The sequence below is a fragment of the Mustela nivalis genome, assembly GCF_964662115.1.
Source record: "Mustela nivalis genome assembly, chromosome: 16".
Classification (NCBI taxonomy): domain Eukaryota; kingdom Metazoa; phylum Chordata; class Mammalia; order Carnivora; family Mustelidae; genus Mustela; species Mustela nivalis.
The window spans coordinates 47,077,789-47,149,877 of NC_139035.1; the positions used below are offsets into that span (position 1 = coordinate 47,077,789).

General features: G+C 33.7%; 1 long non-coding RNA gene across 1 annotated transcript; it reads left to right on the plus strand.

The window, feature by feature from the left end:
* Positions 1-1,200: 1,200 nt before the first annotated feature.
* Positions 1,201-44,730, plus strand: LOC309849513. Its single transcript, XR_014303743.1, has 3 exons — positions 1,201-1,252; positions 6,642-6,773; positions 44,600-44,730. It is a non-coding gene; the product is annotated as an uncharacterized lncRNA (long non-coding RNA).
* Positions 44,731-72,089: the final 27,359 nt, after the last annotated feature.

Genomic DNA, 72,089 nt, shown 5'->3' on the forward strand with positions numbered 1-72,089 from the left:
TCCAGGATCATGACGTGAGCCAAAGGCAGAGGCTTAACCCACTGAGTCACCCAGGCCCCCATACTAGAATCTTGTTTTTATGCACTATTACATCAATTATTGAAAAATGTATATTTATTAGTTAAAGGTAGAGTGTGGAGTAACAGCTAACTAACAAAAATAATGTTTACTTCTGTGGGTATATCATGTTCATTCTGCATACATGTATATGCTACAATATATTTTATACATACATAAAATAGAAAATAGAAAATTTTGAGAGTGTGTAACAGCACTCTGCAGGAGATATGCTGGGGGAGACTAGGAAAAGCAAACAAGACAAAAATCAATAGATAACATAAAACAGATATAAATAAAAAATAGTACAGAATTTAGATATATTGAAATAAAAACTAGAATAAACAACTTAAAACGTTGAAAGAAAGTCAAAGTACCATAGCGTGTATAACAGCAACCTCAGTGACCTTTCCTTGCCCCTTCCAACCACACTCAATTTTACTTCTTAGAGGCAACCACTTCAACTGTCTACAGGCCTGGCTTTAGGCCAGTAACATATTGGTACTTTGTAATTTATGATGTTTTATGTCACTATTATCAGAGAAATGCAAATCAAAACCACCATGAGATAATCATCTCATACCTGTTCAGATATTTATTATAAAAAATAAAAAAAAAACGCAAATGCTAAACATTGGTGAGAACGTGGGGGAATTTGAACCCTTGCACACTTATGGTAGAAATGCAAAATGGTACAGCAGTCATGGAGAACAGAATGGAGGTTCTTCAAAAAAAAAAAAAAATTAAAGATGAAAAATAAACTACCAAATGATCCAGTAATTCCACTCTTGGGTATTTCTCCAGATTAAAAGAAATCAGGATCTTGAAGACAAATTAGCACTCTCATGTTAAGTGCACTATTCACAATAGCCAAGATGTCAAAGCAACCTAAATGCCCACCGATAGATAAATGGATAGAGAAAATGTGTTGTAGTATATACATGCAATGAAATATTACTCAGCCTTTAAAAAGAAGAAAATATGCAATATACTACAACATGGAAGAACTTTGAAGACATTCTAAGTAAAATAAGCCAATCACAGGACAAATATTGTATGATTCCAGTTCTATGGCAGTACTTAAAATAGTCAAACTCAGAGAAGCAGAGAGTAGAACAATGGTTATTAGAGTCTGGGGGAAGAGGAAGTGGGAGTTGCTAATCAGAGATTAAGAAGTTTCATTTATGCAAGATAAGTAAGTTCACAAGATCAGCTGTACAGCACTATACTTAAAATTCTCTATACTTAATGGCACATTTAAATTTTGTTAAGAGGATAAATCTCATGTTGTGTTCTTACTACAATAATATAAGAAAAAATTAAGGTGGTGAGTAAATATGTACTGAATTATTAAAGACAAATTATTTGAAAAACAGTATTAACAAAAAAACATTAATATAAGTATATTCTAAGGCATAAATGGATATTTATACCTTGTTTTCTTAGGAAGACGTGTGTGCTTTTTGAAATGTGATAAAAGAGAGAAACAGTAACACATTGCTATTTTCTTTCCCCTGAAAATAGATAACTTGTTCAAAAATAAGAAGTAAATCTGTAATTAATCTTCAAACTGCCTAGCCATTGGTAGAAAATTATTTTCTAACACATTCAGCAAATGATGGAAAATTATTCTAAGCAAGTAGTACGTAGAACATTTGCACATTTAATTTATAAGAAAGGTTAATTGCATTGCTCTGTTAGCATGGCCTGCTTGAGTGCTGAATCCAGTGAGCATAAATGATTTTTAAGTACACAGTGAAAGAGTGAATTTTCCCTAGGGTTATTCCTAAGGCTTTTGTGCTCAGTCAAGCAATAAGAGATGTTATACATCTCTACAGTGATTGTTCTCAGTATCCCTGAAGTTTATTCCTTAAAGATCATGAGACAAAAACTCAATAATAAATGGAATTCTGGTGCTAGCATCTAAACAAAACAAAAAAAGGAACATTATTGGTTTTCTTCTTCTTAAAAAAAATATAAAACACTTGTAACCTAAACATATAGTGATAATGCTTTGGGTCACTGAACTCTTATCCTTTCCCGTCAAATTAGGAAGACTCTATTCAAGATATTTTTAATTCCAATCATATTTTCTGTCTTCATAGAAGCAGAATTCTTTGGCAAAAGTTGTGGAAGAGGGGAGTGTTTATAATTTGGGCTACTTCTTGTAATCGCCTCACAAGAAATACAAAGGGGAGTTCTTCAAACTCGGATGAAAGTGCTCTGACATCTGAAAAAATATGAATGTATAAAACTAACTGGTAAAGGCAAATGCACAACAGAATCAGATGCTGTGATGGTGTTCTGTAAATCAATTTCAACCTTAGTTTAAAGGTTAAAAACAGATGTATTAAAAACAACTATAGCTCCAATATTTGGATGCTTAAAATATCAAAGTCCTTTAGAGAAATAATTTATTTACTTATTATATAGATATTTTTCAAACTTCTCCATTGGAATTAGGGGAAATACTAAGGTAGTTCTTCCATCCTTGATGTGGACAGTCACACACTGCCATTTGTATCTCTTCACCTCTTCCACAATAAAATAAACTTAGCATTTGACACATTTCTTTTGGTTCATCATTAATCTTCCCCATTTTTGTCTTTCCTGGTGACTAGAAATGCTGATGAGGCCAACTTCTGACTGTCAAATAATATAGTTAGCAACAATTAGTACTTAATATAGGCTTTGTCCTTAAAATAATTGGCTTCTTATTCCTCTGGTTCCTGGTATCTTTATTCTTGGCTGGGGAATGACAGGAATGGAAGCAGCCACTCTGGGCATACGGATGGAAACCAGATGTTGAGAGTGACCAAACTTCAAAGTCGTTGTCCTTGTAATCATTATTAGGTATCGTACACATTTCATTTCTCAACATCTTTTCCATTTCTCACAATAAAAATAATGTAGAAAGCTTCCATACAGTTTACTTTATTCATCAGTGTTCCATGGGAATTTGATGTATTAGTCCAAACCAGGCTTTATATTCAAAGATATATTAAGGGGAATCAGGAGCTCAGTTCTGCATTTGAAGGCATCACTGTAAAAAGTAGGCAATTTTTGGAGCTTTTTATCTACCATCAGTTATTATTCCCAACTTGGAGCCTTAATCAGAGATTTATTTTTAGTAAATACAATGAAGTTGTGCTGTTTACAGATTATTTCCATGTATTATTTTAATTTTTTAAAGCGATACATTCATTTAATCCTTTATTCTTCATTAGTTTTTATATTATCGCAGGGACTATGAAATCAAAACCCTTAAGAAACATGCTTTGATTAAAATGAATAAAACACTTGATAGCAGTAATGAATGAACTCAATTTGCCATTTACGCAAATAAATTTCGTTAAGTTAAACCTACCACATTATTTAAAAAAAAAAAAAAGAAAAAACGAATAGCTAATTTCTAATTTCCAAAACATTCAGACATGCATATATTTTATTTCAATCAACTACATCATGGTAGTGCAATATAATCAGACATTTCAAAATCATTGTGCCATGTTCAACCATATGCAATATTGATTAAGGGGTTATGTTCTTGTTTTATTAAGCAGTGATTTGGTTTAGTCTGAAAGAGGTACAAATTATTCAAATTAGGTCTTCTGGATTCAAAGTATACTAGGCACAGATGAAAATGGAGGAAGTGGGGGTTGTAGGCTTTACTCTCTCTACAGATGTGAGGTAAGAATACCATATACAAGGCATTCGGGTATTTGTAGTTAAATAATTTTTCAGATTATTTGATTTATTAATTGTGGGTAGACAAACTTTGTATTAGGGATTACAGGAAAGCCAGTCTTTTTCCAAAACAGCCCATTTTGGTCCAACGTGTGGCTTCTAATGATTGATTTGAAATCATGTCAGGATCAATGTGCTTTTTTAGTCTAAATCAAGAGCAGATGCTGATTAGTTATGAGATGAATATACATTTTAGGACACAGATTGTTTTTACCAGTTTGCTATTTAATAAAAGTTTTACTTAAGATAGTCAAAGGCAATGAATATATTAAAAGGGATTTTTTTTTGCAAATTTTGAGCAAATACTGGATCTAAATTTATGATGGGAAATATAACAAGGTCCCTTGCACAATATAATGTTAGCAAAATTACCTTTTGAGTTTTTCAACATTCATCTATTTTCTAAAATCAAAATATCATATAATTTTACAATGAACATATCTTTGCTCTGAAAGCTTATTGTTGTTACAATACAGCAATGGACAGCTTTCTATTGTTGTTATCCACATAGTAATGGGCAGCTCTCTAAAAAGATTGCTAAAAATAATCACTGGTCTTTGTGGGGGCACCTTTCCCCCAAAACATAATTACTAGGAAATAAAAAAACAACAATGTATTTCTTGACATGTAAAATAAGAATTTACTCATTGTATTCTGATAATAAAAGAATAGTGAATATAATAAATTTCTTGGGAACTCAGTTACCAGCTTAGTTTTTATTTTTATTTTTATTTTTTTAAGATTTTATTTATTTGACAGAGAGAGATCACAAGCAGGCAAAGGCAGGCAGAGAGAGAGGAAGGGAAGCAGGCTCCCCACCGAGCAGAGAGCCCAATGCGGGGCTTGATCCCAGGACCTGAGCTGAAAGCAAAGGCTTTAACCCACTGAGCCACTCAGGCGCCCCCCAGCTTAGTTTTTAGATGAGCACACAAAATCCTAAAGAGGCTGCTTTTGTCTATGACTGCCTCACTGATGAATAGATAACCTAAAGCTAGAACTTATCACTCTTTAGTCCCAGAGCAGAATCATACCTACATCTCATAGAGCCATGGTGCTCAAACCAGAACAAAAGAAAAATTCCATCACATTTTGCTGAGGTTCTTCAAAAAAGGTATAAAGAATTATCATAGAAAAATATTTTATTTAAAAACAATGGGAAAATACATTGTTTTCCAATATGTTGACTCTCCAACTAGCAGATTGCAGTTGGTCAATAGTTCCTTTTCAACATTTTAGCAACTGGAACTTAATGAAAATTCTAGTGATATGTCTCTGCTGTGAAAATAGCCAAAATTTTGTGTTGCCAATAAATAATCAGAATCCATTTTTGAAAACCTCAAAGATGATATATTATTGAAGGAATCTAAACCCTATTAGACCTCAAAATATCAAACATTTATAAAATAGAGAATGTAAATTTTATGTAAAATTTCATATGTAAAAGTTTAACCACTTAAAGATTTAACCTAACTTAAACTTTTCAAATAAGACATAATTGTAATATAAAATTATTTCAAAACAATAAGTATAAAGTCATTTCTTAAATACATATATACAATACATATATACATATATACAAGAAACCTCATGCACTAAACATGCACTAAAATATTTGGGATGTGTTATATACAACGCATTGTGAACCAAACTCACAAAAATGGAAAAGAAAAAAATATAGATTAATACCACATTTCACATATAGATTAATACCACATTTCACATATAGATTAATACCACATTTCACATATTTGAGGGTGTTAACAATTGTTAAGATGCACCATTATTTTTTTATGCTACTTAGAAAAACCCTTCATTTAAAGTATGATACAATGCAAAGAACTCTGCCCAACTAATGAATCGTTACTATCTAACTGGACTTCCTAATCATCTTGCTTCATTTGCATTTTTAACATGTCATAGGCAACTTTTGTGCATGTACTTCAGTCACAAAACATAACCCAGTTCCATCTACCTCTCTCAGTGTTTTCCTTAGTCACTATAAAGCTGTTGCTGGTTGCTTTTCAAAAAGAAAGGGGTGGGAGGAATCTAGTCATCCTTTTAGGAATGAATGTTTGCTTCTTTCTATCAAATTATGCTTCTCTGCTTGGCTTTTCCTAACTTTTTATGCAACAGCTTTCTATGACAACGCTAAAATAGCCCAATCTTATTGAAGACTTGAGTGGGAATTCAGTTGATTGACAATCACACATATAGTTCAACTAAAGTGAGGTCAGTATGAAGAGCTATGACCATACCCACACATGAGCCTTATGTTTTTTTTTTTTTTAATGTAAAATAAAACCAAAGGACACAATATCTGTTTCCTGCTAGGTACATCTCTTTCCCAAATTCTGATATTCTCCAAACACTAAAAATAACACCAACAGCCACACATCTGGAAATATTACCAAAAACAGAAAGTGACCACTGAAACAACTTCCCACAATACATCAAGCATCAATATAATTATAAAATGACAGTAAAAAAAAAATGTGGTCTAAAGATAATAGGTACATTAACAGAGTTGACATCACTATTTATAACTTCTCCCTAGGCATGCTTCAAGGTACCCTTTTTAACATGGGGGCTTAACTTGAGAATTTTTAGACAGTTAAGTGAACCCAGGCTATGACTGAGTAGCATACAAGCATCACAACGAGAACAGCTGTAAAAGCTCGGTGAAATAAAAACATGCTGACATTTGAAAGTCTTAGAAAGCATCCAAGACAGCTGACATTTAAGGGTCAATGTACCACAAAAGAAATGCAGTGAGATGAGCCCGATATTCTCTGCTGCCTTTTCCTTGAGACACTTTCTGTTTCTTAATTGGTATTCAGTTTGGAGGTCAAGAAAAAGAAGATCAGAACTACAGCGGTCTCATGTAGCTGGCCAAGCACTGGAGATCAGGGATATGAAGGTGCCCTGGACTTCAGAGGTCAAGACGCCAAAGGAAATGCAGCCTCTGCAAGGTGAGTTTGATATGGCGTCTTAACTTTCTCCTTAAGCTTTTGTCATTTTCTCATCTTTGTTGGTCAAGAGTATAATAAAGGAAGCAAAGTATGATAGGTAAGAAAATGAAAAGATAAGCAATAGCTGTGCTCTTGGATAGGCTGGGGCAGATTGCAGCGGTCCGACCATCATTACCGTGAAAACAACAGAGATTTTCACAATGGCAGTGTGAGGTGCTCAACAAACCCTCTCTCCAGGGAAATGAACATTTATGGACAAAAATACACATATATAACATTGAAGTCTCTGGAAATTGTCTTAAGAGCATATAGCAAATAGAAAAACATATTTACAGAAACTGACTAAATGTCAGCAACAACAGTGAGAACCACACATGCTCTTTCCTTAGGTCCCATCCCCAGCTTAGAATGATATCCTCCAGGAGGATGCAGCTAAGAACACAGAACTTCCACCAAGCCACTGGCTCCCATTCGAAGGTTACAAGTTTGTTCTAGGGGGGTCTAGGCCCCCGTATCCTTACTCACACCTGCAGTTCTAGGTTGCAGAAACAATTTCAGGCAGCATAGTCAAGAGGACAACTACATACTGTCTCCCAGAGATACACTTTAGATTCAAAGTTACAAATAGATTGAAGTAAAAGTATTAAACCATGCACACAGGAATCATGCAGGCAGAAACCATAAGAACTGAAATGGCTGTACTAATATTAAACAGGATAGACATAAAAGATTATTTGCATAGACATATTTTATAATAATTAAAGTGTCAATCAATCAAGATGAAAAACAAGTATAAACATATACTCACCTAATAATAGTGTCCTAAAGCTCATGAAGCAAAACTGATAGAATTGAAAGGAGAAATAGACAATTTAGTTATAAGATTTGGGGACTTAAATACCTATAGTCCATAATAAATAGTGCTACCAGGCATTTCAACAATGTACAGAAAACTTGAAAACACTCTAAACTAAGTAGATCCAACATATGTCTCTAGAACATTCCATACAACCATCGCAAGTTCACATTCTTCTCTTGCACATATGGAATACACTCTAAGATCACATGCAAGACCACAAGATAAGTCACAATATATTCAGAAGAGACGAAATAAAATAAAGTATATTCTGCAGACAATAGAATGAAATTAGAAATAAATAATGGGGGGATGGTGGAAAAATGGCAACAAGAAACCAGCTTTCATTTCCCCATAAAGAAGCAATGGTTAGGCAAGCTATCCATGAACAAAAACAACTCTGAGACCTCTAGACCACTTAGGAGGTTTTAGCAACACAGTTAAACAAAAAATAGACCGTTTTCCAAAGAAGACCTACAAATGGACAACAGGTACTTATAAGAAGGTGTTTGACATCACTATTTATCAAGGAAATGCAAATCAAAATCATGGAGCGATATCATCTCACGCATGTTAGAATGGCTGTCATCAAGAAGACAAGGGCCAACAAGTATTGGTGAGGGTGTGGACAAAAGGGAACCCTTGTGCACTACTGATGAGCTAGCACTACTGATGAGGTAACCACTATAGAAAACAGTATGCAGTTTTCTCAAAAAACTGAAAATAGATCTATCCGATGTTCAGTAATCCCACTTCCAGGGATATATCCAAAGGAATTGAAAGCATGACCTTGAAGAGGTATATCTGCATCCCCATGTTCCCTGCTGTGCTAGTCATACTAGTCAAGGCATGGAAACAAGGTAAGTGTCCATCAGTGGATGAATAGATAAAAAAATAGATGTATAATTATCACTCTTCGCAGATGATATGATACTATATATAGAAAACCCAAAAGACTCCACTCCAAAACTGCTAGAACTTATACAGGAATTCAGTAAAGTGTCAGGATATAAAATCAATGCACAGAAATCAGTTGCATTTCTCTACACCAACAGCAAGACAGAAGAAAGGGAAATTAAGGAGTCAATCCCATTTACAATTGCATCCAAAACCATAAGATACCTAGGAATAAACCTAACCAAAGAGACACAGAATCTATACTCAGAAAACTATAAAGTGCTCATGAAAGAAATTGAGGAAGACACAAAGAAATGGAAAAATGTTCCATGCTCCTGGATTGGAAGAATAAATATTGTGAAAATGTCTATGCTACCTAAAGCAATCTACACATTTAATGCAATTCCTATCAAAGTACCATCCATCTTTTTCAAAGAAATGGAACAAATAATGCTAAAATTTATATGGAACCAGAAAAGACCTCGAATAGCCAAAGGGATATTGAAAAAGAAAGCCAACGTTGGTGGCATCACAATTCCGGACTTCAAGCTCTATTACAAAGCTGTCATCATCAAGACAGCATGGTACTGGCACAAAAACAGACCCATAGATCAATGGAACAGAATAGAGAGCCCAGAAATAGACCCTCAACTCTATGGTCAACTAATCTTCGACAAAGCAGGAAAGAATGTCCAATGGAAAAAAGACAGCCTCTTCAATAAATGTATAATGGAATATTATTCAGCAATAGAAAGAAGGAAATCCTGGCATTTGTGACAATTTAGATGAACCTTAAGGGCATTATAATAAAAGAAAAAAGTCAGATAGGAGAAAGACAAATACTATATAATAACATTGGGGTATGGATTCAAAAGAGCTAAACTCAGAGAAACAGAGAGTAGAATGATGGTTACCAGGAGCTGGAATTGGGGGAAATGGACAGACACTGGTCAAAGGGTTTAAACTTCAAGTCAAAGAGATTAGCAAGTTCTGGGGATCTAATATTACAACACGGTTATTATAGCTAATAATAAGGTTTTATATCCTTGAATGTTTGCAAGGGAGAAGATTGTAAATGTTCTCACCATAAAAAGAAACAGGAATTTTGTGACAAAATGGAGGTATTAGTTAATACTACGGTGGTAATCATTTTACATTAGATGTATCAAATCATCAGACAGCATATCTTAAATTTACACAATGTTATATGTCAATTATATCTCAATAAAGCTGAAAAATTTTTCAACAAAACAGTTATAGAGGAATTTGGAAAATTCACATATAAGTAGAAACTAAATAATACATCTATATATAACTGATGGGTCAAAAAGTTTAAAAATATGGTAAATGTGCAATAGTCTCCTTTTTCCTCTTGAATGTTTTCAGTTATGTTTGATGGCTAAAGAAAAAAAAATAGAATACTGTCAGATTTTCTCCATGTATATAAAGGCAATATTTTAAACAATTATGAAGTGCAAATATGTCATTCTTAGGGCTATAATCCAATATTAAAATTTTTTATTTTGTTCAAATTATTCTGACTTTCACCACTGGGAGGTTTCCAAATTGACTTCCCTCGTCTTTTTAATGTGCTCCATCCATTTTTCTCTTTTACAAAACTCCCTGTGTTCTATAAGATGCTCCATGTTTATCTTCTATTTCCTAGGTTCGAGTCCTAGAATCTGCTATTTCTTCAAGTAGCCCTGATTCCTTTCCTTGGAGATTGTTAATTAAAACAAAGATTTGAGCATAAGGTGGATTCATTTTTAGTGAGGTTTTGCTGCTTTTAAACCTTGTCAATGAACAGAGCTGGGAAATAGCAATGTTAACTCATGAATAAACACATAGCTATTTATTTTTATATCAAGCAATCAACATAGCCATTAAAGCAATTTAATTATATGTATTGAATATATTTAGAGTAATTATAAACTGTGTGTGAGTTTTCTGAAAATCTTCATTTCATTGGCAAGATCATCTAGTAACATTTATTTACCTTTGTTATAAAGAACTATTGGTATTTCTTATAGCTGAAAATGAATTCTTTCAACATTTGTCTATCTATAGTATTTTTATTTATGTCTTTTTCTTAAGGATATTTTCAAAGAATTCTGGACTGATAGTTCTTACTTTCTCTTCTAGTATTTTAAATATGTTTCCCTTTGCTGCCTTCTTTTTTTTTTTTATTGTGTTATGTTAGTCACCATACATCATTAGTTTTTGATGTAGTGTTCCATGATTCATTGTTTACATATAACAACCACTGCTCCATGCAATATGTGCCCTCCTTAATTTTAATTGATCTCCATTATTTTTGGTGAGAACTCTGACACCATTCTTATTGGTTTTCTGTATGTAATTCATCTATTTTTACTAGTTGCTTTAACATTTTTTTCTGTCATATTGCTTTTCAACAGTTTGATAAGGATGCACTTAGGGGTGTGTGTGTGTGTGTATGTGTGTGTGTGTGTGAGAGAGAGAGAGAGAGAATTTCTATTCTTGTGTTTTTCTAAACTACTGAGATTAATGGGTTTATGCTTTTAACTTGAGGAAATTGTTGGACATTATCTCTTCACTATTTTTTTTCTGTCCCATTTTCTTTCTCTTCTTGTCAGGTACTCCAATTACATATATATTAGAATATTTTACTTCTTTTACTTCACCTCAATACCTTGGATATTTTTTTACATTTATCTTTCTACCATTTTCTGTTTCTGTTTCAGTTGGAATAATTTCTATTGATTGCTTATGCTTCTTCTTCCTTCTATTTTGTTCAGCCCACTGATAAACCCACCAAAGTATTACTCATCTCCAATAATGTTTTCATTATGAGCATTATAATTGGCTTATTCTGTTCTATATTATTTATGGACTTGTTTATCTGTACACATTTGTTGTTCCCCTTTCAAATTTCAAACTCTGTTCCATTTCTGAATTGGGTTCCATTGACTTTTTCCTCTCTTGATACTGTGTCACATTTTCATTAATTTTTTTTAAAGATTTTATTCACTTAATTTATTCATTTAAAGATTTTATCCACTTATTTGACAGAGAGAGAGAGAAAGCACAAGTAGGGGGGGTGGCAGGCAGAGAGGAAAGGAGAAACAGGCTTCCCGCAGAGCAGGGGGAGCCCAATGTGGTACTTGAACCCAGGACCCTGGGATCATGACCTGAGCCAAAGGCAGTTGCTTAAACAACTGAGCCATCCAGTGGCCCCCATTATTTTTTAAGTAAATTCTCTAATATTTGTCTTGAATGTAAGGTTTCATAGTAAAGGAAGAACGAACACTAAAGTAAATAGTACTAATACATTATTTTCTTAAGATTATTTATTTTAGAGAAAGAGAGGGTGCACGTGTGAAAGCAGGGAGGGGCAGAGGGAGAGAATCTTCAACTGACTCCCGGCTGAGCTTGGAGCTCAGCATGGGGCTCGATATCAGGACCTATAAGATCATGACCTGAGCTGAAACCAAGAGTCTGACACTTAATAACTGAGCCACAAGGTGCCCCAATACCAATATATTATTTATAACAATAATATGATCCCCAGAAAAGATCACTGGCTATCTGTCAACATGTGTCATAAAGTCAATTTGGCCTGGAGCTAAGTTGGGTCTGGGCTTTGCAGTTTGGGAACAGAAGCTTCCCTCAAGTGATTTAAACTGCAGATCTTCTTCCCTACGCTCAGACAGCAGCAGGCCCCTGTACCTGCAACTTAAAGGTCCTTTTCAGGCCATCTGCACACACCAGTATATGGTGCCACAGCTTGGTTCTCAATGTAAGGTGGTTGCCTATGAGGTTTCTTTCTTTGCTCTTCTCTACCTGTCGACCTTAGCAGATCCTTTGTGCTTAATCTTTAGTGGGTAAAAAAAAAATTTTTTCAACTTCCTTAACCATCTTTCATCTGCAGATGGCTTAGACTGATCATGGGTTTCTCTCACTTGCCTAATACCAGATTTTTGCAAAATTCTTCAGCACGCACCCATGGAGGACTCTCAGCTTTCCTCCACAGCCCCTCCCAAATGGGAGACAGCTGTTGCCTCCTACTCAGTGTGAAGATGGAAGTGCCTGGAGACTGTCTCTGGGTTCTTCTGTTCCACCCTCAAACTTCAGCACTCATTCCTCAGAGGAGGTCTCTCTCCACCGCCTGCTTTTCTGCCAATCACGGCAGGAGCGCTCTGGGGAATCTGTGTTAAAAAGTGGAAATTGCATGGAGATTCCTGTTGTGCCTGGGCCTCCCAGGGATTCTAAACTATCATGCCAGACCACCCTAAGGTTTTACAAATTTGATCAATTTCATCAGTGTTCTTTCTTGCGTCTGTGGCAGTACGTTTTGCTTCCTGCTGCTTTGCCAAGAATGAAAGCTGCTGTGGGTTCCTCCTTCCCCAAAATAGACTTGTCACTTTTTGGATTGTAGTTAATTTGACTCTTTGCCCACTAAGCTCTCAGATGCTATGTTCATGTTGTTAGGATGCAAGAGAGTTGTCTTGTGACTCTATCCTAAAACAAAAGCAGAAGTTTTGTTTTTGAAGGTCAATAATTACAGTATCTCAAAACTACATACTTTGAAACTATTCTAATTATGAAAAGCTTCAGATGTCAAATTCAAAATGACATACACATTTGGAAATGCATTTTACTTGAAATTTTCCCTACAGTGTACCCAAACAATGATGCTCAGTGACCACAATCCTAAGGCATTTCCTGATAACTGCTATGTCCAATGATAAAAGAAAATGAGTGATTATAAACCCTAATACAGGCATAATATCAAGACAGCTAGACTTCAAGAATAGAAATTCTGGTCTCTTCTATCTCCCCCCCCCCCAAAACGCAAGCCATTTGGAAAACTAACGGAGCACACAAAGTATGGTGGGAAAAAAGGAGTCCATAATATTAACTATAATCAGTTGTGTAAATGAGGACTGTAGCAATAGTTATCTCCACTCCCACCTTCCCTCTCCATCCACAGCACATATAAAGAGGTTGGTGCTAGAGGTTGTTTGATGGACTTTAAATTATAGTAACGTAATCACCCCAAGATGGATAAGGCAACTAAAAGGATACTCAGATGTCTCTTGAGGAAATGTCTAATGCATGGTGTATGTGCATGTGTGCACATGCCAGGAATAAGTGTGACATATTAGGTGAGAATAATTGTTCTTTCTCTTATTATTATGGGAAATTTTATGGTTAGGAGGTACACCGTATAGATCTTCAGTAGCAAACCAGTATGGGGTATGGGCTTATTAATTCTCAGTATCTATTCTCATGCTCTCCTAGGGTGCTCTCCGGAAGAGTAGAGACTGAATGTTCATAATTACTTCTTTTCTACTCCTTGTGGTTGCATCTGGGCAGCAGTTACATTCTAGAGTAAGAAACATTTGTTTGATATCCTAAAAGATGTTTAAGAGGAAATGGAGCCATCTTCTGCTGATTGTTTCTTTTGGCAACAAGCCGGCATTTTAGTGGCCACCTACTAGTCCATTTCCAAATAGCTGCTGAGACTATGATCCTTGGCTCATAACAATGACCTTTTGGGTTTTTTGTTTGTTTGTTTGTTTTGTTTTGTTTTTTCATTAAAAAAATTAATTCCATTTTCTTTTCCATTTAAGAATCTTTTTAAGACTTTGACACTGTTAGTATTGTATACCTGGGTTCGGACAAAAGTATGATATATCTGTCATTAGAGCCATCATTTTAGGATACAGGCTATTTCCACTGTCCTAAAAATCTTCTGTGATTTGCTAATTCATCTCCCCCACTCCCACCCATAGCAGGCACTAATCTTTTTATTGTCTCCATAGTTCTGTGACTATTTCTTCCTGAATTCATTAATTCCAGTGATGAATCTTGATTGTCACTCCATCTGTTGATTTGTAAGACTTCATACTGCCTTCATTGATGATCTTTCTGCTTTTTGTACCTAGAATATTTCCGTTTACCATCACTTGTTTATACTTACACAAAGGAAAAGCTCATATAAATCGAGTAAACAACCTATGAATTTTAAGTATAAAACTCTTGAACCCACAAATTCATCAGGTTTCTTCCAATCTAAACTTTGATGTGCTTTGAAAAAAAAAATACAAGGGTTACAGTGATAGAAACCTGAATGGCTATTCATTTCATGATTACACGTATGGTTCTCCATATAAGCACAAATGGTTTCCCTTGGAAAGAACTGCTTTTGCAAATACGAGACTCAGTCAAAAATTCATGTATGCTACATTCAGATACAAGAAAGTATAGCAATAAAAATATAATTTAAAAGATATAATTTCTCTCATACAGCATTTCCATGTTTCCTATGGCAAAATACTATAATTATAAACCTTATCTGCCTTATTAATATTACATGTGAGGTGCCTTCAGGAAACATTTTACATAATCTGAAAATCATCCTATTTCAATATGCCAATGTTCCCTCTCAGCTCTTGAAATTACAATGCTGGGAATCTAGCCCAAGAAAATAATCCTGAATATAAGAACAGCTTCATGCATTCCAATATTCTTCCATTTCACTTATATTAATAAAAATAGAATTTATCCCTTAATACTAAAAAACAAGTTTTTGATTAGGGAAGACATAGGATGACGACTCTAAATTAGGGAATCATTATCTTCAAATTAGTATTCTAGGTTAATAAAAGATTCTTATTCTTTATTGAATGAATATAAGGAGCATGACAAATTACATAAAACAGAGCTCACATGGAAAAGTGGGGGAAAGCATGATTTAAAAATTATAGTGTATTCAGTTTTTCTGATGTGACACTGACTAAATTGTGTTTTAAGGAAAATAGTTTTTAATTTTATTTTTTGAAACAATCATATTATTAGCCTCTAAATGTCATGAGAAAAGATATAAAAATTGATATTTCAGCAAATGTGGTTCCTGCTGTCATCAAGCTCAGGTGTAGTTGGGAGAATAGACATTACTCAGACCTCCCTACAATTAACATAACTTTGATAAGCACTTTGAGAAGTTGATAGGTGCTGGAATACAAATTGAGTTTTATATACACACAAATACCAGAGAATGTTTCAGGGAAAAAAGGTCTAAAGGCGTATTAAATGGATACCTGAAAAAGTATAGAAGCACACTATATCACTCTCTTTAGCCACTATTCCATTCTGCATCATATTTTTATTTCTTAAATACAGCCATAATCTGCCCAGTGTAAACTTCTTGATAGTAATGGACATTGATTTCATCTTTGTATTGTCCATACAGTGTGGTACAGGTCTTGTATTTGGTCTTCTATAATACAGTTTGATTCAATAAGTTAATTATCCTTTGCCAGCAATATTCTAAATAGGGTACAAATTCTGCAAAGGCAGGTATAATGTGTTTTACCTTCTTGTGTTCTCCCTTGGACAAAAATGGCTTTCTACGTGACACAAAATTTAGCTAAAACTCAGTATTTAGACATTACAATGGAGATAGTAATAGTAGTTAAGGGCATAGATTCCATGATCACATTACCAGGGGACTTGAATACTAATTTTAACACTGAACTTATTCTTTAATGTGTTAAGGAATTCAGAATAAAAGAAATCGTGGGTTCTTACAGAAATTGTATATATAATTGTAATATAATTACTGGGATAAGGAAAATACTAGATGAGCCTGGGACATTCAGTAGTGTGCCACAAAATAAGAAAATGCTTTAAAAATTAAAAAAAAAAAAAAGAGGAGGATCATGAATATAGGAACTAATCTGAAAGAGCCCTCAGTGATCAAAGCTAGAAGAAGGTGAGCAACAAAACACAATACCAAATCATTTGCTTATAAACCAAAGAAAATAATATATAACTATGACGGAATTTGGGCTTTCTTGATCTTGGTTGCCTAGAATAGATTATATTGCATAGCAAAAATAGCTTTGCAAATATAATTAAAGTTATGAAACTTAAAATAAGGAGATTATCCTCAATTCTCCAGATAAGCCCAATCTAGTCACATAAGCCCCTAAAAGCAGAGCTTTCTCTCCAGCTGGGCTTAGTCAGAAAGATGCACGAGAGGAGGTGGCAAAGGAGAGATTCAAAGCATGAGAAGGTCTATAGCACCATTGCTGGCTTAGAAATAGACTGAATCAAGGAATGCAAGGGACCTCCAAAAACTGAGTATGATGCTTGACTGACATCCAGTAAGTAAACTTCAGCTCTACAATCACAGGCAACTGATCCTGCGAACAACGTCGACTTGGAAGTGATCCTAGAAAGGAATCCAGCCCTGAATACACCTTATTTTCTGTCCTGTGAGTCTGAGAGCAAAGGAACTAACTGAACTGCACTATGGCCCAGACTCCTGATGCATAGAAACTATGAGATTATAAATGAATGCTGTTTTAGCTGCCAAGTTTGTGCAATATTTTTTTTTAGGTTTCAGTAGAAAATTAATAAATAACAATTTATCCATCTAATTTAAATAAAGGGATAAAGAACAAATCTTGAACAATTCCAAACAACAAATATACAGGGAATGTCAGGAACAGAAAATTACCGTTAGAGGATGCCTGGGAGGGCTTTGTCGGTCTTCTGCTCAGGTGATTCATGACCCTGGGGTCCTGGGATCCAGCCCACAATGGGCCCCCTGATAAGTGGGAAGTCTGCTTTTCCTTCTTTCTCTCCTCCCACTCCTCTGGCTTGTGCTGGCTCTCTTTCTCTCTCTCTCAAATAAATAAATAAAATCTTTAAAAAAAAAAAAGAATAAAGAAAATCACGATTAGAATAGCACAATAGTAGTTCCTGTAGGTAAGAGCAATGATGAATAATAAAATTTATGAAGAAATATTTTGGGAGGAACATATTTGCTTAGTTGCAAAGTAACTCTCCCAAAAGATATATTAATTTCTGAGGCGATTTTAACATATGTCCATATAATACTTCATAATCCTCTCACTAGGATTATCGCCCCTCCACTTGAGTTATTGGTACTTAAATATTATATTTCCAGTTTTGTATATTTACAAATAATATGTGATAAAATGCAATTAAATGAACAGAACAATAGCTCTTCAGAGGCTGGACCGAACATCAAAGAAAGTCCCAGAAAATAGAAACACATATATAAAACTCAATGAGGTGCAATCTTACTTTCATTTGGCAAAATTTGGGCCAGCAATTACTCCTGGAATTTGGAATAATTGAATCACAAAGTAAATTAATCAAAAATGGTACCAAAGGCATCTGAAATCACACAGACCAGCAGTTGCTGATGTAAACCATTGATAAGTTATCACACAGCTTGATTTATGCTAAATGCATATGGCAGAGATTTGATAAAAAATAAACAAGTAAGTGTGCACAACTGGTTATAATTTTGAAATAAATAATATCAGCAACATACAACAGAACTGAAAATATTCAAATCAATAAATCATAGGTTCAGATGCCTATTTCTTCTTGGCTCTGGCAGTTTTACCTCCATTTAAGGACTCAGATTAGAACTTGCAGTGGGATTAATCTGTCAGGTGATATTCCAAGATTTTCAACCATGGGCCTTGAACATAATGAAGACGTGAAGCAAGAATATTGCATGATAGGGAGTGAAACAAATCTGTTAATCCCAAGAAAACAATAAAGAAGGGGACAGGAAAACAATATAAAGGAATTAGTTTCAGCCATTAAAACTGGCTGATTTAATCATTATATTGAAGGGAATGAAAGGTAGTCATTCTGAATCAGTCTTCTATAAAATGTTGCAAAGGTTAAATGAAATAATATGGAAGACATGGCAAAGGAAACTTCCTTTTTCTTTTTCTTTCTCTCTTTTTTTTAAGTGGAAACTTATTTCTGTGTTGGCTGAAAGAGGTCTCAAATACAAGATAGTCTTATTAATAAGATGTCCTTCTTAATAATTGATTGAACTGAGAGCTTACTGTATTATTCAGAAACTCAAATCCCAGTTCTGTGTAGGAGCAAATTCTCAAGAGCGTATTGGGGATTTGGGTTGGCAACTTGGTAGATTCATCACCACTTAACAACTTCTGTAACTCAACTGGAGGCAGAGGCCACTTCCTAATTGCAAAGCAAGTACCTCAGAGGAGAGCTAAAATAAAAAATACTTATTTAAGGCCCTGATTCATACAGTGTATGATAGTAAACTTGCAGTCATGGTGGAGATAGACTAAGAAATCACTGAAGAAAAGGCTCAAGAAAGTCTTAAATATTCAAATTGCCTCCTCTACTGACTGTGCTATAGTCACTGTTTGTTAAATGAGGACATCAGAGTTGATTTACCTTAATCCATTCATTTATAAAGTTTAACAGCTAAATGCCTGAGACAAGATAATAGTACAAAGGCAAAGGCATATTTACCATATAAATACACACACTGATATTAAATTTTAGAGCAATCAAAATTTCTAGTTTTAAAAATACCATGCTGTACAGAAAATTATGGTAAATAATTTATTTTATTAATAAAGATTTGAAGAGCCGAGAAAAACTATCTTTTTTACCAGCAACCATGCTATTTGTATTAAGTAGTTTCAAAGGTATAGGTGTTTGATAAAGTTTTAAGTTCCATTTAATTTTTTTAATTATTTAAATTCAATTTAATTAACATATACTGTAAAATTAGTTTCAAGGGGGAGAATTTAGTGCTACATCATTTGCATATAACACCCAGTGCTCATTACCTCAAGTGCCCTCCTTAAGACTGGCCAGCTGTTTACCCCTCCCCCAATGCACCACCTCTCCAGCAACCCTCTGTGTGTTGTACTTGAGAATCATAAAGATGAAAAGCACAAAATATTCCATTTATATTTCATTATGTTAGAGAGAACGTCCTCCTTTATTTGAGAAGTTTGAGTTATATATTAGTATAAACATTGTTCTAAGAAAGTCTTATACTTTCTAACTTTTAAAAACTAAAGAATAATTCTAAACCAGAATTCTTACATTTATCTCCCTGGTTACTCAAACTAACTGACTCCCAGGTTAAAAGGCCATAATAAAAATACATTATATTATATAAAAATAAATAATTATTATGTTAGCTAACTGCGAGAACTTTTGGTTGAATACATTTTTAGCATTTAGAATTTGCATCTTTTGGGTTCTATGCATGATTTGTTTGGTTAATTGATTTTTTGTACATTCTTCCAGATTTATGTTTATTTATCTATTCATGTAATGCAAATGATGGACAACTCATGAAAAGAACATTTAGATTTTGCCTAGTTGCCTTGAATAAAAATAAGTTCAGGATAGAAGATTAAACCTTTGAGACATAAACTATATTTCTCATCAGAAAACTTAATCCCTTACCACATTGTAGAGGTTAAAAAGTTAGCTTTAATAATGCACAAGTGAATTGGAAACTTATATTTTCATTGACTCAACATTATAAAAAACCACCAAGTCTCAACATAGAATGCTGGATTCATGATATATTCCTCAAGTTGAATAAAAAGGGAGAGTAGAATATTAAAAATACAGTGATTTATGAATAGCCAAGATAATTTTTCACATAATTTTTTCCAAAAAACAGTGTAGATGTAAAATGTTTATACCAAAAATTAAGATTTTTAAAGTTACTTAAATAGCAATTTGTATTCAAAATTTAAATGGAAGTATGTGGAAAACTTTAAAAAAATTCTGGGTATAAGGACAGGTCAAAACATTAGATACATTCTGCATTTAAAAATTCCATCAAATTTAATAGCAAAATATAACTTTAAGAGCAATATAATTAATCTCTCTCATGTTAACAACAGAAAAGAGTAACTAAAAGAATGCTTAAAATATGTGCTAGATTTCTTGAGTTATAATGTCATTATAAAAATAGTAGGTGTTAAGGAGTTATAAAGATTATATTTCATCTCTGATTAATATTCAATTAATAAGTAATATTAGATAATATACCATGAACTACAATGTGAATATACCATATATCTCCATATTTACATACTTACATATTCATAAGTATATTGCTATTTATGATAGAATATACTATAATTATATACATTAAATATTTTATATTAATTCAGTAATATATGAATGATATAGTATCTTATTGTATGTTAAAATATTATAAAATGAGTATTTGTTGATTCCCTATATTTTGTGAAATATAAAATTTATCATCATTACGTTTTTTAAAAAATTCTAAAATTCAGTGAGATACAGATTATTTTTAGCTCCATCTTACATTTGTGAAAATTAGAACTGAAATTCCTTCGGCCAGAAAGTACATAATCTAAGCAAGTACATTATAGTATGAGAACTTAACAAAATCACACATCTCTGACTCTTATTTACCTTCTTTGTATAAAGAGTATAAACTCTTTGTATAAAGAGATGAGATAAAACAATGTACTTTATTTTGAGCAAAGAACGAGATGTTATATCAAGCCATTTTTATATTATAGACAGATACCAATTATGCAGAACACTTCATACAGTATCTTACATGGGCTAAGCACTCAACAGGATAGACACATTTGCTATTGCTACTTTATCACCATCATTATTATTAGGCTTCTGTTAACCACTTTTCTGGATATTATTCTGTTATCCTAATGCGCTATCATATTAAAAATATATAAACATATTTGTATTTAGTCATACAATATATTTCATATAATATTATTTGTTTTAAAATTTATAAACTATGGTGGGAACAAACCTTTAGATGTTAAAATATTTGAGTAAATGTCCATAGATCACCCTGCAGCTTCTGATACCTCTTGCCTAGGTTAAATTTGCCTGACTGTAGTTATTATTGTTTTTTCAGGGACTTAACCAACTAAAACAGATGAGGCTTATCATTCTAAAACCTACTGTCTTTATGAAAAAGTTTTTTCTCTGCTGGTTTCTGATCTAATATAAATTTTCCATTGTTATGCACAATGATCTATAATATTCTTTTGTATGATTAACTACGTAGGAACATTTAATTAAATTTTTGTAAGTTTAACATACATTCTGATTTCATGATATATCAATTATACACACATCACAAGCATGTTGATATTTTGATCTGTCTCCTTTCCATATATTGTTAATAAGCCTGAAAAATTGAGTTGTCAATGTTTGTTAAGAAAAATCTAGGATTAATAACATTGGCAAGTGAAAGAAAATTTTGGAAAGGAAAGTGCTTTGTTTTGAAAACACGTTTTAATTTTTTAAATCTCTTCAAAATTGATAATACTTAAATCCATCACTATTTCTAACAGGATTATTATCATAGCCTTTTAATTAAGTGATTCCCTTGCTTCCACTGTAGAACACAGTAGTCCAACCTGCATACCAATTTCAGGAGAACATTGTAGGAAGGAAATCTAGCAGAAATAATCATAAAGAATGTACAAAGAATTTACATAAAGAAGTATTAATTGGATATTGAAGTACATTTAAGGAAGTTTAATAAGTGGAGAGGCCAACAGTGTTATGGATGAGAAGGGAACTGTGCGAAGATGTCAGTTTCTGTTGTAGTTAGCTTATAGAGTCTGTGAATCTCATCAAAATCACAGTGTCTTTTGTAGAACACGACAATTTATTTATAAGATATATTTGTTAAAACCCAAAGATACACAAAACACTGAAAAATAAAACATGATTGTGGACAATTCTGTTACGTACCACTTTTTTTTTTTTAACAAGCCTATGGCAATAAAGACATGTTTTTAGTAAGGGAGTAGGGATACAGAGGAATGAAACTGAATATGGCGCTCACAAACATCTTTCATATATGAAAGAGCTAAAACTATAAATAGGAAAAAAGTGATTATTCAACAAATGTTGGAGAAAAAAACTAACAATAATGATAAAAAAATTATGTACACGGTAAAAAATTAACCGTTACCACACACTATACACAAAGCAAACTGAATAATATTTAATGTGAGACTGGCACCTGAAACAGGAGGAGAAAATGTCATGCAATATTAAGTAGAGGTGGATGAGAAGAATTTCTTAAACAGGGGCGCCTGGGTGGCTCAGTGGGTTAAAGCCTCTGCCTTCGGCTCAGGTCATGATCCCAGGGTCCTGGGATCGAGCCCCTCATTGGGCTCTCTGCTCAGTAGGGAGCCCGCTTCCTCCTCTCTCTCTGCCTGCCTCTCTGCCTAGTTGTGATCTCTGTCTGTCTTAAACAAGCAAACAAAAATTAAAGAAAAAACTTAATATGATCATTGCTTCTACTCACCATGGTAGATTTTTTCCAATTGTCTTATTTATTTAAGTATAGAATATATAAATGAATATTAAAATGATACATTTAGAACAGAAAAAAAATCAATAAAAGCAGAGTACATTTTTAAAGGTCATAAAGGAAAATGCTAATACATTTAACTACATGTATAATTTTCCCCTCTTGAGCTTGTGTGGAACCTATGAATATGATGGAATTGTCATTCCCTGCATTTAGTTATAGCATATGGCAAAGGTGATAGAGAAATCTCTTTCAAGATTAGGATACGTTTTATAACATTGACCTGTAGCCAGCTGGAGGGGATCTCCTGTTGTCTTTGGAATAAGCTGAAACCTTGTGAAAAGGGCCACAATGGTGAGACCATGAGTCCTTGGCTAGGACCTGAGCAGAGCCACTAGGAACTGAGAACAACTCCCAAGCAATAACCAGTAAAAAAACAAAACAAAACAAAACAAAACAAAAAACGGGGATCTCAGAACTACAACCACAAAATATTAATTTTGTAAACAACCTGAATAATCTATAATAATCTATTTATATATCTATAATAATATCTATAATAATCTATTTATCTCCAGATGCGAGTACAGTTTTGCCAGCACTTTGATTTCAGCACATGAGGCCACGAGCAGAGAATCCATCTAAGCCATGTCCAGGTTTCTGTCCTGCAGAAACTGATATAATAAATGGGTATTGTTTTATGCCATTAATTAACAAATACCCAAAAGGTAGGGGTAGCTTTTAGTACAGGAAGAGCCATCAAAAAAGACCGTTTTTCTTTTTCAGCATTCATTTTACCCATGCTAAGCATCCAATACAATACTTACAAGCCCCATTGTAATTATTTATCTGCCTGCTATATTACATACAAAAACAGCATTTTATTCAGGAACTTTACATTTTATTCAGTAACAGCATTTTATACAGTATCTTTAATATATTAAGTTAGCACATTTCATGACACATCGTATATGCTTAACATACATATATACAACATTGTATATCTTATGAAAATGCTGAAAATGAGTAAATATAAATAAAGAAGCATGAATTATGAATATGTATTTAAGAAGACTTAGGAGGGAGTAAATGAACAGACTGAAGACTACATGTAAATAAACATGTACATATGTACATAATTTATGGTGATTATATAAATATATTAAAAGTCATTTCTTCACTGTCAGTTTTGAAGTAGAGACTATTTGTAGGTCTTTTATCTTTGGGGGTTATGACCTGGGAAAAGACTTAATTGTCAGCAGGATGATAATTTAAACATATTTATTTAGACCAACAAAATAACCATTCTAGAGTACCCTTATTTGTGAAAAAGTACAACAGATATTCTTTGTTCATTCAACTGGTCAGAGTAAAGTGAAATCTAATTGAATCCAAAGAATCAGATTCCCTGTGACAAAATATTCTGAAAGTTCATTAGCTAATTGAACATTTTTATCTGTGTCATTATTCCAGAAACTATACTCTGTGCACAGATAAATCTGGGCTGGTAGTCCTGAGTTCTAAGGAGTAACACCACGTGTATTTTTTTTTTAAAGATTTTATTTATTTATTTGACAGACAGATATCACAAATAGGCAGGCAGGCAGAGAGAGAGGAGGAAGCAGGTTCCCTGCTGAGCAGAGAGCCCGATGTGGGGCTTGATCCCACGACCTGGGATCATGACCCTAGTCGAAGGCAGAGGCTTTAGCCCACTGAGCCACCCAGGTGCCCCAACACCACGTGTATTAATGAATCATTGGTTATGGATATATTTAAGAAACATAGGCTATGGATGGGGGATGAGTAAATATTAACAACTATACTGAGGAAATTAATTAAACTGGTAAATAATGACTGATTCAATTTATATATCCTCAAAGATACTTTTTTCAAAGAAAGATTAAAATGTATAGAATGAAGGAGAAAAGAATATTTCTTGAACTATCCTAATTAAACAAATATTTATCATAAAAATCCCATTTTCTTATGAGACTGTAAACTCTGCATGTAGCATAGTTACACTGAAACATAAAATCACAAGTTTGATTTCATTGCCTCCATGTGAATTCCTTATTTTTAAGTTCACAAAACTATGAGTTACTTGTTACATAAGAATGACTAAGGTATGCTTATACCATGAAAAAAGTGAATCTGATTGCCTCCAAATCCGAGCATATTTATCAAAATAACGTATTAAGAATAATTTTTCAATATCAGAACTTGGTTAAAAGATTGTTTCTTAAATTTTGCTGATGATGGTATGCATACTGAATACTGATGTCATAATGAAAAGAAAACCTAATTTAAATTTCACTTCTTGTTGTATGTCATATGAACAGCTCAGGTCTTTATGTCAGCTTTTAATATTCCACATCTATAAAATAATTCTTCATTGACTTCTTTCCAAAGCAGTCTTTGCAATTTTTGTAATGTATCTTCTAAAAAATATATATATAATATATATGTATATATACATATACAAACATACATACATATATGCACACATACATGCATACACATATACATACATATACATATATATACACATACATATACACATATACTTGAATATATATATATATTTGAGAGAGAGAGACCCAGCGAGAGGGGACAGGAGCAGGGGAACACAAGCAGGGGGGCCTGGAGAGGGAGAAGCAGATTTCCCGCTGAGCAGGGAGCCTGATGAGGGGCTTGATCCCAGGACCCAGGGATCATGACCTGAGCCAAAGGCAGACGCTTCACGACTGAGTCACCCCTTTGCCCATAAAATATATCTTTAAATCAAAATAAAAACTGTGAGCCTAGTTATTGTTTAAACTACCAATTTACTTAATCACAAAAAAGTTTAAACTTACCACTAAATTTCAAGACACAAGCTGTATACAGGTAGCAGAGTCTTTGTCCCCAAGAGCACTAGCTACCTGGTGCCTGCTACCTCCCAAATGATCATGTCTCCCATTAAATGATCCTCTTCCCCAGCTTCCCATGTGTATCTGCCTACAATGATTCTCATATGAGAGTGCTTTCTGTTTCTTGTTACTGCCCTGAATGATACAATAGTCTTCTAGGGCATACTTTTTATCACTCAGAATTTTATGTGGCTTTCTGTACATAGCTATAGTTTTTTCATTTTTCTGTTTTATAATATGACACTGTGTGAATTTATTATATACCCACTGGTTGAAGAGTAATTGAATGTTTCTCATTTTTGCTCTTATAAACAATACTGCTATGGATTTTCTTATTGAAATTTTCTAGTTTACATATGGGAGTTTTTCTTAGATATGAAAATTGCAATGAATTATTCAGTCATGGATTATATTCAGAGTGTGAAAGTGTAAATTATTATAATCTCTTTTTGGGTGGAAGGGCTCTTTGATAATATAAGCAATTGGAATCTGGAATTGAAAACTACTTTCACATCTCAAGTGATCATAATTGCATATGATTCAGTTGGAAACAACTTAAATATTTGCACTAGTGATATGGTTTAGTAAAGTATGGAGGATAATTCCACTAACTTCATACAGGTATTAGCATGTAGCAGACGTTCTTACAACCACATGATGCAAAATAAGTGTATGTAAATTTTTAATTGAATTATAGATGACACAAAATGTTACATTAGTTTCAGGTGTACAATATAGTGATTCAACAAGTCTATGTTATGCTATGCTCAACACAAGTGTAGTTCTCATACAGCACTATTACAATACAATTTATATATGGTAAAATCTTTAGTGAATGTTACATTCAGGGAAAATGCCTTAAAAATAATTTAATCCCGGGAGCGTGAAAAATATATTTAGCCTTCTGCATTGCTTGTGTATGCTTTTATTTTTATATGAATTCTTGTAATTTCCAAATACTCAACAGTTGGTATGCATAACTTTTTTTTTTTTAAAGATTTTATTTATTTATCAGAGAGAGAGGGGGAGAGAGCGAGCACAGGCAGACAGAATGGCAGGCAGAGGCAGAGGCAGAGGGAGAAGCAGGCTCCCCGCTGAGCAAGGAGCCCGATGTGGGACTCGATCCCAGGACGCTGGGATCATGACCTGAGCCGAAGGCAGCTGCTTAACCAACTGAGCCACCCAGGCGTCCCAGTATGCATAACTTTTTAATCAAAACTTCCTCTCTCTGTAGCTGCAGGATAATAAGATAGCTATAGAATATAAAGTCAAGCTCATTTCAGCCCAAATCCATCAGGAATTTTATGATTTAAGGTTCAATTCTTAAACTCTGTTTCTGACCTTCTGCATATAATCTTATCTCTGCATTGTACTTTTTTATAGTTTCAATGGTTACTTCTAGTCTTTGCCTTTATCTCGTTTTGCTTGTTGCTCCAAATCATCAAAAATAATTTGGAAGATCCTAACACTTGACAAAATTACAGTCCATTTGTAAGAATAGGGTTATATGAGAAGATAATGAACTAGAACATAATATGATCAGAAAGCTTAATTTTATTGTGGATTCCACTCCCATGATTTATAGATGTAAGAAACTGGTGCATGTCAATTTTCCTCTGGTATAAGGTTAACTCAATATCTTCTTCTGATTAATATGTGACATACAAAAATAAACACTAAGAATTAGAAGGACACATACTTGAGGAATCTAAATTATCTCTACCTTCTTCTGGTTTTTGTCATTATCCATAGAGACCAAAAATTTTTCCAGAAAATGCAAATGCTTTTAGTATGTTCAGATACATTTTAAGTCACATATGGATACTCTTTCTTTTTGTGTAACAATATGGTTATAAATAGTTTTATTTCTCCAATTCTAGAGATTTGGGCCACAGTTCACCAAACAATATTTTTCTTTTTTCTTTTTTTTTAAATTTCTCTTTCTTTCTTTCTTTCTTTCTTTCTTTCTTTCTTTCTTTCTTTCTTTCTTTCTTTCTTTTTATGAGAGAGAGAGAATGGGAAGGAAGGGCAGATGGAAAGGGAGAGAGAATACCAAGCAGGCTCCACCTCCGGGGTGGAGACCAATGTGAGGCTCAATCCCACAACCCTGAGGTCATGCCACCCCAAGATAATGATCTGAGCTGAAATTAAGGGTCAGAGGCTTAAATGACTGAGCTACCCAGGCAACTCCACCAAATGGTATTTTTCAAAAATATCATGAGTTATCTTTATTGAGGAGAATTTTTAAGATACCAAACATTATCTATCATGGCTGACAATGAATGAAAGTTGTGCATATAATAAGTATAGATTTATTTAAAAAATAACAACAGGCAAGATTCTAAATTCCAAGTGCAATCAGAATTATAAATGAGAATTTTTGACCTGAATTATTTAAGAAACATGTTTAAGAAAATTCTGTTTTATTTACTTCAAGTCTCACTATTTGCATAAACTACACTAGACAAAGCAGATACTTTGGAAATTGGTATAATTCAGTATGTTTGCTTCATTTTGGCACAATATACGACACAGTTCTATACCAAAAATGATATATAGTAGGGGGCGCCTGGGTGGCTCAGTGGGTTAAGCCGCTGCCTTCGGCTCAGGTCATGATCTCAGGGTCCTGGGATCGAGTCCCGCATCGGGCTCTCTGCTCAGCAGGGAGCCTGCTTCCCTCTCTCTCTCTCTGCCTGCCTCTCCGTCTACTTGTGATTTCTCTCTGTCAAATAAATAAACAAAATATTTAAAAAAAAAATGATATATAGTAAAAAAAGTCATTGCTCTAATAAAGAGTTCAGTTTTCTAATCTATATATTTACACAACTTTTAGCATGGGTCTTTTTATTCCTTTTTCCACCATCACATTGCCAACAACAATAAAAACTAATTGAATTAATCATAAACTGTCCTTTGATATAGTCAGAAAATCATGTGTTATATACATTATTAACAATCATAAACAGAGTGAGATGTAATATTTTCAGGACAGTATTAAACTTTCAGTGGATTTATGACAAAATATCAAGTATTCATATTTATAAGGAGTAAGATGACTATCACTTTAGCAATAATTAATTAAGGCCTGACTTGTTTTTAGCTATAATTCTATTGCACACTTCATAGACTACAGTATAGTATAAACATAACTTTTATATGCACTAAAATACCAAAAATTCATTTGCTTATTTTCTTGCAATATTCACTTTTTTTTTTATTGTAGTCTGGTACCAAATCTGCAATGTCTCTGAGGTATGCCTGTATTATAACAATAAAATTTTAAGTCATGATTAAAATAGGTAATGATACTATGCTAGATGCATGATTATATAATATCAGGGTATGATATTAATATAAAACAGTATAACTTTGGAATTTTTATAGTTAATATTACTATGGATAGGTAGCCAAATAGTAAGTAAAAAGATTAACTAAGTAAAAAAGTAAAGTAAAAAAGATAGTAAAAAAGTAAAGTAAAAAAGTTTTTTACTTTTAAGTAAAAAAGATAACAATATCTCTGACTATGCTGGAACTAGGAATTGAACTTTCCCTCAGATATTGGAAATGATTTCAGATTTGAAAATCTGAAGCAACTCACTGTATAGAATCATAGTGACTTCTTTTCTAGTGTTAAATAGGGCATTTTTAATTTTAACATTTGATATAATACATTGAATAATTATTCATTTTTAAATATGTGTATCATACAAAGTTAGAAGTAAAAATTACAGAGCAAAAATAAGAGAATTAGGAAAATATAGGGAGAAAAATTACAATAACTTTCTGGAATTGTGTGCCAGTGTGTATCAGATATTTTTTTAAAATTCAAAAATAATATTTATACTATTTTATAACTCGCACTATGCTACTAATAATAAAATGTAAATTTATATCACCACGTTAATGGTTACCTTTACAAAATGAAATCATTAAACATTTTTAACAACAGGGGTAACTGTGTGGCTTAATCAGTTAAACATCCAGCCAGTCCTGGGATGGAGCCCTGCATCTGGCTCCTTCCTCAGCAGGGAGTCTGCTTCTCCCTTTGCCTCTGCCACTCCCCCTGTTCATGCTCTGTCTCTTGCCCTCTTTTTCTCTCTCTCTCTCTCAAATAAATAAATTAAATATTTTTAAAAAATTAACAACAAAGTTATAATTGCCAATGACATCTCTTCATGTAGATAAAGTTTTCCTTCAAATCACAAACTATATATTTATCTCCAAAAGATCTATTGTAAGATGGTTTCTGAGCTAATAAAATTATTGGGATAAAAAGGACAGAAAGAGTCTTTTAAAAGAGCTGCAAAAAGTAATACTGAGTTGTGATAATCATGGAAAGTTTATGTTAGAATTAAGTCAAAGCAAATTGACAGAGGTAGGTTTTCAAAATTTACATACACAGACTTGAGCATAAAACGGAAAGCATTCTATCATTTTGAATATGAAAAATTATCTAAATATATTTTATAAAGGATGAATGATTAAATAACTCATAATTTAATATGAAGTATACAAATGTATGAATGCATTCTTAACCACAGTTGCTTGATACTTAAATGTCCATTTGAGTTCCACCTTCATTTCATTTCTTAGAAAACTATTATTATTATACCCTGCTTAGATTGTATCTTCAAGCAGAAATATAGTATCTGAATCAAAGGATAATTTCGGTGTGCTAAACAACTCCATCTTTAACATACAGTGTTATAATCTAGAATGCTGGGTTATAAATCCTGTAGGCTTTGCAGGCTCCTTCATAACATACATGCACAAAGGTAAAGGAAAGCCAGAAATTATGTTAGTAACATAATTTCTTTAAGGAAGAAATGATACTGGTAGATGTTAAAGTGCCTGTTTCACTAAATTCACCTCTCCATAAAAACTAAGGCCCTCCATCAAAAAGGATGAATACTTAACATTTACATGAAGGTGGACGGGACTGGAGGGCATTAAGCTGAGCGAAATAAGTCAATCAGAGAAAGACAATTATCATATGGCTTCCCTCATATGCGGAATATAAAAAACAGCACAGAGAATCATAGGGGGAAGAGAGGGAAAAACTGAAGGGGAAGTCATCAGAGCAGGAGAAAAACTATGAGAGACTTTTTTTTTTTTTTTTTTTAAGATTTTGTTTATTTATATGATAGAGATCACAAGGAGGCAGAGAGGCAGACCGAGGGTGGGGGGGCGGTAAGCAAGCTCCCCGAGGCCCTGATGTGGGGCTTGATCCCAGGACCCTGAGATCATGACCTGAGCCAAAGGCAAAGGCTTAACCCACTGTGCTACCCAGGTGCCCCCATGAGAGACTCTTAACTATAGGAAACAAACGGAGAGTCGCTGGAGGGGAGGAGGGTGAACGGATGGGGAACTAGGTGATGGGCATTAAGGAGGGCATGGGATGTGTTGAGTACTCGGTGCTATACACAACTGATAAATTATTGAGCACGACATCGGAAACTAAGTATGTACTATGTGTTGGTTAATCGACTTTAAATTAAAAAAAAAAACAGACAACTCCTATGAACCCCTTTAAAATGTTAAGCAAAAAGTAACAAATGTCAAGAAAAATTGCAATTATAGGCCAAATTGGGAGTATTTCTCTTTCTTAGTGAATTGTAATTTTTTTACTCCTTAATGAGCCAAGATATTAATGATAATTTTTAGTAAAAATAACCTCATAAATTGCAAATACAAGTAAGATGCAGGCTCAATCTGTTGTCATAAAAAATGTCCAGCTACTTTAAAGTATTATCACATAAAAATTACATTTGTCAATGAGGATATGAACAGTATTTGATAAGAAAAATCACATACCTCCATATTTCATTTTCCTACCTTCTTTGAGTGGCAAAGTTTTATCTTGCTTTAAGGCAGAGCCTAGAGGACAATAGTCTCCTGCTGTATATTTCTGGAAACACAACTCTTCAAGAAGCAAACGCTTTCGAAACTATCAAGGAATTTCAGCTTTCCAAACTTTATTTTTCTCAGAGTTTTAGTCATTGATGATAATCTACAGACAGCACAATGTTTTAAAAGAAAAATTCAGTTTTAAATTGAAGATAAGGAGAATCAAAGAATACTAGAACCCGAGTGACCTTAAGACCCGCGCCTTCCTCTCCTACAGTCTTACTGAATGGAAATTGAATCCTGCATATCTTGCTTGAAGTAAAATATAAAATACACAGTCATTGGCAAGGTCAGGTAATGTCATCAGGACTCTGGTGTCTCCTTGCAATATTTCTAAAACACATCTTCAATTTTCAGAAAGAATGGTATATATGATATATGTGTTCATGATATATAAAATACATATGTCCATATGTATATGCACATAGTTGTGTCTCTGTGTGTATATACATAGGCATATATATATATATACATATGTAATATGCATTTTTATTTTATAAAAATGAATCGATATCATTGCCTTGTAAAGGACTTTCTTCTCTTCTGCTCCTGTGATGACTCATAAAGATGGCATTCTTTACTTCTGAAATAATACACAAAATTGGCTATTATAGTCACACACACCTATGTATTTCTTTAAAAGTGTTTGGAACCTAAAGTAGTGATTGCTTCATTAAACTCATAAACTAGACCACCGAGATAAAAAGAAACCCAGTATTTCATGCTTACAGGGTCAAAATGTCAATTTCCCTTCACCTTTTACTGTGAGTTCTGCCTTGACCTCTGATAGAAATACAGAGAAAAATACACTTTCCAAGAAGGAGCTATCTGTGTCTCCCTTACAAGACTTCTCTTTACCTGAAAAGCCTTAAATATAAAATTTCAGCTCCAGTTCTGCTTACATCAGAGACTCTTCATTTTAAATGATCAGTTTCATAATTATCTTATTCTGAAATACAAAATGGAAGAAGCTGTTTTCCAAATTTAGCATAACTAGAATATATACATCTTCCTATTGCGTTCAATTACGTGGTTGAAATACACTTACTAATACTGAATTTTCACATCCCATAACTGTTTTTCCCTCATGCAGTTCAAGTAAAAAGAAGAACAACAGGTTTCCATTTGTGCTTTGTTCTGAGTGAATCACAAATGGTCAAATATTCAATTACAAAAACCATGTCTCTGTTGTGAATGTAGTGCATTCAAATGTGTACCAGGTCAATCTGATTCCTGGAGTGTCTGCCAAGGTTAAGCAGCCAGTTCATATTTTGGATATGGCTGCTTCATGTGCTTTAGTTGTGTTTTTTTTTGATGGAAATTAAAAGATTTGCTAATATGCTCAGCATAATAAGCGAATGTTCAGTTATGAAATTAATAGTCCGCTAAATACTGATATGGGCTATAAAAATGAGATCTCTTTGTTGAGATTAGTAGTAGAGGTGAATTATTTAAAATAATTTAAAATATTTAGATATTTTCCTTATTCCTGAATGAGCAGACCTTAAGCAACTTGCAAGCCACGTGCATGCAACTTTAGGGATGAAACCCAAGGCTTGATGATGACTTGTTTGTTTCTGTGTCTAACAGTGGATCTAAGTATTAGTGGCTTGATACTGATCCTAAGTATAAGAATATTCTGCCTATAGAATATTTTTCCTTTTCTTAGAATAGACTATTAAGTTTTGATATAAGCACATTAAAGAAAGAATAAGTTGTTTTGTTATTTGTTTTGTTGTTACTGTTATTGTTGTTTTAATCACGCCTCTGGAACAGAATGTATATAAAATTTAATACCAGCGTGCTAAAAAGGTTAATGTGTGATAAACAAATATCAGCATGGTAGATGGATTTGGTCTTCAACTTTCATTTGTTAGTATCCAGAGGAGATTATGGAAAACTATAACTCTAAACACAGGCTACCCCTATTAATACTAAATTGACTCAGGTCAGTTTAACAGAATAACCTTGAAGTCATACAAAGAAAGTTCATTTGTCCCAGGCTTCCTGAGATATGCCCTGAATCATGCAGTTTAGGTATATGCAGAGAAGGCAGAGCTATGTTTCTCTGACCCTGAATATTACATTTAACCTCCATTAAATAAGTCCAGTATGTCCTTGAGATATCTTCTTCTTATGTTCAATAGAAATAACTAAGCATAAGGAACCAGTGGAGTCATGACTGCACAGTAGGAATTACAAGAAATATAGGGAGCCACGAATTTATATTTAACGGTTAACGGGGGCCCTAGCTCTATATTGCTAATCCCGAGACAGAATTCAGACACAACTGAAATCAATACCATTAATTTGCTGCATATAGTTAGGATGTTCTTGTCAACTTAATTTTGCCTAACTCCCTGTTAATCCTGCAGATACAACAAAAGGCTTGAATACAATCACCTTAGCCCCAGTTGGGCAATCACAACAAAGGGGTAAACTGACTTCTTTTTCGTAATGAAAACAATGCTTCAATAAAAGCAGAGGTTCAGAAAGAGCACTTCGGTGCTTTACATCACTCTCATTTTTCTGTAACTTGTAAGTATTTGGATTATATATTTACATAGTTATTTTAAATTTTTCATCAGAGTCTTTGATATGTAACATTTCCTTTTTCATCATAGCCATGTATAATTACTTCTAGTTAGGCATGAATATTGGGAAATTTTTTGCAGAAAATAAAAATAAAATATTTCTTCTGCATTTATTCCAGTTTCATTATAGTGTATGCATATACTAAAATAATATAGAAAAATAATTTTTTATCATTTTAATATAAGTGTATATAATTCTTAAATGGTCTATGACTTCTCTAGAAGCAACACTGGTTGCTTCAAAGCAGTTTTTTATAATTAATGAAATTATTCATTAAGTCTTATATTAACAACAGATTCATAATTTGATTTCTTATGAAAATATTTTCCCAAAAAGTTTCTCAAGTATTTCTTTTGATTAAATACTCAAGCTTCATAAATCTTAGAAGAAAGGTTCAATTACATAAAAAAAGTTCATTAAATAAAAATTGAATGATTTCTAGTATTGTCTTATTTAAAATGTAAGTTCTTAGAACACAAACATATTAGTCTTCTAGATATTAATATACAGTCAGCATTTTTAATATTTATAAAACTAACTTCATAGCTACTTTTCATAATAAATAAGAAAATGTCTTTTAGGACACATACTACATTCTTATCCCTTCATAGTTTCAGAAATTTATTAATTATTCCTGATACAAAACATTTTAGTTAATTTAATTCAGATTGAGTCTGTGTAAGGTTTTGAATTATATAAAGACTGGAGTTTACCTGTAGGAATTAAGAGAAACCTAAACAAAGAGACATTTTATTTAAATGTATTAGGAAAGAGAAAAGTCCCATTATCATTGCTTTGTCACTTCTAAGTTAAGGATTTGATTCTGATTAAAATGAAAACATTGAGATGGGTAGTACTTTTAGCCAGAGTGTGAAACTCAAATTCCTAGCTGATTCAAGAAGATGTGATGTAATATGTAGGTGAGGGTGAGTATAAGAAATAGAAAACATATGAATCATTTTTGGAATAAGAAAAACAAAACCAGGGGCACCTGGGTAACTCAGTGGGTTAAGCCTCTGCCTTTTGCTCAGGTCATGATCTCAGGGTCCTGGGATCAAGCCCCACGTCAGTCTCTCTGTTCAGTGGGGAGCCGGCTTCCCCCCACCTCTCTCTCTCTGCCTGCCTCTCTGCCTACTTGTGATCTCTCTGTCAAATAAATAAATAAAATCTTTTTTTAAAAAGAACAAAAACTGAACACTTAATTTATTTCCAGGGTAGGAAAAAAAATATTTGTTGAATTTGAAAATTCATTCCTAAGACTCTCAAAATCACTGGTACATAGCAAACTGTTGAAAAAAATAGAACAGTGCAATTTTTTTTTTTTTTTGGTAGATTTGTGAGAAGCTTCTGAAAGCTTTGAAAGATGATTTTTTTGTGGGAATGATAAGGACTAGAAGACTAAGGACACCATATGACAAGCATGTTTTGAGCATCAGTTTCACATTAAAAACTTTATATGAGGCAAGTATAAAGTAAATGGGAGAGTACAGACTCCCCAGAATTACACTGACACAAACATTTTAATTAGAGTAATGAAAACAAAGCATGAACGTTGGTTCATGAGATGGTATTCTTTCATCTTATCCAGAAGCAGCAACCCTGATAGAATGATGGAAAGCCTTATTGAAAACTCAGCCAAGATATCACCTTTGAATATCACTATACAGGGCTGGAGTATCTAGAATGTAGAATATGTATCCTGGAAAGAGTATCAATGGAGAGGACCCCATCATCCATTGACTCACATCTCTATTTGCAATTTTATCCTACAAGATTAGGTTGTACTGGATTAGAAGTGAACATTTCTGAAAAGAGACACAGGAAAAGGACACTGCCTGTAAGTTGCAACTACTAAGCTATGATTGATTTAACTTTAATCAAACTTCAATTATCCATAGGTTAAAAAAAAAGTTACATCATTGGCTGGGGTATTCATCCTGAATTACAATATGGGTCTAGGGGTTTATTTTGTGGTTTTTTTTGTTTGTTTTTTAAGATTTTATTTATTTATTTGACAGAGAGAGATTACAAGTAGAGAGGCAGAGAGAGAGAGGAGGAAGCAGGCTCCCTGCTGAGCAGAGAGCCCGATGCGGGACTCGATCCCAGGACCCTGAGATCATGACCTGAGCCGAAGGCAGTGGCTTAACCCACTGAGCCACCCAGGCGCCCCTGGGTCTAGGGTTTTAATCACAAAACAGGGCAAGGGTGATAGGGCTGGAACCCAGTAGATAGCTTGGGACCTGACTTAGTATGTCATGCTCAGTAATAACCGCCAATGACCAATTACATTACACATAATCCAACAAAAGCAGGACCATTCAGGGTTGAAGTTCCGGGTTACACTGTTAAGGTACGGAGTCGACCACCCCTCAATTAGACAGAGAACACTCTCAATAATGCAAGTCACACAGCAAGGTTTATTTGCAGCTAGCTGGGGTCCAAGTATCTGCCCAGCGCAGCGGGTTTCTACAAGGATCCGGAACACTCAAAGCCAAGAGTTTATATAGCATTTTCAAGGCACTTTTTCATAGCTAAATACATATCTTGTACCCCACTTTGACAGTTTAACTTTGGTTTTTTTGCCACCCCAGCGTCACCCTGGAGGTTAAGTGAGATTTAGGTTTAGAAGAAATTTAACTTTATTTACATTTCCTTCTGCCTCAGCCTCCTTCAGTTTTATGGTGGGTAAATCACTAGGACATTTGCAAACCAAGGGAGACTCCTGTCTTGCAGGATTGTGATCTCTGCAAGTTAACTATTTGTTTTTCATTAACATCTGGTCCCTGTGGCACCACCGCCTAACCAACCTGGTGGTATGATTAAGTTGTTTTTTCAGGTTTTAGCTAGTTCCTCTTAAGTCATGTACACAGTGTCAGCCAGTTAGGGGCGCTCAGTAAAATGGCTTCCCGGCCTTCAGAATGGCCATTCTTATGCTAACCCACTCTTACAGTGCAAGGTGCCAGCTTTTGCTTTGCCAAGATGGCTGTACTTTGTCAGGGCTAGACTCGAGATGGGTACAGGCTTGTTTTTCTTGGCCTCCACACCTGGAACTGGTTTCTGGGACTTGTTTTAAGTCCCCTGGGGGAAAGGGAGCAGGGACAGTTTAAGGGTTAAACAACAAAGTTATTGTTTAACCTCAATGGAAGCCTCTGGCTAAAGTAAAAATATAAAATAGGTCCTTACAACACCACCATCAAACAGCCCACACCAGCCAAATTACTGATTAAAGACAAGGGTACTATGATAAGTGGTATAAAAACTAGATGATGGTTATCAATTACAACTTCAGAACCAGCCTGCCTTGCTAATTAACAGCTCGGAAACCAATCATTTTCTTTCTGCTTTACTTCCTTCCCCCCTTTCTTCTGACCTGAGATTATCTTGTACAATAAATAAAGCATGTTTCAAGTTCTATTTTCCAGGGAACCCAAAGATACTCCCTAAGAACAAAGTAATATTAATAGATTGGAGGCAGTTCCATTACTAGGTACATAAAATGAGATCTTATTTAGTATAAATCCAATAGGGGGCAGTCTGGGAAACAAAGACTTACATTTAACTACACCAATCAAATATCTGGTTAAATAGAAAATAGCCATAGTCTTTATTCATTAACATTCATCACATAATGAATTTCTCCTTTTTAAACAGTTTTACTTTAATTCAAATATATCTGAAGCCCAGATATTTTTTAAATGTTCCATATCAAGCATAGAAATTCTACAGAATAAAAAGCACATCCATGTAGGAAGCAAATCAAAGGGTAATTAATATAGAATAGACAATGGAATCCCCTTCACAAAAGAAGTCATTTGGGATCATAAGTGCCCTTTTAACTGTTGTTCATGTTACAATAGACTTCATTATGCAACCACCAAAGATTTTTCTAAGGTCAAAAGAAGTGACTCTGAGTCTGTGTGTGTTCCTGCAAGCATGATGCCCCCCTCCACCCGCAACCCCTGCAGCTTTCTAAAAGCCCATTTAAACTCTTTGTCCCCAAGATCTCTAGAGATTGTATCCTGATTTAAGGGCAGACGAGAACTTTCAAGTCAAATCACTGTATTGTAACACTCTGTGAGCATCCGTCTGTGCCAATGAAATGTACAAAGTTTCAGGCGATTCTTAAATATTTAGTGTTAATACTTTCTCATGAATTGGGAAGAGAAGGAGTCAGGAAGTAGGTGAGGATAAAGGGATAGAAGGTGCATTAAATAATCTTACAAGATAAATTAAAAGAGTAATTCAAATAAAGTCCATAGTCTTCTGTAGATAAATTAGCCTATTCTCTGTAACTTTCCCACATATAATCTTTCACTGATTTAACAACTTTCCTGTAATACTCTCTGTAGCATTTGGCATTTATACCTATCATCTGTAAATGTTACTCTGTTATTCCACTTCCTATCTATTCTTTCAATCAGTCCATATAATTTTAAAGCTTAGTATATTATACACTTTCTACTAAATGCTGGATGCTACAGTAGTTTACAACCCATTAAAAACATAAGTACCCCCATTCACCCTTCCCCAAAAGCAACTACAAGTTAGTGCAAAAACAGTGATGAAGGCATATTAAATTTTTATTGAAACTGATCAGTCATATTTGCTGAGTGAAATGCCTCCACTGAGGAAATATGGATTAATCTGAGAATTGAAAGGTGAGCCATACTTATTAACACAGTATTTGTATTACAAATGAAAAGTAAAATATTATCAATAGTTGACTAGTACACTAGATTATAAATATGTTCAATGTATATTAATTTTATTACAAACTTCATTTATAGACATATTCTGATACACTGAACAATGAGATTTGATTTCTTATATAGGCTGGAAAATAAATTTACTTTTGAGTGTTTGTGTGTGCGTATGTTCAATGTTTTTACCCAAAGAGATGAGTTGAGCAATAAAGACAATCAAAAATTCCCCTTGTATTAAAGGCTCCATAGCTGAGAATATTCCACAAGCATATTACTTACCTGTGAGTTATTGTGAAAAGATATCCAAGACTGAGTATAACTTTTGTTTTTGTCATCTTCCTCCTTCTTGACAAGCTGCTCCTGAACAAAGTAGCACATATCATTCTTCTTGTTACTAAAGTATAATGCTTCCTATTAACCTTTACTTACATTAGTAGATGTTCGTTTCTTAATCTAAACTGTATAATTGACCCTGCAAGTTTTCTTTCTCTGTGTTGGTAAATATAGTTTAGTATTTCAACTAGACTGTGTCATTTTCCTGAGTCATTCTAACCATTTCAGCTTTACTTCTATGGATACAACATCTTACGTCTACATTCTGTTTCATTTTCCTGAGTCATTCTAACCATTTCAGCTTTACTTCTATGGATACAACATCTTACGTCTACATTCTGTTTTAGTTCTAAAATTCAGTGATTCGATTTAATAATTTTTAGATCATTTCAGGATTTTTTTTTTTTTTTACTTCTAAGCTTCATTTTAACAATTCATATATTAAGAACACACAATTAAATTACAACCTTCAAGAAACTACTGTTTAGGATTGTAAAAATAATGATATATTACATTTTTGAAATTAGGGTATATAAACACATAATATTCTAGATATTGCACTAAATAATTTAGAGTAATAATGAATTGCTGGATAGCTATAAATGTTTGAATATTAATTTAAATATCAAAATTTTAAGAACTGCACAAAAAACTGTTGAAAGCAATGTAATTAACAAGTTATATGAATAAATTATTTAAATGTATACAAGGTTTTTAAATTTAAAAATAGTTTTAACTGACTTAAATTTTGTAGTATATATATTTATAGGCTAATTAGTATACTTAAAACCAAGACACTTTAACAGAAAAATTAAATCTATACATACTTACTTTTAACTTGTGTATTTCCAGAGGCACTGTAAGTTTATTAAGTGAAGCTTTACCAGTGTTCTTACCCTCATTTATTATTTTAACCAATGTTTATTGAGCATTAAGCCTATTTAAGGATTAATGGCAGGGACAGATAATTTGCTAAACATTTTTTCAGCACCTGTTATGTGACAGGCAACAACCCCCGCTCCTCCCCCCCTTCCTCTCCCCTTCCCTTCCCCCTCCCCTTCATCTTTCTCCCTCCCCTATTTCCAAATCTTTTTGGAAAGAAAAAAATTATTTTAATGTTTTGTAAAGTTTATATATAATTTTATATATAGTTATATATATTTGTCCTAAAAATCATACCCTGGATTTGCCATTTAATCTATTTAAAATAACACTTTAAAGTTTAAGGAATTAACAATACTTTAAGAATCCACATTTTTATTCCTTTTATAAGAAAATAGATAATATGTTAAATGGTTCTAAAGACTATCCTTAAAAGAATCTGTAATATATTGGGGGAAAACATATTTTTAGCCACTTCTATTTAAAGGTGAATTAACGAGGGCACCTAGATGGCTCAGTCAGTTAAGCAGCGGCCTTTGGCTCAGGTCATGATCCCAAGGTGCGGGGATCAGGCCCCATGTCAGGGGTTCTGCTCAGGGAAGAGTCTATTTCTCCCTCTGTCCCTCCCCACCTACTCATGCTCTCTCTCCATCTCTCTCTCAAAAATAAATAAAATATTTAAAAAATAAAATAAAGAAGAATTAACCAAACAGGTGGGAAATAAGTGGTTCATTTGCTTCAGAGGAACTTATTTAATATTGCTGTTTTACCTGACATGAGGTTAGATATACTGTTCTGGCTACACACATATCATCAGAATGATCTGCAGATGAATTAAAAATTGCAAACTTTGCTATTGCATACAATTAAGTATACATCATGCCACATATAATTTACTTTAACATTTCATTTTCTTATATCAGTATATATATAACTAGCATTATAAGGTAGGTTTAAAGGGCCTGGGGAAATACAATTTAGCAAACCAGTCAAAATACATAATTCCAATTATTGAATTACTCAAAAATCCATTTAGTACCTGGTATGTTCAAGTCAACACAAATCTAGAAAGGTAAGTATAAATTTCTTACCAAGAATTTTACTTTAAATAATAAATTATTCAGATGGGTGTTTTAAAAGTTATCTCCATGAATGTAAATAATGGGGAACTGATTAGAAGCAAGAGGATATATTTGGCCATAGCCAGGGAACTAAATTAGACCACCATTTGCTATGACTCCAATATATGGGGAAAAGGAAAATAATACATACATACATTAGACTACACACACATCCACACACAAACAAATACACACAAATTTACCATGAAAAAGAAAAACACAAGTAAACAAAGAAAAATCACCATTAGAATTATTCCAAGCAATGCACCATTTCCACAACAACTTATTTTAAGAAATGTCAGGTAATGAAATGAATAAGACAAATGCATTCCATTCCAACAAGATATTCATCACCTGGAAGAAAAACCAGTAACATAAGCATGATCAACAAAATAAATGGAAATACAGAGAGCTGTGGAGCGCCAAGTGATAGAACGAGCCCATTATAGAATAGCAGCATTCTAGAGGAGCCAGAAAAGACACATAGAAATTAAGTGGCAAATTGGAGGTGAGGGGAAAGAGAGCAGTGCTAGCATTGTGAAGGCTTTAAGCAGGACAGAACATAATCTTCAAAAAATAAATGTAGTTTCACATGGCTGGAGCAACACAAGCTTGAAGGATTGCAGCTCTTGTTGATACCAGGCATAAACAAATGTACAAAACTATACAGGGTATCACGGGTCATAGCAAAGATTCTGAACACTACCTTAAGGAAAACACGAAGCAAACACATTTAAGTGAATTGAGTAATGCACTTTGAATTTCAAAATGATATCCTGTTTCAATGGGAAATAGTTGGCATTGGTGAATAATTGAGAGACCAGAAAGTAACTTACCTTCAGTAATCCAGGGGTGGGATGGTTCTTACATGGATTGCAGTAGTGACATTGGAGATAGAATGAGAGATGCAAAAGGGATCTATGAGGAGTAGAACTGACCAAATTTGGAACCTGACTACTTCGATTTAGAAAGAGATTTGATTTTGAAAAGGGTGCTGTCTTTTTTTTTTTTTTTCCCCATAAGCATGTTTAGTGGTCAGGAAGACCAAGAAATAAGCAAATTTGCTAATTTAATATTTAATTTAATTTAATATTGTCTTTGAGTCTGTCAACCATGAAATGCCTCATAGCCATTCAAGTTGAGATACCCAGTGGCAAGCCAGACATGTAAGTCTGAGAATGAGATAGGGATCAAAACTGAGACACCTGGGGTCACAAGAGTCGACGTAGTCATGTACAGATGATGTATACATTGTGAAGGGAATATACACAGAAGAGATTACTGAAGAACTCCAGCAAATAATGGCTGGGTAGAGAAGCCGGGGGGTGGGGGGAGTAAAGGGCATTAGCCAAAGATGATGAAGAAATTCAGGAAATGTTGTCATTTTACCCACTGGAATTCACCTCAGAGAGAAGAAAAGATCAATGTGATTCATTTGTAGCTTGTCATAACCTGGTGGGAGAAAGTTAAAGGGGTTCTTTTCTAATGCCTTCTCCCCGACTTTATTTTCTTTAATTTTAACTAGGTAAGGAGACCATCATCTGAGACTGGAGAAAGAATAAGAATGCCAGATTGGTTAAGAGTAGAAAAAGTTCAAAACAGGATAGGAAAAACCAGGTATATTGATCCAGAATTGAGGCTTTTGCCTTGTAGGTATAATAAAAAGGATAAAGGGCAAAGGAAATTTAGTAGATCATCAAAGGATACATTCAGGTAAACCATTAATTCTTAACTGAATGAGATCAAAGGGGCCTAATGGACAGGAAAACATGGATTAACTTGCTAACTCATCATGGGGTGGTTGAATATGGAAGCAATAAGGACAGGAGATTCTCCTCAGACAGTGAGGCATCCGACATAGAGGTGCCAGAAGTTAAACAGTACTTGCCAACGATAGATTCCAGGATGAGGTCAACCATGGGAATGTTAACCAATAAAGAGGGAGAACATTATCTTTCAATCTAATCCCAGGATCTCTGACTGTAGGTCACAGATTAGAGGCTATTATATGATTGGTCAGCCATGGATGTTGAATTTGCCCAGGATGAAGGAAGAACCATATCACAGAGTGAGAGAGGAGAGATTGAATTAACAGACAAAAATCAATGAATGGAAGGTTGTTTTGTCAGTTTTCAGAATTTAGCAATGTGGAGGGATAGAGAATATAAGAGGAAAACAGAGAACCAAAAAGAAGAGTAATTTTTTAAATAGTGAGATAGTTATTGTCTGGAGGTAGAACTGATGAGTTTCCAGAAGAATCAGAGGTTCAGGGATGCCTGGGTGGTTCAGTCAATGAAGCATCTGCTTCGGCTCAGGTCAAGATCCCAGAGTCCTGGGATCCAGTTCCGTATCTGGCTCCAGGGAGCCTGCTTCTCCCTTTACCTGCTGCTCCCCCTGCTTGTGCACTCACTCTGTTTCTCTCTCTCTGATAAACAAATAAATAAACAAGAAAACAACAACAACAAAACCAGAGGTTCAGTAAGAATTAACATTTTACATCTAAGAGAACTGAAGAGGACATTACCACCTTATAGGTGAGACCTGTTTTTAGTAAGTCATAAAATTATGGGGAACATTCAGTGAATTGTTTCAGATACAGAAAATTTTTTGTTATGATGTGGGAATTCTGGTACTCACAATATAAGGAATTAAAAATGATGCCAGAACTTGGAATTTGGCACAAGAGAAATGAAGGGCAGAACTGGAAGAGATTTTCTTTTATAAATGCTTATTCAGGAAAAGCCACTATTTGATGAATTCTGACATTTTATTGGAGGTGAGGGGGCATATACCTATTCTTGAAAAAATGAGAATGACATTTTTAATACACAAAAATGCCTATTGTTTTCTGTTTTTTGACGCATCAATTTTTCATGCAAAATACTCTGCCATCTTGGACATCCTTATATATGGGGAACAAGTATCAAGTAATTAGATCGTAATATGAAAGAATAATTGAGGCCCAAAATATGTCTTCAATAGAAAGGCTTACAGTTGTGCCACATTTGCATTTTGGTGAAAAATAGTTTTTCAAGATATTTTCAAATACCAAATTACAAGATGTTCTGATTATTTTCCCTTTACTAATAAAGAATGCAAATAACATGCATTTTCCTAGGAGATATTTGTAATTACTTGCAGTTTATGTAAATTATGGGATTTGCATTTGATTTTGCTAAGGCAGACTTTTTATGTTAGACCTCCAAACCAAGATGGAGTCACTTATGAAAAGGACCAAATGGAGATGGTCAATGCAGGTGCATAAAGGAAATTTAACCTGATCTTGGAGGAATTTATGTCTCTTACAAAAACAAACAAACAAACGAACAAAACAAGTTACTTCCATATGTATCTCATAGAAGTCCCTCAGTCTGGGAGTGGCTTGGTAGCCTTGAGTTTGCCAAGCTTGTTGATTGAAGGCCTTACAATAAATTCATCTTTCTGCTTTGTTTTATTCAGAATGTAGAGTTTGTTTTCTGACATTTCTTGAAGTGGCATTGAAAGTAGCAACCCCAGTTAATTCCCTCCAGACATCCGACATGGGAAATGGTACCCACCAAGCCCTTTAGGCTCACAGTCTCTGCGGTGAATCAGGATTTGCTGGAGGTAAGCTTTCTTGGATTCTGGATTGTGCTTCTATGTGTTTACAGTTTACTGAGTTTGAATGCAAGTTTGTTTATACCTGGTGCATTCTGCAATCATGAAGTCTAGCCACACTGAAGAGGCTGCTGTTCCCTCCAGAAGTCTGGCTCATGTCTATTTTTGTCTCGATGGCACAATCTAACAAAAGACAGTGTGAAAAACTAATGACCACTTTGGGATCTTTTGAGCTCAGTAAATTTGTTTTTCCTTGTAGTAAACTGGAATCAGAAGGATCCAAAATTATACAGCTACTTTGGGAACTGCTGGTTGTATGCACCTAAGACATTCTTTCAGTCAGTCTGCAGTACCATCTCTTTGGCTACTGCTGGTGTCCGCAGTTCTGTTTCCTTAGCTACTGTTGGTTTCTATTAATGTGTACATGAGGCAAAAAAAATAAATAAATAAAATAATAGGTTTGTTGTTAATGGGAATTTCAGGAGCCAAAACCACAAAATTGGTGGGTATGAATCGATCACTTAAAAGCTGTTAAAGTGCTTGTGATTTATCTCTAACACTCCCACATTAGGATAAATTGGTCATTGTATGGGTTAGATTAACACTCGATCAGCCACCAACATCAAGAAGATTTCCTTGCAAATAGTACCCTGTGAACACCATACAATCTTCACCCCAATGGCAATTTCTTCCTAGGTAGTAATTTGACTCTAAAAGATCCAAAGTTTAGCTAAAGAAATGGGATCCTTGAGTCTTAAAGGATTGAACATGCCACCTTCCAGCACAACTGCTTACTTTATATCTAAGAACAGTGGTCTCAGAAGCTATAAATACCTACAAAAAAAAAAAAAAAAAAAGGACAAACTCTTGCAAAGACAACCTGTAACTACAGTCTGTGAATTGGGGTGCCTGGATGGTTCAGTTGGTTAATCATCCAACTCTTGATTTATTCCCAGGTCCTGATCTCAGGGTTGTGGGACTGAATCCTGTATCAGGCTCTTTGCTCACCACTGAGTCGGCTTGTCCGTTTCCCTCTGCTCCTCCCTTCACTTGCTCTCTCTCTCTCTCTCTTTCTTTCAAATAAATAAAATCTTTTTAAAAGTTGTGAATTTACCAGTTCACAATTGCTTACTTCTTAGTATTTAGTAGGAATTAAGGATCCTAAGGGTTAAGAATTCTAGTCAATATATGTAATTAAAATGGCTAAGAATTAATAAGGGTGAAAGAAGCCAACTGTGTATGAAATGTAGGCAGATGAACTCTTGACATTTATACTTATTTTCTTACTAGAAACTACTTTCACATTGATTGTTAAAGCTGTGTTTGTGTCCTCCATTACCTATAAATAATTAGAAGTGATCCAGACTTTATCACCCTTTGAGGAATGAGCATGCCTTTATTAATCCTCAGGAGAAAATACATTAGCTAGGGGCTGATAAAACCAACATTAAATTAGTTGAACAGCTTCTGGTGGATGTAGCTGTCTTCAGAGGCATGGTATATGATCATGGCAAGAAGGAAAGTTAAAAGAAAAGAGGTAATAAAATAATTACTTCATTTCACAATTAAATGCACATCATGATCCTACCATGTTACAATAAAAGCTCTCAGTAATCCACAAAATAATGGAGAACAATACAATCGGACTGCCTATAGATCTCAGATTCCTCCCAATATGTGATATACTGTTAAGAGCAACATGCTTGCATTAAAAATATATTATTTTTTATAATTCTCTTTATAAAATATTCACATTACTTTATGTATGGAAGAAAAGTGATATGTATTTATATGATTACAAATTTATCTCTTGAAAAAACAAAACATCAATCTATATTTGTAATTAAATGTACTTCAAAACATGTTAAAATATATGGGTTTTGATTCTTAAATGTGTAAATTACAAATTCTCTGCCACAGATGAAATAAAATTTTATATACTTGTCCTCTTAAAAAACAGGTTTCATGACAACCAAGTCCAGTTCATAATTCATCCTGACAGTTTTGGTTTATAATTGTAGTCAGAAGTATAAAAATAAAATGACAAAAATGCCACAAAGTATATTTTATCTACTTCTTAGTAAAAAAATGTTTTTCAAGAATAAAACATTTTATTATAATCATTAAATAGGTGATTTTTCTATAAAAAGGAATTTTAAAGCATAATAATATCTTCTATCTATAGTTCTTAGCAGTGAGCAGGAAGGATTTCCCAAAATATATACTAAAATAGCAGGGCACCCGGGTGGCTCAGTGGGTTAAGCCACTGCCTTCAGCTCGGGTCATGATCTCAGGGTCCTGGGATTGAGTCCCGCATCGGGCTCTCTGCTCTGCAGGGTGCCTGCTTCCCTTCCTCTCTCTCTGCCTGCATCTCTGCCTACTTGTGATCTCTCTCTGTCAAATAAATAAATAAAATCTTTAAAAAAATAAAATAAAATAAAATAGCAAACTGGAAATACAAATAAGTGATTTGTTTGTATAAAAGATGTGTTCATTCTGTGTTTGACGTTTATAATGTTTGGCATTTTATTTCCAGCTTTTTACAAATAAAAATCAAATACAGGATAAGTGTTTGTAATGGAGAACAGACCAAGCCATATTGATAAAAGTAACCATAATTATACACTGCAGTCATGAGACTGATCTCTTATGTAGTAAACTCGATGCAGAGAAGCAGTTTAGGGAGGGTAGGGATTTAGCCCTGTAATATCCTCCACAGCTGCTCTATATTTTTTTTCTAAGTTACAATTCTCTGCATAGTGGATTTTGCACTCTATTGCTATGTGCTAGCCCATGGAAAACACAAATAAAGTAAAAGAAGCAGGCATCTAATAATATTAAGGACATGATTGAGAAAATACATATTTCAAAGCCTCTCCCATCCCACTGGCCATAAATTAGTCATTTGGCCCCATTTAGGGGTTGGTGAAGAATAATCTCAATTTTGGTGTCCATGTAACTTACTAAACTTTGGAGGGGACTGTATTATAAATGAGGAGGGGAAAGGAAGATGAGTTGGAATCTCTGTCAAACTCTTCCATTAATTCTAGACCTAACAACAAGGAACAGTAGGTTAAGGGGCACCTCAGTGGCTTAGTCCATTAAGCATGTGACTCTTGTATTCAGCTGAGGTCATCATATTAGGCTTCTGAGACAGACCCCCATGTTGGGCTCTGAGCTCAGCATGGAGCCTGCTTGGGATACTCTCCCTCTGCCCTCCACTCACTCTCTCTTAAGAAAAGAAAAGAGAAGAAAAGAAAAGAAACAATGGGTTAAGAAGAAGAAAGTACTTCCTTATACAATCTTTATGGAAATTAAAGGAAAAACAAGGACACTCCAGAATGTGATTACCTATGGGAAATAAATGTAATTTAGAGCCTACCTTGTATATTTACACACACACACACACACACACACACACACACAGTCACACACACAAATTTTTGGAATATAGTTGGAACATCATTTCCAGGGAATCTAATTTAGAAGCTATCAATTAAAATTGCTCTTAATCTTTTGGCACATTAAAGATATCACCATAGTCTTTAAAAACATGTTCTATTCCATAGGAAGAAGGGGAGTTTAGGTATCTCCTTCAATAAAGCATTATTATTTGTGCTCTTTTCTTTTGACATTTTATATAATTCCAAGAAATGAAAACAACAGTAAAAACAATAAATACAACCATATCTTCATCCATCACCTCTAACTAGAACAGTCTGTGGAATAGTTGCAGTAAACATATGTTCTATCCATCAGTTAACAACGTATGTGTGTGGGGGAGGGGAAGAGTGTGCTGACAGAGGGTACAACATACACAAATACACTTTTGTTAAACGAAGTTTGGTCAGTATATTTAAATATGAAAATGAAAGGAATCAAGCACATCAGTATGCACTTATTCCATCATATGTAGAGTGCTGTAATATTATTTGAGAGTAGAGTGTGATAAAAAAAAGGGTATGTACTTAACCGTAGTCAAAATTCAGAGTGTTAATAATCAAATAATCAAAATAATGTGAAATAAAAGGAAAAATAATACTATCTAAAATAAATTAGAAAAAGAAGAAAAAGGGGGGAACAGATATGACAAGTAGAACACAAAAAGCAATTGGTAGGTCTAACTGTACTGTATTAAAATTTGATTAAGTGTAAATAATAATAACACTCTAAGGCAGAGAATTACAGTGAACTTAAATAAGTGAAAAACATTTATATCTTATCCATAAGAAAAATATAAATAAATAGACCGATTGAAAGTTAAAAGATAGGAAATGATATACTATGCAAAAATAATCTTAAACAAACCATACTGACTACTTTAATATAAGATGATAGAATTCAGGGAAAGAATGTTGACAGAGATACAGAAAGTGTATTAGTTTCCTGACTGTCTAATGAAGTTGAATGGCTTCAGCAGCAGAAATTTATTGTTTCTTAGCTTTAGAGTCTAAAAGTCTGAAATCAAGGTGTCAGAAGGATCCGTTAGTTTGGAGGGCCGTGAGGAAGAATTTGTTGCATGACTCTCTCCAAATTTCTAGTAGTCCTCGGGCAAATCTGGCATTCTTGGACCTGTGACAGCATAACTCCCATGTTCAAATGGCATTTACCTGGTGCTCCCATATCATCTTCTCGCTGTATATGTCTCTATGTTCAAATTTCTTCTTTCTGCAAGGAACTGTAGTCATACTGGGGCAGGGCTTGTCTTAATTACCTCCTTTTATTGTGGTTATCTCTGTAAAGATGCCATGTCCAAATAAGGTCACATTCTGAGGTATACAAGTTAGGACTTAAATATCTTCTTGGAAGTACTAATTTCAACCCATAACAAGAAGCATTTCATGATTAAGGGTCAAATCTTCAAAAAGCGGTAAAAATTCTCACTTCCTCACCTTATAACAGAGCTTCCAATCACTTGAGGCAAATTCTAGTAGAACTAAAATGATAAGTCAACAAATGAACCATCATAGATGCAAGTTCAGCACTCCTCACAAAATGTGGATATATAAACAAGTAAAAAAATATGAGAGTGTTAATAATCAAATCATCAAAATAATGTGAAATAAAAATAAAAGTAAAAAATAAGGCATGCAGATAACCCAACTAAAAATAGTCCAAAAAAAAAAAAAGTAGACTATGAGATGGGGGAGTTGCATGAGATCTATGGTATGCATCAGATACATGAATGGCAAATAAACACATGAAAAGTAAATAGTAAATATCAGGGGAAGTAAATTAAAACCACATGGGATACTATGGCACAGCATTAGAATGGTTAAAATTTGGAGAATGATAATACCAAGTATTTAAGAGGATGAGGAGTGAACAGAAAACTTCTTTACTTCTATAGGAAATATAATATGATTCACCCTTCATATCAATTTGACTGTGTTCTTTCCAGTCACATGTCCTTAGGAGCTTTTCTAAAAAGATGCAAACCTGGAACAATCCAAATGTTCAGCAACAACTGGACGGAAATACAAACTGGGGTATATCCACATAAAGAAATATTACTCAGTAATAGAAATGGTGCACACTAAAGCCATTGGTGAATCTCAAAGCCATTTTGGTAAGTGAAAAGTTCAAAAAGTCATGCACACTACGTAACTTTATTCCTATGGAATTCTAAAATAAATAAATATAATCTGTTGTACTAAGTTTGTGGTTATGTACTAAGTTTGTTGTACTAAGTTTGCGGCTATGAAATTTTGGGGATGGTAGAAATATTTTAAGTCTAGATTTTTGTGTTGGTTACACAAGGGTATTCATTTTATAAACTGTATTAAGCTGTATTATTATACATTACTCTACCTTTGTTATGTAAACTGTATTTAGATGGAGTTGTTGAGGAAGAAGAAGAGGATGAGACGAGAACTACAAGAAGTATATGGGACATGATAAAAGTAGCTGTAAATAAACCAAATACTAAGTGTATTGATTTTTTATATACTCCTGATACGAATGACACTAGTCAGTACATAGTTGAATGTCAACCAATTATTGCATTAATATTCTCTTTTTCTGAAATAAAAGGTTTTTATTGCACCAAACGATGGAATGTTCCAAACATTCTAAAATTAGAAAATCATTTCATGCTCCATGCATTTTATTGTATATTTTGGGGTCTAAATGCGTTGAAGTACAGAAAAAAAAATCCAATGTCTAAGAATTAGGCATACATGATAAATATATATAAAATAATCCCTTAAAATTCTATACATATTTTATAAAGGCCTTGTAAGAGGGAAAAACAAAAGTTTTAATCCCAAATCTAAAAGAAAATGATTCACTTCCATCTGCCAAAAATGCTGTGCTTTTAAATATGTCTGCAGTATTTTTCAGTCCTCTAGCAAAACAATCCTTCAATTTGATCCTGGACAAGGACACATTGACTGTGATGATCAAGACTATTTACAGCCTGAAGTTTTACCCAAAACATCAATGGTTTGTAGAGTTCTTCATTACTGAAATCTTTCTTAAAAGAATTATCAAAAGCCATTTTCCATTTTTTTTCTTCACTTCTCTTCTTCCACTGAACAAGTCATAGCAATAATATTTTCATTACAGATATTTGTTCATTTTTATTAATTTCTCAGGTTTTTATCTTTAGGGGTTGCAACAAATAATAGGTGAAATTAGTTCCAGTAAAATGGCAAGGAAGGTCTTCAAAGAGCAAAGGCTTTTCTCTGAAAAGGTTAGATTCACAAAACCTCCCCAGAGATGAGGATATCTAAACTGCTTGAAGGTCCCTCAAGTGCTTAATCATGTTCTCATGGAGATTTATGCTAAAATGTAGAAATATTTTTTTTTCTAAATTTTCCTATACTATGAACTATGCCATGCTGCTTTTGGTCTTATTTGAATAAATACAAAATATTTTAACTTGTCAAACCTCATCTGGACTAATTTTCTTATTATTAATTAATAAAACAAATATAGAGTTCTGATCCCAAGATGCATAGTATTCATCTGCTCAAAGCTAATCATGATCAATATAACCGTTTCAACTATGCTATATCATAATTTAACCAAAAAGATACTGAAGATGTGTGTTCTCATTGTTAGTTATAATATTCAAAATTAAGAGATTTAAAGCAATATATAAGGTGCCTAGATGGCTCAGTTATTTAAGCCTCTGCCTTTAGCTCAGGTTCTGGGACTGAGCCCTAAGTCAGGTTCCCTGCTCAGCAGGGAGTCTGCTTCTTCCCACTCTTCTACCCCTCCCCCAGCTTATGCTCCTACATTCTCTCTCTCTTTCTCTCTCTCTCTCAAATAAATACATAAAATCTTTGAAAAAGAAATTAAAAATTAAAAAATGAAGCAATATTTATAAAGTAAGATAAGCTGCTTTCTCATAAGATTTTGCTTATCTTCACACATTAATATTTTTTAATGTTTCAATTATTATTTATAATACTGTTTAAAATAAATTAAATACCACACTGGGATTTTAAGATATAGGCCATAAACTTGAGTTTTAAGGCCAAGCTTCTCCAACACGAGGTATTATTATTAGACAAAACTAGAATGAACCTCTCTCTCTCCTTCTCTCTCCCTCCCTGTATAAAACAAATAAATTGCTTTATTTAAAAAAAAAACTGTTATTAATATTTTATCTTCAGAGTGTCATATCCTAATATTCTAAAGCATATTGTCTAAATTAGGATTTATTTAACCATAAGTTTTTGTGAAAATCAAATAAATTTTATGAAGTTAATCTTTTTTTTGATTTTATTAATTTTTTATTTTTTATAAACATATATTTTATGAAGTTAATCTTAACCTGAAACATACTCTTAAGTATTTCATTAAGATATATTTGTTCTGCTTAAGTAAGTAATATTCTACTTTATAGATGTACACACATACAGGTTAGAATGCATCTATTCTATACAGCATATAAGGAGTGGTAACACCTTGATCATAAAATACTACCTTGTAAATTTCTCTGCTATATCAATGATCAGTTTTATCTGCCATCTTAGCCAAGATTCATGGTTCCCATGTCTACATTGTCTCACCAGTAAAATGTTTCTTAGTATACAGTAGTGATGACTTTTATGTTAAGCAAATATCTATATTTACTCATATAAGTTAATAACCAAATATTAGGACATCTCAATGAATAAACCAAACCCTTAAAAACAATTATTGACTAAGGACCCTAGTACATAATATCCCTCTTACTTTGTGTATGTGTAACCTGTCATATCAAAGTGTTTTGATTCTCAAATTTGGTGACCAATACCAACTTTGCTTTATATGCAGCTATCTATAAAAGAAAGCAAAAACAAATGCTAATAAAGTCTCATTTACTCATTTTTTTAAGTTCTTCAGTAAGTATTTTTGGGTACCCATATCAGCCTTGCTGATAGATCCATTGTTATAGCAAGTAAAACAACACTAAGCTCATTCTTCATTAAGTTCTTGGCTTAGTGAGAGAAATAAAGATGAAGGTAAGTAACTAGAAGACAACAACTGCTAAAAAGGTGATTATAAAATTTGTAATCAAAATGAATATTTTATTTAGAATTCTGAAATCTCTTGATGAAGTCAAGAAAGGCTTTAATAAAGACGTGCTTTTAGATCTTTTGATTTGAAATAACAAATACAAACTTAAAGTCTGGCAAATATGGTGCAATCTTGTCAGAATAAAAAAGTAAGCATGAGAGAAGAGAGGTGGGAAATGAGAGAGCAATTTGGAATCCATAAGAAATCTAGTTTAGTTGAACAGACCACCTTGTGGGATGAGACAGAAAATGTATTTGAATCTGATCCCTAAATCATAATATTGATAAATATAATCTAAAACCAAAAAAAATGAAGAGAATTGATATATACATGTTAACTTTAACCAAACATCTGATGCTCCGTATTCTTCTTTCATTTTATTTTTATTTAAAAAAATTATTTATTTGAGAGAGTAAGGGAGAGTGAGAGAGTACACTGGTAGAGGGAAGAGGCAGAGGGAGGGGGGTTAGCAGGCTCCCTGTTAGGCTGGAAGACCAAAACTGGGCTCAGTCCCAGGACCCTGAGATCATGATCTGAGCAGAAGGTAGACACTTACCCAATCAACCACCCAGCCACCCCTGCCTCATATTCTTTGAGTTGAATTTCCAGAATCAAATACACTAATTTATGTTTGCTAATTGTCCTCTACATCAAGAGCTTCATGCATTCTGAGAAAATAATTAAGGCATGACTTTAGAAGAAATGAGCATTTATTGAAGAACTCTATTAAAATAAATCTATGGAATAGGTAGCATTGTATTTCCATTTTAGAGATAAGATTTTATTGCTAAGCATAAATAATTGGCCCATGGCTAACTTTTTGACTTTATTTGGTCTATGGTGACATAACTTCTATGTTTAAACCCAAGTGTGTGCAGTTCTAAATTTTATCTTTATATAATAAATGAATATACAGTCTGTCTATCATCTCCATTTCAATCTCCATAAACAAGAGAACAAATAATGAGAAGTGAGATTTGAAAACAAACTAGGATTTTTCTGATTATCCCTTTCCACTCTACTTTCACAAGATCCTTTTAGTGCGCATTAGACCAAATAAACACATGTTCTAGTAAGTGGAGAACACAGAGTGGAAGAATCATGTCTTAAGAGGTAGTTTGCTGGAGTGGCTCAGTGGTTTAAGCCTCTGCCTTCAGCTCAGGTCATGATCTCAGGGTCCTGGGATCCAGCCCCACATTGGGCTCTCTGCTCATCAGGGAGCCTGTTTCCACCCCTCTCTCTCTCTGCCTGCCTCTCTGCCTGCTTATGATCTCTGTCTGTCAAATGAATAAACAAAATCTTTAAATGAATAAATAAAAATCTTTAAAAAAAATTGTAAGAGGTAGTTTGATATCAGTTTAGTGCCATCAAGCTTTCTTTTGCAGTAGCAATGTACTACTAACTCATATTCAGCTCATTTATTTAGTCATAACATATTTATTGAGTACTTATATGTCAGGCACTCTGCTAAACACAAAAGTAAACAATTCAATCATTCCCCCTCTCCTCATAGAGTTAACCAGTTGCAAACACAAGCTTATCCATCTTGTATTCTGCAGACACTGACACCCTGAATGAGTTTAGGCAACCGTAATCTAATCTCTTCATTTCACAGCTGAGAATATCTACAACTATCTACGACTCTCTCTCTCTTTTTTTTTAAATATTTATTTATTTGACAGAGAGAGGGATCACAAGTAGGCAGAGAGGCAGGTGGGGGGCGGGGGAGCAGGCTCTCCACTGAGTGGGGAGCCCAATGTGGGGCTCGATCCCAGGACCCTGAGATCATGACTTGAGCCGAAGGCAGAGGCTTAACCCACTGAGCCACCCAGGTGCCCCACTATCTACAACTCTTAAATGCATTACTAAATTACCATAGATTCCTAAGACCCAGAACTTTTGATTCCCAGGCCAATTTTATTTCCTCTTTAAGCCCATATATTGCTTATCTACTAAGGGGTCGGTGTCTTTATCTCTGTAAGAGGATGCCCTGTCACTTGAACATAAATATCTTATAGTTGTTATCTTTTAGGTTTTTTTTTTCAAATGTGTCAGAATAATATTGAAATTAGAGACTAATATGATGAGTTTATTGTGTAATTCTCAAAATTACTAAAGATTTATAAAAGGCTAAGAAATACTTAAAGGCATTGAATTATTTCTTTAGTATGACTTGGGTATGAAGATTAAAATCTAAGTTTGAGGGTGCCTGGGTGGCTTAGTCGTTAAGCATCTGCCTTTGGCTCAGATCATGATCCCAGGGTCCTGGATTGAGCCCCACATGGAGCGCCACAGTGGTGGGAAGCCTGCTTCTCCCTCTTCTACCACCCCTGCTTGTGTCCCCTCTCAAGCTGTGTTTCTCTCTGTCAAATAAATAAAATCTTGAAGAAAAAAAAAAAAGTTCTATACAATTCACCTCCTGAAATGTCAGCATAAATGTGTTCCTTTCAACCACAATCTTTAGGGACACATTTTTTACTTAATAGTTTATAGTCAAAATAGGGCCATAACCTATTAAATTAAAAGACATTCACTGAATATCTACCTTATTTAGGGCACTTACTTTTATTCTATGAGTTAGGGTGAGCCATGTAAAACTGTCTTGTGTTTCATCTTCTGCAGACTACTTACTACTTAGTAGAGTTTGAAATCTCAATGTTTAGTATTTAACTTGTAAAAATAACATAATCATTTTCAGTAACATAAAAATCTAGACAAATAAAAATGTGGCGTGAAAACAAACCATAGCTTGTCTCAATTTATGAATTTGTTTTCAATCAGTTTATTAATTTTATTTTGACTCTAAAATTAAGGAAAACATAATATTTTATTCTTTTCAAAGGGATTCATGTGGTAAAAATATGATGGAGTATACTCTAGAAGTAAAACATCATTTTTTTTACTAATGGGCCCCCAAACTTTGGAGATTAAGAAAAGAGATCCTTTTGATAAATGATTAAAAAAAAAATGAAACATTGCTAATGTAGTAGGCTGCTATTTTGTACTTGCTTCCTTTTGAAATACAGAGCAACTCATTTAGCCAGTATTTCTACTAGAAAATAAATGATAAGCTTTTTAAAATGTGATGCCCAGAGACAAATAGTAAAACTACGATGTCAGCTAAAGATACATATAAAGGAGAAAGCAAGTTCCCAACTAAGAGAAATAAATGAACTAATAACTGATTCTGTTGAAAATTCACCATGCCTAGTAAAAAGATCTGCACATCCATTAATAATATTAATACTAATATTGTCACATTTTGTTGAGTTATAAAAGCAAGTGTTGACTGGACAAACTTAGGACACTGACTACAACTATAATGCAGACGATGATCGTCAATCTAATATTGCATTTTGTATCATGCAAAGGAAAACAACAAATCTGCAGCAATTGAACAGCTCTCTTTCATAAGCATGTGATTAGATCATGTACAACCAAAATAAATGTCTAAATTTTGAAACTGGAACTGCATTATGTAAATAGAGATGGGATTATCTGAAAAATGTAATAAGATATGGACTTGAGGTTTGCAAACCAATGTATAAACAGATATATATGAATTTACTACCTGCTAAGCAAGCACTAAATAACTGATTTATATTCATGAATCCATTGAATTGAATTGTTCAGCAGAGCCAAAATAAATGTTATTATATTTTCAGCAATGTAGTAGTCAAAGCGATCCTCTAAAGAGCTAACAGGAAACTGTTATTTATTTTTACTTCAAAACAGTTTTAAGGTAGAAATCATTAAGACTGAGAAAACAGAAAATAAGTACAATGATGACATTCATTTACAGAAAGGAAATTGATAAGGTGATTGCTGTTATTTTTAATGTTGAAAATAAAAAGAAGCAAGAATATTATGCAAACTATTTTCAGTCTATATCTATCACAAAACATTTATAAAAAATACTGTGTTCTGAATGACATAAAATTTACTCAAATCCAAATATATATTTAAATTTTCCTAGTTGCCTATTAATAAATGAAAACAAAAATACATTTTAAAACTTACAAATAATTTCTGGGCATATAATACTCAACACATTTAATTTGCTAACTTGACATCAAAGATAATGTAGGATGTCATATTATATGGAACCATAACAGCCTCCCTCCCCCAAAATATAAAAACTCTAAATGAAAAATATGTCTCATTATCATGAGAGAATAAAGCTCTCCCATGGCTAATGGAAGGCTTTTTGTTTCTTTGCTCCATATTTTTATGTTTCCGTTTTTCTCACTTTAAAATTTCTAGGTAATTTGGAATTGCAGGGTATAGAAAAATTGCCTGATTTGTTTATTTTGCATAATAATTGCCAACATTTATTGAGAACATACACAGTTCATGAAACTTCTAAAACTCCATTGAGTAAGGTACTATTATTACTCTTACTTTACAGTGGAGAAACTGAGATCAAAGAAGCAAATTGGCCATGATAATTCAGGGCATAGAAAGTGCACGAACTGAAATTTTTAGGTCAGCTTTAAAAGCTCATGCTTGGGGTGCCTGGATGGCTCAGTTGGTTGAGCAACTGCCTTGGGCTCAGGTCATGATCCCGGACTTCCAGGATCAAGTCCCGCATCAGGCTCCCAGCTCCTTGGGGAGTCTGCTTCTCCCTCTGACCTTCTCCTCTCTCATGCTCTCTCTCACTCATTCTCTTTCAAATAAATAAATACAACCCTAAAAAAAATTAAAAAAAAAAAAGCTCATACTTTCACTATTATAAATGTTTAAGTTTTCTTATACTTTCACCATTTCACCTCTACTCTCAAACTTCGTATTATACTATTTCTCTATGAAATTTGGATTGGTTTCATGTTTACAGACAGGGGTGTGATCTGGCTAGTGGACAATAACCAAGAGCCACAGGACTACTGTTGATTATGTTCATATCTCCATTCATAGGTATTCTAATTACATTATTTGGGTAAAGTTTCTTAAAACTTAACAATATAAGGATTCAAAATTGAATGTTAAAAATGCTCAAATTTGTCATATTTTATATTTTTTTCTTTCTATAGCCTATGGAATCACCTCTTGCATAGGAGGGGGATAAGAAGTCTTCTTAGTTCTGAGTAATGTATTGAAACATTACACACCTGAAACTAATATAACATTATATGTTAATTAGACTGGAATAAAAATTAAAAACTTAGTAAAAATGAAATCAAAAACAAACACAAGAGTATATATATATATATATATATATATATATATATATATATATAGGGCATCTGGGTTGCTCAATGGGTTAAGCCACTGTCTTCAGATCAGGTCACAATCTCAGGGTCCTGGGATTGAGCCCCACATCAGGCTCCCTGCTGAGAAGGGAGCCTGCCTCCCTCTGCTTGCCTCTCTGCCTACCTGTGATTTCACTCTCTGTCAAATAAATAAAATCTTTTTTAAAAAAGTATATATACATATATATATTTATTTTTTACAAAATTAGGCTTATGTTTAATCACCATTTTGAATTTTCTTATAGTTGGAGTTAGGTTAGAGAAATTTTTATTTAAATATGTATTAAATACACCCACATAGAATAAAGAAAAATGTTAAAACTGATTATTATGGTAACAGAGACTTTTAATTTACTTCATACATGTGTATTTTTCTAAAATTTCAAGAAGACACTTGTGTTACTTTTAAAATTGGAATTATATATATATATTTTTTTTTACATACAACTGCTTCAATAATAGCAAATTTGAATGGAACATACATGCTTGATCACTGATATGAGAAGCACCTTTTGTAATTGAAGACGGTGCAACTGCTGTGTTCGGCACTGGCTGACTGAGGGATCAGATAGAAAATAGAAAATATTTCCAGAAAACAGATGATAATAATCCAGTTGGCAAGTGTCCAGTTTGATCTTCTGCCAGCAGACAATGGAAGTTAAAGAAGACAAGAACTTCAAGAATGAGCTATCTTGGAAAACATGGCTGCTTATTGGAAAGCTTACTGATGCTGCTATTGATTTTTGTAAACCAAAATAAAAATTACTTAAAAGATTAAAGAGTTTCTTAGGAAGCTCTCATTATCCCTGAAATGCCTGTTGTTTCTTGCCATAATAAGATCCATATGTGGTTTTAGCTTCCATATTAGTGACATAATTGTTAACATAATCATGAATGTAATTATAATATCTATTTTTATGCCTTATTTTAGAAATTGGGATTTTTAAAAGTTATATCATTGAAACTTCAAATAATCTCGTGAGCTGAATACTGTTCTTGCATACAATAAAAAGCAAACAAGCAAAACCCTCTACTTTTAAACTTCGTATTATACTATTTCTCTATGAAATTTCCTCCGTCAACAATCTGTGTTTCCAATAGACTGTTTCCTTTTTCTATGTCTCTCTTTTATGTAAAACTAACATATTAGATTTGTTTCATGCATGGAACAATTTCCAAAGTAGCAAAAAAGCACTAATTTTATTTTATTTTATTTTATTTTATTTTAATTAAATTTATTTATTTTTAGCATAACAGTATTCATTATTTTTGCACCACACCCAGAAAAGCACTAATTTTAAAAAGTGAAGTTAAGGGAAATCTAGGAAGGGTTAGAATAAAAGTTAGAATGTGTGAGCATAGAAATTAACTCAGAGAAGTAGAGATCAAATGGGCTACCACTTTTGGTTTAATTTGGGGACCTATGTGGGGAATTTTTCTCCCTTACCATTTGTCATTAGTAAAAATGTCTCAGCCAACTCATTGATGAGAATCTATATATTCCCATATGCATAAAGCAGTGTGCCCCTAGCTTCTTGGGTAAAGAGTGTATTGCCCAATAGAGCAGAACAATGGAGCACTGTCCTTGGTCCTAAAATATACATAAAGAGAACTGCAGAAAATTACAAGAGTTGCAAATGGTAGCTAGAAGCTCATGACATTTAGTTAGAGTGAAGTTAATCAGCCAAGGTGTTATCTGTTCCAGTACAGAAATGTTCCAGGTCAGTCTACAGTGAGCTGGAGGTCTTATAGCTACAGGTCTTATAGCTCTTAAAGAGACTTTTTCATTCAGCTTCCCACAAGGCTTGGTCAGAGAATTGGATTGGTTTCATGTTTACAGACAAGGGTGTGATTTGGCTAGTGGACAACGACCAAGAGCCACAGGACTACTGTTGATTATGTTTTTATGTCTGCTTTTAATAAACTTATTGTGCCCAAAGGCAAAGGCGTTAGAGTTCTTGCTGCTGCACAAAAAGAGCCAAAAAGATTCTTCCATTTAATCCTCAAATAAGTTTACTCTTAAATTAACTCTATATTGCTCGTAAATAAGAAATATAGGTAAAAATGTGAACAGATAAAATCCCTTTTCATGTTTATCCATTGTTACAAAGGTCATGAATTGCAATGGAATGATCATAGATTTTGAAGCCAGAGAATTACAATATTTTATTTTTAGTTTGCCATTAATAACAGTATGGGTTTTGAAAATTAATTTGTTCAGCTTCAATTTCTTTATCTGAAAGGAAAATTTTTTTTGTAATTGCGAAAATCAAATATACCCTGATATTAGATTAGATTAGTGCTAAAAGAAAAAAAAAAACAAGAACAAAATAAACATGAAATATGCTAGAAACTGATAATTTCATATCTATGCTCCAGAATTATTTTGTTGTGCAAAAATTGTCTCTTCCTTTCATGAGAAGGGTAGGAGATATCAGGAAATTGTTTCCAAAATAAGGTTTGCCTGGCGGGGCGGTGGGGGTGGGGATCAGTCAATGGTTTGTGGTTTATCTGGGGGAAAAAAAAAAAAGTGATATGTAGTGAGGCCTAAATGCAATGAAGTATAACAATTTTGCTTCATTTCACCGGGTCAAATGGGGCAGTGGAACATTTTTTTTCAAGTCATTAACCAGGCAATCTTGCAAATGCAAAGTTACAAAAAAAAAGTTATTTGACTCATTGTTTGGTTGCTTAACTCCTTTTCATAGCAAAAGACTCTATTTGTCACTTTAAATAGCACAGCAGATCAATGGATTTTAAATAGAGAGGGAAGAATATTTTTTATTATAAAGAGACTCAAACAGAAGCTATGATAAATTTTCAAGAATGTCATGATTGTAGGAAATGTTTATCTTTTAGTTTGTTTATGTTTACCTATGTTTACCTATTTACTTTTACAAATGCACTGTTAATTTCCAAAAGCATATACATTTTTTAAAAAAGGTCACAACATAAGACTATTTTCTGAATTTCTCATAAAATGAGTTATTGAATAGATCTGGATTTGAAAGACATTTTACTAGTATGCTTTATTAGTATTTTCCTTGATAAGACAACTTAAGAGTAGCCAATATGTTTCCAAGGATATTTTTTAAGTTTGCCAGCAGTTCCTGTTGTAGTTATATATATTTGATATTTCTTCCAAATTGTAGCAACTTGTCTGGAATCTGGTCTTTCTGTACAAAATTATTCTACCTCTGTGAATCCAGAGAGCAGAATATCAAGTCAAGGAGGATTTTTTTCCATTCCTTGAAACCTAATGAAATTTTTCCTGCTGGTGTTAAAAATAACTTAAGATTGGGGCACCAGGGTGGCTCAGTGGGTTGGGCCTCTGCCTTTGGCTCAGGTCATGATCCCAGGATCCTGGGATTGAGCCCCACATAGGGCTCTCTGCTTAGCGGGGAACCTGCTTCCCCCTCCTCCTTTGCATGTCTCTCTGCTTACTTGTGATCTTTCTCTGTCTAATAGATAAATAAAAACTCTTTTTAAAAAAATCTTTAAAAAAATAAATAAGATCAGTTCCTTCCTTGGAAAATATTTTCTCCTTTAGGGGATGAGAATGTCTATAACTATTATTCTATGCCTGTTCCACTGTTGCATTTTGGAAGTAGGTAACTTCTTTTGTAGCTTCTCAGGTCCACAAATGAAGACAAATTTGCCCCAAGATAGATCATACGCAGAGATTTACCCATACTTAATTTAGGTGCTGACATTGGGAATATCTGTGCCAACAGGCTGGATTTTGGACTCTGAGTTCATGCTCTAATGCGTTGAGTTTCTTAAACACTTTGGGCTGAATGTATTTTGTGCGTAGGGTAGACATGAATCTTTAAAGGCTAAGGGCAGGGGCACGTGGGTGGCTCAGTCAGTGAAGTGGCTGCCTTTGGCTCAGGTCATGATCCTGGGGTTCCTGGGATCGAGACTCAAATAGGGCTCCCTGCTCACCAGGTAACCTGTGGTTCCCCCTGCTTCTGCTCTCTCTCTCCCCCTGTCTGTCAAATAAATAAATAAAATGTTTAAAAAAAATAAGTAAAGGCTGAGGGCAGACTGCAGTTGTTTAATGAATGCCATTCCCTGCAAATGATATTCGTGCCTTAATCCTTAGAAGCTGTCTGTGTATATTATTTTACATGAAGAAGAATGAAAGAAAGAAAGAAAGAAAGAAAGAAAGAAAGAAAGAAAGAAAGAAAGAGAAAAGAATTTCCAGATGTGATTGAATTAACTCTTGCAATAATCTTATCCTAGATTATCTGTGTGGGTACTAAATGCAATCACATGTATCATTTTTAAGGGGGAGGAGTAAAAAATTTGACATGCACAGATGAAAAAGAGAAGGTAATGTGACCACAGAGGCAGAGATTGGAGTGATATGGCCACAAGTTAAGAAAGTTAAGAAAAGCCAGCAGTTATCAGAAGATTGAAGATTGAAGAGGTTTGGAACACTTCTCTAGAGCCTGTGACCCTGCCACCACCAGATTTCAGCACAGTAAAACTAATATTGAACTTCTAGCCTCTAGAACCATGAGAAAATAAATTTCTGTTGTTTTAAATCACCAAATTTGTGATAATTTATTATAGGACTCATAACAACCCAATATAGAGGAAGGCCTGTCCAAATTTCTGTTGCCTATGTCCTATCAGTCCACAAATGCGACAAGAAGGGGGTACGTGGGTGGTTCAGTCAGTTAGCATCTGACTTTTGGTTTTGTCTCAGATCATGATCAAATGGGTCATGAGACTGAGCCACAAGTCGGGCTCCATGCTCAGAGTAGAGTCTGCTGGAAAATTCTCTCCCTGTCCCTCCCCCTACTCTCTCTCTCGCTCTCTCTCTCTCTCAAATAAATAAATAAATCTTAAAATAAAATGTGACAGGAAATACTACCTGATCAAATTTGCCCTAGTGAGATACTGTTCCCCTAAAAATTTGGCAATTTTTCTGTTAACTTATATATTTATCACGTGAACAAGGTAACAGAGACAAATATGATACCACTTAGTTTAGAAGAATTTCTGTGCCCTATTTCTTTTTTTTTTTTTTAATGATTTTATTTATTTATTTGAGAGAGAGAGAGAGCATTAGCGAGAGAAGCAGACTTCTTGCAGGGAGTCTGATGTGGGACTCGATCCCAGGACTCCAGGATCATGACCTGAGCCGAAGGCAATCGCTTAACCAACTGAGCCACCCAGGCACCCCTCTATGCCCTATTTCTTGATTAGATATCTCCACAAATTATAAGTCTCCTTGGGAGAAAGAGCTCACTTTGAATTCTTAAGGGTGAACAAATACGTGCATTCTTGGTAGACTTTTTGAGCCCAAATATACCTATTACACAGGTGATGCTCAACTAGGAAGAGATACCTTTACACAATTTTTGAACCTGGAACTAAGGGTTATTGTAACAATGAAGTTGTCACAACCATTACCAGAAGCAAAATAGGAAAGGGTGTGGCCCTATCCAGTTAACACTGGTGGTGCCAGATTGCAAGATATGGCATTAATATTAAGTGGCAGTAGCCACGATAGCTTCCTCAGATCAACCCCATCGATCAGCTCAGCCCCACTGTTAACTGCATGTATGCATGTTTGTTCCTGCTTGTTTTTAAAGTCTCCCAAAACAATCCCCAAAGATTCCACAAAGAACCCAATCTCTTTCCCGTAAATTTATTTTCTTTGTGCAAATAGGAATCTAGGCTGAATTAAAAGATAGGGAAAGCCATACCACGTTTTTTGAACTATACAGAAAAAAAAAAAAGTGTACTGAGAGGAAAGAGTAAGTCATTTGAAGACAGAAAAAGAGGCAAGAGTCTGAAAAACATCCTTTTTCCTCTTCTGGATCTAGTGTCATTTTAGGTACAACTGTATGTTTACATTTACAGTTCATATAAAAAACCTGTACACCTTTATTTTTAAGCTTATTTTTGTTGGTTTCCATGATTGTCATTTGAAGTGTACTAACCACAGTGAATTTTAAATATGAATTAGAAAATTACTTCTTACATAACTTCACAACACAATTTTATTAGATTGAGATTATAGGGTCTAAAATATAAAACATTGAAGTTCACCTACTTAATTAATTTTTGGTGTAGAACATTTAAAGTATATAAAATTAGCAAATATTCTTGCCATTATGTAGCAATATAATTGTATGAAAATATCTAGACCTTTAAGAAATCAAAATCTCAGCTCTTCATCAGGGTGTTTTTGTTTTTGTTTTAAGATTTTATTTATTTATTTGACAGACAAAGATCACAAGTAGGCAGAGAGGCAGGAAAAGAGAGAGGAGGAAGCAGGCTCCTTGCTGAACAGAGAGCCCAATGCGGGGCTCCATCCCAGGACCCTGGAATCATGACCCGAGCTGAAGGCAGAGGCTTTAACCCACTGAGCTACCCAGGCGCCCCTCTCATCAGTTTTGTTTTAAGATACCTTGTAGAGTTTCATTTCAATTTTTAGAATATTTTTGTAACTTTTAACTATTTTGTGATATTGTATCTTGAATGATCCAATATGGCATCATATAGCATTTTTAGTGAGATAGCTCATTATAATATCATTGTGTGGGGAACTATTAGACTCAGTTATATCTTAGTATAGTTATAAAATAGATTATTATTGTAACTTTAATTTTCTTAATATATAGTTATTTATCAAATGGACATCATATTCATATATACTTAAGGATCCTGTTTTGGAGGAATATGTTTAAAGAACAGCTATATTAAAAAGAAGGTATACTGTTCTTTCATAATTGTAGTATTCAAAAAATTGTATTCAATAATTTCATTCAAAATTGGGTTTAGTAAAACCTTTGGAAATGAACAATAATATAATGTACTTGAAGTATTTAATAAATAACAAATAGATACTTAATTAATAAGTAATGGAAAAGCTTGAACTGTAGAAACTTAAACATAAAGAACAGTTATTTAGATTTCTGCTTTTGGTGGCAGTGGTAGTAATGATGGTGTGTGTGTGTGTGTGTGTGTGGCATACATAAAATCAAATGTAATAAAGAAAACAAAAGTTTTTTCTAGGAATGCAATATATTTTTGACTGTACAAATTACTCAAATTCATGAAAATGTAAAAAGCAAGATTAAAAAAAGATATGTTGGACTTGAATCATAATACAAAAGTCACTAAAATGCATTTAACTGACAATGTCATGCTCTTGCCAACTGATCTTGGCCAAACATGTTTAAGTGCTGGCCAACTACTCTAGCAATGATGGATAGCAGGAATGCTAAAAAGCTCTAACATGAATTGAATGCAGTTGATACTGAATATTTATCCCAGCTTTAAATTCTATTGCATACTAATGTTTAATTTACATGCACAGACTAAAAAGATAGGTTTCATTTATGAAACATCCTTCTTTTTGATTTTAGGAAATATTTTTTAAAGCAACCAGTAGAACTATATAGATAGTTTCTTTGTTTTGTTACATTGTAAAGACCTGGAAATATTCACATTATTTAACCTAAACACATTGTTTTTTCCTGAGCTATATGGTTTGATGGTCACTATAGCAGAAAAAATCAGTTAATGATTTTATGACATTTTAAGATCCACAGATTAATATATTATAGTTTTAATAGTGTCATGTTATCAGAACAAAATGAAAACTAAGAGAAAATGAAGTATAAAAGCATAAACAAGGAAAACTAATTAAGATTTCTTTTTCAAAACACTAACAATTAGAGACAGTGAGATTTGTGAAAAGGCTTAAACATTTGTGAAAAGGCTAACTTCTACACAGATAACTGGGTTTATGTGTAAGTCATCATAGACAGTGCCTGTGCTATGGTCTGGAGGTGATTCAGCTACTTTCAGCTGAGTAACTCGAGGCCTTAGTTAAGTTCACTGTACATAACTCCACATGAGAAGAGTGTGGAGTTGCCTAGAAGTAGAATTTTGTATGTCACTTAATTCAGTATAAATTCAAATTCAAACTTAATTTTATAAACTTAGGGTGTTAAATAAAATTTCTATGGTAGGCATAGAAAACATCTCAAAAATGTACCAAGAAAAAGGATATGAAATGGGCATTCAAAGAGTTCCCTACAAAAAAATCAAATAAATATAAGAGAAGACAGAAATGGAGGAAGCAAGAATCTAGAGTATAAGATAAACCAAAAAATGCAGCAAAATGGCACAAGTCTTACAGTAGTGTAAATAGATAAAATTCTCTAAATTCTGGAACTTGTGATTGGCAGAATGGGTTTTTTTTTTTTAAATGATCCATCTATATGCTATCTACAAAGACACACTTCCAATCCAAAGATAAAACTAAGTGGAAGAATGAAAATATATATTTCATGCTAATAGTAACCAAAAGGAAAAGAAGTAGCTATATTAATATCAGACGAAGTAGATTTTAAGTCCAAAACTGTTTTAAGAAACAAAATGCCATTATACCCTAACAGGATTAATTCATCAAGAAGATGTAACATTTATCAACATACATGGAAAACAATGGAGCCCAAAATATAGAAGAAAACACTGACAGAATTAAAGGGAGAAATATGTAATTCCACAATGATAGTTGGGAACTTCAAGACACTACTTTGAATAATGGATAATCAAGACAGAAAATCTGTAAGGAAACAGAGAACAATATTATAATCTAAGTAGATATAATAGACAAAATAGAACACTCAACACCAGAAGAGCAGAATAAACATTCTTTTCAAGTACACATGGAAGATTTTCCAGGTTAATACCATATGTTGAGCCAGAAAACAAGTCTCAATAAATTTTAAAAGATTAAAATAATATGAAGTATCTTTCTAATCACAATGAAATTGAAAATAGGAAGAAAACTGAAAAATCCACAAATACGTGGAAATAAAGCAACAAATTCTTAAACAACCAATGAGTCAAAGAAGAAATCATAAGGAAAATAAAAAAATACTTAGAGACAAATGAAAATTAAAATAAGGTATATGATAACTGTAAAGGAACATAACTGCAGACATCTACATCAAATAAGAAAAAAAATTAGAATAATAGTTTTGAAGAGGGAGAAAAGAAAAGCAACCAACTCAAAACTAGCAGAAGAAAGGAAATAATAAAAACTAGAATTGAGATAAATGCAGTAATAAATAGAAAAACAATAAAGAGAATCAATGAAATCAAAAGTCGTTTCCTCTGGAAAAAAATAAAATCAACAAACCTTTAGATGGACTGAAAAAAGGAAAAAGAGAAGATACGAATCACTATAATCAGAAATGAAAGTGGAAACATTAGAAGTGATCTTACAGAAATAATAAAGGATTATTAGTAAATTTTATGAAGAGCTGTACAGTAAAAAAATAGATAACATAGATGAACAAATTCCTGGAAACACACAAATTATTTAAACCAATTCAGGAAAACACAGAAAGTCTTAGTAGACATAAACAAATAAAAATATTACATCACTAATCAAAAACCTTCCAATGAAAAAAAGTCTAGGATGGTATGTCTTTTTTTGGTGAACTCTATGGAATATTTAAAGAAGAATTAACACCCAACCCTGCAAAATCAGGGACACTTCCTAAGTCATTCTATGAGACCAACATTACCCTGAAACCAAAGCCAGTTAAAGATACCACAAGGGAAAAAAATTACAGAGCAATATCCCTTATGAATATAAATGAAACAGTCCACAATTAAATATGAGGAAACCAATTCAATAGCATCTGATTGAATAAACAGACTGTGGTACACCCAAAGAAAAAAATATTATTCAGCAGGATGCCACCCAGGTGGCTTCTAGCAGAATGTTTTAGTAAAATAGTAAAATAGTTAAATAAATAAATAAATAAAATAGTAAAATAAAATAAAATAAATAAAATAGTAAAATAAATAAATAAAATATAAAATACTATTCAGCAGGATGTTTAACTAACTGAGCCTCCCAGGTGTTTTTGTAATGTAACCTCATCTCCTCAGGTGCTTTGAGAGGATTTTCTGCTTAGTTTTACACTTAAACTCTCAATTTAGACAATAATCTAAAATAAAACCTGTGTTTACATAATAAAAATAAATTCCACAACAATGTAACTAGGTAGGTGCTTTTAGGACCATTTTGAAGATTGAGTTTTAGGAATATTTTTTCTGAAACTATAAATCTTGTGATAATTACAAAATTCACTTTGGGTCTCCTGGAAAATATCTCTAAGAAATGAGAAGTTTTTCTCTAGGGCAGGGGAAACAGAAAACATTTTCACCAAGTTAGAAGGATGTATTTGAGTTGGTGTGACTTTCAATATTGTATATCACGTAAATATAAATATATTCATTGCATAGTTTGAGGAAGCATCTCAAAAATACAGAATCTTTCTTAAGAAAGGCTGAGAATGGACATTGGGGAGGGTATGTGCTTTGGTGAGTGCTGTGAAGTGTGTAAACCTGGTGATTCACAGACCTGTACCCCTGGGGATAAAAATATATGTTTATAAAAAATAAAAAATTAAATTAAAAAAAAAAAAAGAAAGGCTGAGAACAAGCAGAGGGTTGTCAGGGGAGGGAGGCAGGAAAGTGTGGTGGGGTTGTGGACATTGGGGAGGGTATGTGCTGGGGTGGGTGCTGTGAAGTGCGTGGGCTTGGCGATTCACAGACCTATACCCCTGGGGCTAATGATACATATGTTTATAAAAAATTTTTTTTAAAGTTATATATATAAAAAAGAAAGGTTGAGAATGCAGGAAGATTTCAACAAAACATTTTGTGAATATTTGTATTACTCTGATTTAAATATATATTAGGCTAAATTAGGTGACATGCAAAAATTTTTTTCTGGAAACCCTGGGAACAATCAAAAAAATAATCATGTCTTATCAGTTTCGGTGCAGTACCACGGTATGACAGGTTTGCTTGACTTCCAAATGAAAAATTCAAGTCACATGTACTAAAAAACTAAGGAGCAAACAATAGTGATTTTAAATGTGAGTCTGATCTTAAATGCAGTTTGTATAGATTCTTAGGCTTACCAGTTTTTATTTGTTATTGATTTGTGACTTTAATATAGGCAACTACATATAACAAGCTCCAGAATGATGTTGTTTAACATGTGAAAATAATAATGCTCTCCATGGATATGACTCTTAATTATAATATTTTGAATGGCAAGAGCACATACCATTTGTGTGTTTTAGGGCATGGCTTTTTCACCATGGGTCAAAACTAAGAACTAAGAAAGCACTGAGGTATACGTATTTGAATAATGTACTGATAATCATCACTATTTTTTTTCCTTGCTGAAAATTTGGTAGGAGACAGGTAGAGACATGAACATCTGCTTACGTTGACCTATAATTTAGAATTTACTGATACAAAATAAATCATATAATCCACTTTAAGAGGATTAAAAAGTCAAGTATTATAAAGCCAGAAAAGAGAGAGAGAGGGAAAAAAAAAAAAAAAGAAAATTGCAGTAGAGAAACAGTGCAGAAAACGTGGCTAAACTATCAGAGATATCTTGTCAAGCCTTGTGTTAGCTTGCAGCCCAAAGTTCACTCAACCAAAACACTTTACTGGTGTCTTTCACTCACAAGTTATTGGTCTGAGCAACTAAATTCTTCACAAGCTTTAGCTAAATAAATGGGGTCAAGGACCTAAATAAAACCCTCTTACAAAAATTAACATTTATTCAAAATGTTCAGATTACAGCTGTTTCTTTAAATAAACTGAGCTGAGATTTTTCATTATTCTTAGAACTGGACTACAAGGCACTACTAATTCTAAGAAAAAGCTTTATAAATGTTTTCTGCCATGTATTTATTTCTGTATTTGGGGGAAAAAAATGTGTAAGGCTTTTTATAAGGTCTGAGCTCCACAGAGTTGTATAAACTGGATAGAGCTAAGGTCAAATATTTGTAACAGTGAAAAAATAAAATTCTCTTTACAGTTTTAAAAACCCAGTAAAATTGATTAGTAACCAGATACGAGACTTAAAACTGATATTTAATGTATAATTTTAATTTGCAAGAAGGAATTTTCTACTCAATTCAAAACTATTATTATAATACTTACTTTGTTTCTACACTTACATAAACCACACACAAAAATAAAAAGGTTCATTTCTCCTTGAAGGAGTTTACACCGTTGTAAGAGAAAATGTTACACAAAAGAATGTGTATATAACATATGTAGCTCCATTAGTTTAAAATAAAACTGAGGTAGCATATAATCATTTATAATTATAACACAGAAGGGACTAATAATGCCTCAATACATCGAGTCCCACAACATTCATTTTATAACATCTGAGGCACCATTCTAGGATTTGAGGACAAAGAGACATTAGCATCCCTGTCCTAAGTAGTTGGTATTCTGGATTTGGGACTGTGACAGTAAAGAAAAAAGTTAAAGCAAATAAATAACCCTAATACTAAATGGTGTTTTAAATATAAAAATCTATAAAAGTGAAGTTAGCCATTTTTACTGGAACTCTCTTTGAAACTTTAGAGATCATTCAGAGAAAGTGACCTGATGATTTTTTTCCCCAAATTTAAACATACTTTACACACCATATCATGTTAGTTTCAAGTGTACCATATAGTGATTTAGCATTGACATTTGTAATTGCCACAATAGATCTAGCTACTATCTGTCACCATGCAAAGCTATTACATATTATTAACTATATTCCACATACTGGACATTGTATCCCCCATATGTATGTATGTATGTATGTATGTATGTATGTATGTATGTATGTATTTTTAACATAAAATGTATCATTTGTTTCAGGGGTACAGGTCTGTGAATCATCAGTCTTCGTACCTTTTGATCCCTTTCTCTTATTTTGAGCATCCTCCCACCCCCTTCTGTCTGGCAATCACCAAATTGTTCTCTGTATCTAGGCGGCTGTGTTTCTGTTTTGTTTTATTTGTTCTTCTGTGGTCTATTTCAGATTTCACATATGAGCGAAATCATATGGTATTTACCTTTCTCTGTCTCGTGACCTGATCTTTAATTAGCACAAAAGAATTAGTCATTTAGAAAAGAAATAGGTGTGGGTAGGGTGTGCATGGCAAAGAACGGCATGAAAATTAAGTCCTCTTTGACAGAGAAAGCCCATGCAGAGAGGGGCAATAAAGCTGGTGAACAGATTGAAATGGTTGAATGTAGGAGCTGAAGACAAGGTCCTTGTACGCCATGCTAAAGACTTCGGAGCTTACTGGGGCAACGAGCAGTTACTTTCAAAAAAGAAAGTGATGGTAGACTTCTCTTTCATCCAAGTTTTTCATTTCCTACCCCTTATATTTAGGTTGGCCCTATGACTTAATTTTACTGAAAAGAAAAATTGGCAAAATTGATATATTCTTGAAAACTGCTTACACTATTACAGATAGCTTTCTAGATTGCTTTCAGAATCTTGTGACTGAAGCCATGAGATAAAACCCAGAATGGCCTGCTCAAAGCCAGACAGGTGAGTCAGGCTGTTCTAAATCTTATAGTCTACGACGTTTTTTAAATGTATGGGGTATACACTGAAGGAATAAAAAAATAGAATGAAGAAGGATTAGCAATTACTAAAGTTATCTTGTGAAAAGATGGATTAAAAAAAGAAGAAGAGATGGATAAAACCAGAATTTAACAAT